Here is a 69,158-nt window from a genome sequence, read left to right on the forward strand (position 1 = left end):
CAAAAATAACGACATATTTATACACCAAATTTAGGCTTATCAAGAGTGTCAATGGATTTTCCTCTTGCTTATAGAGTTCCTCTTGGGATAAACCATGAAAAGTTGGATGAGATTGAAATTTGACACTTCAGCAATAGGAGCATTAATTCTCGTTAGGGGTTCATACCCTAGAGGTGTAGAATATTCATTTAACCTTCGTCTCCTATTGATCAATCCTAAATTCTCATTTATAACATCATCTTCCATATAATCATTTGTATCACTATCATTGGACGATTCCCCTGTTCAACTTCATTACGTTGTACATTGGCGTTTCTATCGGTCATTCAATTAGAATTTAGGAGAAGCTCTAAACTAAATATCACAACTAAAAAAATGCATGATATTATCCTAAAAAATGAAATTTAATCACTATCTGTTAAAATATTTTTAATCTAAAATAAATAAAGAAATAAAACAAAATCACCAATTAAGAGAGTAAAATCCCAAACCGCAACCGTTCCCTGGCAAAGGCCCAATTGATGAACTCAAAATTTTGGTAAAAATTACGTCGTTAAGAATTTGAGTTTAATCAATAAAATTTTTAACCAATGCTCATAAATGATTTAACTAGCTAGTGATGAGTACTGGTCATCTCCACATGGAACGGATATTAGGAAAAGTACGATTTCAATTGGGTGAAGCAAAGATGAGTGGAATTATGTGTACGGTAGTGAATGCGTGATGAGAGTAGATAATACGATGATAAATGTTTTATTAGGGTTTTACTAATTTGGGATTAAGATGGACAAGAAAGGAGAGCGAGAGGGGATTGTAACACTGGCGTGGTAAGTGGCATAAATGGGAGTGGATACGGTGATAAAGATAGCGAGAATGAGGTAGACTGATGGTAGAAATGAGAGACATAGTGATATGTGATGGCTCAAATAGAAAGGAGAGAGAAGTGTGATGAGTTCTTCATGGTGTAGAGAGCACGTGAAATTAAAGTTAACGTGAGGATGGATAGGGGATGGTGATGGAGTGGATGGATGGTAATGGATGAAGGTGATGATGGTAAAGATGGATAAATTAAGTGGGTTGGAAATGATTCAATGTAAGGAAAAAAGATAACCTCAGATCCTATATTACATCGGGATCACGGTGTCTTCCTGCTATAGATCAACCTCCACAAGCACTAGAGACACCAAGGAACACTTGATGGACCTTCAAAACTTCAATTTCTTTCAATCAGCCTCACTAGGAGAAAGTGAGCTTAAATATGTTTTTTACGCAGATCAGGGCTCAATTTATAGATCCAATTGTATGGATGGATATAGGGCAAAAAGATGAAGCTGCCCTTGAAATTTCAGCTCATTCTGAGTTTTGGATCGTCAGATATCAGACTTGGAACTTAGAGATTTCTAGCCATCGATTGAATTAAAATATTTCTCTCTCCTCATCCTCCCCCTGCATTAGAGTTTTGTCTCTTCTAGGTATAAATATGATGATTGGCTGATATTCCTCCTTGTCATTTGCGATCGACGGCTCACATCGTGCCACGTGTCACCCTAGGAAAAAGACAAAAAAGGAATAATTATAGTTTATTATTTAAATATTTTGTTTAATAGCTTCTGTTGCAATAGATGTGGCGCCACATCAGAGCACGCCACGCCAGCAATTTCCCCTTCTAAACCAATAGAAATGTGACATGTATGTGCATGTGTACACATGCAGCCACGAGTACACGTGGCGCTCTACGGTGCTACCACATCATCCGACCTTCATTGTTGACTATTCTAAGGTGAGAGAAAGGAGAGAGAAATAATAATATTTTAATCATTTCTTTCTCGGGCTATGAAACACATTTATTGCTAAAAAATAGCTCCTTTTTCTGATTGGTACATGTCACCTACGCCAAGAAAAAGTCAAAAAAACCCAAAATATATTCTAAAATTCAAAGTTAACAAAATGAAGGCCCCAAAAAAAAAATGAAGGCCCAAAAATACAAATAAATATATGTTTCAACGTATAAAAATCATATCTTTCTGAATTTAATGTCAAAAAATTCCAAAAAATCATACTCTGACTCAAAAAAATAATTTTTTCAAAATATGTTGTTTGAAAAATCTTCAAAAATTCATAAAAGAGAAAATTTCAGAATATGATTCTTCAAAATGAATTTAATTGTTTGAAGCTTGATAACATGCATATATAATTAATACAATTCAATTAAATAAGGTCATATTAAGCTACTAAAAATGCAGGTTATTAAGCCGCAACTCAGAATTTTGTCATTCTTATCAGCCTTCTCATGTTGAATCACATGCATATCTTCCTTGCCTTCAATTGATGAGGAAAATAGGGAATCCATTCATGATATGACTAGAGTAATACTGTCAAAAGAATCATCTACGTTTTCATGAAAATTCCTAATGATGAATTTGAGGGAGAGGAGAATGAGCAGATTGATGTTCTGGTAGAAGACACAATTAAAAGAGATAACCATCCAGAACACAATGAAACTCATGTTCCTCTTCAAAAAATATGGTACTTGTATTGGAAAAGAACATCCTGAAAATTTTGAACCTCGTGTAATTATGCTTCAACATCAAATGTCTTCTATGAGTGTTGATGATCTTTCTAAGATGACTAAATATTGTGAACAAGAAATTGGCGTGAAAATTATGGATGAAGAACTTGTGGATAGAGAATTGAATGAAGAGTTATTGGAAGAAATCATTTCAGATATTCATATGTTATTTATGGATGAAGAAATCGATTCAATAAGTACTCTCTACTTGAACATCTCTAAATAACATGCAATTATTTCTGATATTGATATACCATTTTGTGATGTTGAAAATGATATTTGTACGAATGTACCTGGGAATTTCAATGATGATATTATTATGATGGAAGTATATGATGTTTCTTATCATTCTTTGATCCATAATGAAAATGATGTATCGTTGACACATATGAATTAAAATTTTACTGACTATTGATATTATAATACATAAAATAGATGTATTAAAATAAAATTATTTTTATGAAATAATTGAGGATCACAAACGTTTGGAAGATCGACCATGGAGGTTTGGGAGAGAAGTTATAAAGACTAAAAAATCTGAATACTTGTCAATTATTGGAAAATTAACTAAAATCCTTTTTACTGATTGGCATGACCATTTGCTTGACACCCAACTGCATCAACAATGTGTCTTATCCATTTGTCCCAGACCTATCATATTACACTGCTTTATGTTTTCTGATATTTACATTAAAAACTCAAGGATATGTACGTTATTTCATGAATTTAAATGATGTTTCATTAGAATCTGTTATCCTAGTTTAAGAAAAGAGAAAGATATATCAAATAGCATGGCATGATCACCTTTTGCATCTTCAAAGTTTCCTTTAAAGCTAGATTTCTGCAGCAACCAAATATCTTTTTTACTTTGTCATATCTTCTATGTGTTCCGAGTATTCCATATCTAATATTAATATTAAAAGATATTTTTTTCTCAATGGCCTAACTATTTACAGACATGAAAAACATTTATGGCTTGGAATAAATATAAATATCATGTTATTAGTATATATTGATTTGTTAGATGAATGTCGAATGATTTTTCATGTTGCATGGAATGATGATCTGAATTGGATTGAAATTTTTTCTTATGAGTCAATTAACAATATATTCTCTAATGATGTCATGTTTCTTGTTCCAACACAAGTATATTATCGATGTCAAGTTTGGAGTAATATAAACCTCAAAATATATGTTTATTTATATGGCTATTGAAATTTTTTTACAGAACTCTTTCAGCCATGAAAACATTTTTCTTTCAAACTTATTTATCAAGAATTTGCCTTTTAATATGCTTTTAATAAAAAAATTACTGTTGTAATTTACTTCTTCTCGATTTTTTGTCTTGATTTGTGTTTCTTTGTTTGTGCTTACAGATGTTCAAATAATAGAGGCTTGTTTTGCACAAAGGAGCCACGACTACAAATAAATTTAAAAAGATGCATGAAGAAGAAGACTGCCCCTAGGTATGCTTAGAACGATTGTGAAAAAAAGATGTATAAAAGCATACTTTTATTGATCTAATTTGATGTTATCAACTATACATGAGTGAGTGAGTTGATAATAACTAATGACAGATAGGTTCCATGAGTGAGTTGAATCATACTCCTTTGTATCTTCTAGAGCACAAGGCATAGTTTCGCACCCCACAGGCTGGAGACTCAACCTATCGATTGGGTTAAACAGATCCCATATTAATTAATCTATATGATGATATAATTAATTTATTTGGAGAGCCAATAAAGGTTATTGGGCCTCTGGAGTAATTAACTAGACTGATACATGGGTCTGGAGGGCCACATGCGAAGGGTCTTTTGGACATAAAAAAATATACTTCAAAAGTTAGGGGGTTTTATGAAAATACCCTCTTAGTAGAGAAAGATCCTAAATGAATGTGATCGGGATAGCCTAACAACAACCAACAAAGTGTGAATGGAGTTCATCAAGGTCGATGATATCCAAATTTGCCATTTTCCAAAAAGAAATAAATAAAAAAGAAAACATACATTACTGAGCACAAACTGAGTAAAATGACAAAAATCCCAATGTGCCAGGAGCACTTAAAAATCTTCATGGCCCCCAAAAAATCCCCCAAAATCAATTTTAGTCCTTCCTGGTCCATGGATTTATCCGTGAAAAACAATATTTATGTCACTCTCAGCCATGAAGCTCCACCCAACCAGCGCGGCTCCACTTGTCACCCATCTCGAAACCAGTCAGCATCCATGTCACAGTCAAGGCTTACCTGGCCACCTCCCCACGCGCTCAGAGCACTCCCTCGTCGAATAGTCCACAAGCCCGCGCGTGCTCATCCTCAGCAAGCGATGGCCTTTCGCGCAACCCCGGGCAAAGAGGAGGCCGCAAATCGGCTGGAATTTCTCATTGATTACGACCCATTTCATGGAAGATTGCCCTTGAATTGCCCTTCTCCATAGTAGATAAGGCCACGGGAGAGTGCGCTAGAGAAGGAAGGCGGCTGCCCATTGCCCAAGATGAAGTGGGGAGTTCTTGATTTGGGTAATTTCAGGGCTCTTTACCCTTTAACGAATTTGCTCGTAGCGCTTTGCGTTCACTGGATCGCCGAGGAGATGACGGTTTCTGTGCTCGTTGATGTTACCACCGGCGCGCTTTGCCCCGGCTCGGAGACTTCCTGCCCAGAGGCCATTTACCTCACTGGAATACAGCAGACGGTGAGTCTGAGTTTAATTGGCGATTTTTGGTTGATGGGTGTTCTTCTTTTGGTTGAATTTTGTGTTTTTTTTTGTTTTGAAGATTGTGGGGATCTTCAAGATGGTGACGCTTCCTTTTCTCGGTCAATTGGCCGACGAGTATGGGCGCAAACCTCTGCTCTTGATCACCATGTCTACGTCTATATTCCCTTTCGGTACTTTGATTTCACCTTATGGATACTGTTCTTTCGATTTTAAAGATTTCTCTGCGGATTATGACTGATAATTTTGTTAATTCAAGATAAAATGAACTGATCTTTTTGTTTGATTTGCAGCTGTGCTCGCGCTTAGTTCATCGAGAACTTCTGTGTACGTGTACTACGTGCTTCGGACTTTGTCATTTATCATCAGTCAAGGGAGCATCTTCTGTATAGCCATAGCTTATGCGGTGAGGGAATTTTCCATAGTTCATGATTTCTGTGAAATTTGGATAAATGTGCAAACTTGGATTCATTTTTAGGCAGATATGATCGAAAGTAGCAAGAGAGCGGGGGCTTTTGGCTGTATAACCGGGCTCTTCTCAGCTTCCCATGTGGTGGGAAATTTTCTTGCGCGATTTCTTCCAGAGGGTTACGTTTTTGTGGTATGATTGCCTCTTTTGAACATATTTATTTTATAAAAATTAATGTTCAATCCCTCTAACTTTCATCTACTATGCTGAAAATTCAGGTATCAATATCTCTACTGCTCTTCGCCTCTGTTTACTTGAAATTGTTTCTCCTGGAATCAGTTGACTTAGCTTCCCGGCCAGTCAATCATGAACCGTTTTCTAGGATGCCTTTGAGGATTATACGGCAGCGCTGGACCTCAATGCGAGAAACTGTTTCCGTGCTGACCAACAGGTTCATTTACAAAATTTTCTGTTTATTTATTGTTCAAATATTCTCCATGACTAATAAGATCATTGACTTTTGATACAAACCCCAATCCCTTTTTGAGTTATTTCACTTCCTGCATGTCTCCCTTTGAATAGGGTAGCCATCCCTTATGGAGGGAAGCCAAAAAGAATCTCTGAAGTTGTTTTTCATACTTATGTAGTAGTTTTCAGCTGTGATTAACAGGATCATAGATTTTTCATACAGACCCCAATTCCTGTTAAGGATAGCCAAGAAGATTTGCAGAAATTTTCGCTCATATTTATGTAGTAGTTTTCAGCTATGACTAACAGGATCATAGATTTGCCATACAAACCCCAACCCCTGTGAAGGGTATTTCTGTCATTTTACCCCACTGGAAAAATGGGGGGAATATTTGGTGTTTTTCCTTCTGCGTATTTCTCTTGAAATAGGGTGGAATCCAAGAAGAATTTCTGAAGTTGTCGTTCATATTTATGATATAGTTTTCAGCTATGACTAACAGGATGTTAGACTTTTCAAGTCGTATGATTCTTTCTATTCAGAAATCTGTACACTTTGACTTTATTCAATTTCTACATCGTTCTTCGCAGCCAAACCTTGAAGAGGATCTCTTTGATATCTTTCTTTTATGAGTTGGGGATGTCCGGCATCAGCAGTGTTCTGCTCGTATGTTTATTCCTTTTGCCTCCTCTCTTATGGACTAAATGTTGCAGTTTTTCTATGCGGATAGAGGCATTCAAAAAATTGAATAATATTAAACTGAGGAATTTAAAAAAAATTTATAATTTTTCCTTCCTGCAGTATTACCTGAAGTCGGCTTTTGGGTTCAACAAGAATCAGTTATCCGAAATTCTCATGGTCGTTGGCATCGGCTCCATTTTCTCCCAGGTTTTGCTCTTGAACCTTGATGCTTCTACAACTCTATATGAACAACTTACAATTTTCTTTATTGGCGCATTTATATGAATTCGTAGTGTTTCTCTTAATTAGAAATGAAAACTACCCGGAATGTTGTTCCTGCGTTTCTCTGAAGTTGTTTACTGGGTTCATGTATTTGTAGATCGTCTTGCTCCCAATTATAAATCCTCTCATCCGAGAAAAAGGGGTGCTCTTCGCCGCCTTGATCTCATCACTGACCTACGTAAGCCTGTTGAAACCCCGTCCCCTTCCTCATTATAATGCGTCTAATGCTTCTCTTGCTTTCAGGGCTTGCTCTACGGTTTAGCTTGGGCCCCCTGGGTATCTATCTCTCTTTCATCTCTCATCTCTTTGTGTCTCATATCTCTCTCTCTCGTCTTTCATCTCTCTCTCTCTCATCTCTCGTCTCTCTCTGTGTCTCATCTCGCACTCTCATCTTTCATCTCTCTCTCCCTCATCTCTCTCATCTTTCTCTCTGTGCCTTTTCTCTCTATCTGTGCCTCTTCTCTCTCTCATCTCTCTATCTGTGCCTCTTCTCTCTCTCATCTCTCTATCTGTGCCTCTTCCCTCTCTCTAATCTCTCTCTATCTGTGCCTCTTCTCTCTCTCTCATCTCTCTCTATCTGTGCCTCTTCTCTCTCTCATCTCTCACTATCTGTCCCTCTTTTCTCTCTCATCTCTCTATCTGTGCCTCTTCTCTCTCATCTCTCCATCTGTGCCTCTTTTCTCGCTCATCTCTCTATCTGTGCCTCTTCTCTCTCATCTCTCCATCTGTGCCTCTTTTCTCACTCATCTCTCTATCTGTGCCTCTTCTCCCTCTCTCTCATCTCTCGCTCTGTGTATCTTCTCTCTCTCATCTCTCTGTCTGTGGCTTTTCTCTCTCTTTCATCTCTCTCTGTGGCTCTTCTCTCTCTCATCTATATCTGTGGCTCTTCTCTCTCTCATCTATATCTGTGTCTCTTCTCTCTCTCTCTCTCATATATATCTGTGGCTCTTCTCTCTCTCATATATATCTGTGGCTCTTCTCTCTCTCATATATATCTGTGGCTCTTCTCTCTCTCATCTATATCTGCCTCTTCTCTCTCTCATATATATCTGTGTCTCTTCTCTCTCTCTCTCTCATATATATCTGTGGCTCTTCTCTCTCTCATATATATCTGTGGCTCTTCTCTCTCTCATATATATCTGTGGCTCTTCTCTCTCTCATCTATATCTGCCTCTTCTCTCTCTCATATATATCTGTGGCTCTTCTCTCTCTCATATATATCTGTGGCTCTTCTCTCTCTCATCTATATCTGCCTCTTCTCTCTCTCTCATCCATATCCGTGTCTCTTCTCTCTCTCTCTCATCTATATCCGTGTCTCTTCTCTCTCTTTCATCTCTCTTCTCTATCTGTGTTTCTTCTCTCTCTTTCATCTCTCTTCTCTATCTGTGTTTCTTCTCTCTCTCATCTCTATCTGTGTTTCTTCTCTCTCTCATCTCTATCTGTGTCTCTTCTCTCTCACTCTCATCTCTATCTGTGTCTCTTCTCTCTCACTCTCATCTCTATCTGTGTCTCTTCTCTCTCACTCTCATCTCTATCTGTGTCTCTTCTCTCTCACTCTCATCTCTATCTTTGTCTCTTCTCTCTCACTCTCATCTCTATCTGTCTCTCTTCCTTCTCTCTCTCATCCCTATCTGTGTCTCTTCTCTCTCTCTCTCATCTCTATCTGTGTCTCTTCTCTCTCTCTCTCATCTCTATCTGTGTCTCTTCTCTCTCACTCTCATCTCTATCTGTGTCTCTTCTCTCTCACTCTCATCTCTATCTGTGTCTCTTCTCTCTCACTCTCATCTCTATCTTTGTCTCTTCTCTCTCACTCTCATCTCTATCTGTGTCTCTTCTCTCTCACTCTCATCTCTATCTGTGTCTCTTCTCTCTCACTCTCATCTCTATCTGTGTCTCTTCTCTCTCACTCTCATCTCTATCTGTGTCTCTTCTCTCTCACTCTCATCTCTATCTGTGTCTCTTCTCTCTCACTCTCATCTCTTTCTGTGTCTCTTCTCTCTCCTCATCTCTATCTGTGTCTCTTCTCTCTCACTCTCATCTCTATCTGTGTCTCTTCTCTCTCACTCTCATCTCTATCTGTGTCTCTTCTCTCTCACTCTCATCTCTATCTGTGTCTCTTCTCTCTCACTCTCATCTCTATCTGTGTCTCTTCTCTCTCACTCTCATCTCTATCTGTGTCTCTTCTCTCTCACTCTCATCTCTATCTTTGTCTCTTCTCTCTCACTCTCATCTCTATCTGTGTCTCTTCTCTCTCACTCTCATCTCTATCTGTGTCTCTTCTCTCTCACTCTCATCTCTATCTGTGTCTCTTCTCTCTCACTCTCATCTCTATCTGTGTCTCTTCTCTCTCACTCTCATCTCTATCTGTGTCTCTTCTCTCTCACTCTCATCTCTATCTGTGTCTCTTCTCTCTCACTCTCATCTCTATCTGTGTCTCTTCTCTCTCTCTCTTCTCTCTATCTGTCTCTTCTCTCTCTCTCTCTCCTCTCTCTCTCTCTTCTCTCTCCTCTCATCTCTATCTGTGTCTCTTCTCTCTCACTCTCATCTCTATCTGTGTCTCTTCTCTCTCCTCTCATCTCTATCTGTGTCTCTTCTCTCTCACTCTCATCTCTATCTGTGTCTCTTCTCTCTCACTCTCATCTCTATCTGTGTCTCTTCTCTCTCACTCTCATCTCTATCTGTGTCTCTTCTCTCTCACTCTCATCTCTATCTGTGTCTCTTCTCTCTCACTCTCATCTCTATCTTTGTCTCTTCTCTCTCACTCTCATCTCTATCTGTGTCTCTTCTCTCTCACTCTCATCTTTATGTGTCTCTTCTCTCCCTCTCTCATCTCTATGTGTCTCTTCTCTCTCACTCTCATCTTTATCTGTCTCTTTTCTCTCCCAGCTCTGAGTCTCTTCTCTCTCTGTGTATCTTCTCTCTCTCTCCCTCATCTCTCTGTATCTCTTTCCTCTCACTCTCTCTCTCTGTCTCTTCTCTCGCATCTCTCTGAATCTCTGCTCTGCTCTCTCTCTCATCTCTCTTTGTCTCCTCTCTCTGTCCCTACATATGTATAGATTTTCTCTCTCTCATTATCTTTGGATTGCAGGTGCCTTACCTCAGCGCCTCATTTGGAGTTGTGTATATATTAATGAAACCGGCTGTAAGTAGATTTTCAGCAGACTATGGCCTAGTTTCTTTCATCCTTTTTTTCCCTCTGTAATAATCTAGGAGGGTTCCTCCCATCTCTATTTCACAGACCTATGCCATCATCTCCAAGGCCACAGTCTCTGATAACCAGGTTCATCTCTCTTACTTCCAAGTCTTCATCATCTAATTCTTCTTCTTCTGGGTTTTCTACCTATTTTTCTTTCCATTCTCTCCTCTTTCTTAAAGCAGAAATACATTCTGCATCTGAAACAATCGATTTGTTATTGCCAGGGGAAAGCCCAAGGTTTCGTTGCTGGAGTCCAGTCTATTGCAAGCTTCTTCTCTCCTCTGGTTATGAGCCCCCTCACCTGTACGCTTTCTCTCTATCTCTATCTCTATCTCTATCTCTACCGATGAATCTATGAATCTATCAATCTCACTAACATCTTCCTTGGTTTATCCAATCCCAGCCCTGTTCATATCTGACGCTGCGCCATTCGACTGCAAGGGCTTCAGCCTCGTCTGTGCATCGGTCTCCATGGTACCCTTCATCTCTCTCTCTTCATACCCCCCATTAGTGTTCACCCCTACCAAGCCCGACATTGGATGACACTATGATGCTCAACCAGATATCACAAATGATGGCCATCCAACATCCATTTTTGCCGATATATGGATATCGGAATGCTGAACCGGGTATGAGAAATGGGCTTTCCAACATCTGTCTTGGCTGGTATCTGGATACCGGATGATGATATCGAGATGGATGCTGAACCGGATATCACAAATGATGGCCATCCAACATCCATTTTTACCTATATCTGGACCGGAATGCTGAATCGAGTATCAGAAATGGGGTCCAATGTCTGTCTTGGCTGATATCCGGATGCCGGATGACGATATCGAGATGGATGCTTAACCAGATATCACAAATGATGGCCATCCAACATCCATTTTTACCGATATCTGGATATTGAAATGCTGAATCGAGTATCAGAACTGGACTGTCCAATGTCTGTCTTGGCTGATATCCGGATGCCGGATGACGATATTGAGATGGATGCTGACCTGGATATCAGAAATGGGCTATATCCAATGTCCGTGTTTACTGATATCTGGGTACCAGATGTCGCTATCAGGACAGATGATGAACCAAATATCAGAAATGGGCTTATCCAATATTTGTCTTTTCTGTAATCCGGAAATTGGATGGCGATTTCTGGACGGATGCTGAACCGAATATCAGAAATGGGCTTATCCAATATTTGGCTTTTCTGTAATCCGGATACTGGATGGCGATTTCTGGACAGATGCGGAACCGGATAACAGAAATGGGCTTATCCAATATTTGGCTTTTCTGTAATCAGGATACTGGATGGCGATTTCTGGACGGATGCTGAACCGGGTATCAGAAATGGGCTATCCAATATCCATTTTTACCAGTATCCCCAGATGACTCAGAGATGAAATTGCAGGTGATTGCGCTGTGCCATGCCTGCTATCTCAAGGTAGAAGAACCGCACCCGGAGGAGAACATCGAGGCCCCACTCCTCTCCTAACCCATCCCTAGAGAGAGAGTGAGAGATGAAAGAGCAGGCTCTTCACACATAGCCTGGCCAACAATGTAAAAGAAAAAACGGGGTGACGCAAGTTTCCTGCAAGCCCAAACCAAGCCATTCATACTGAAACAACAGAAGCAGAGCAAGCAACCAGTTTTCTAGAGAGAGAAAGGGTGTATTAGAGCTTGTCGAGCTTGCCTGCCTTGACGACGGGGTTGGCCTTGGCGATGGCTTCTCTGGCCGAGGATTTGAAGTCGAAGTCGCAGGCGTGCTGTTCAGGGTAGCGGTGGGAACCACAGAAGGTCTCCCCGCACCGGCAACGGAATCCCGTCAACCCCACCTTCTTCCTGCACGTCGAGCACCGTCCCGGCTTCGTCATCCCGGCGCCGGAGGATGACGAAACCGCCGCCACCGTCACCGGCGGAGTGATAGGCTTGTCGTGGCCGAGCGCCGCGTGGACGGCGGCGATCAAGGATTTCTCGACGGCCGCCTTGGCCGTGGCTTCCTGTTCGTCGCCGAGGCGGTGGTCGCGGAAACACTTGGAGCAGAGCCCCTGCGCGGCGGGGCTGCCGAAGAATCCGCAGTTGTTCACGCAGAGGCGAGCCGCCTCCGGCGCGGCCTCGCATCGGTGCTCCTCCGCCATCGCCGTTCCTTCAGATCTGCTTTTCCACCATCGGAGAGCTCAAATCCTCGCAGATCGGCGAAGAAAAACCTCGAATCGGGGGCCGATCTCGTCGAAATCGAAGGGGAATCGAGAGGGAAATCGAGAGGGGAAGAGGAGGAGAGTACCTGATGACCTCCGCGCGGTGGCTCCCCCTTCCGCGATCGTCTCCTTCCCTGCAACGCTGGCGCCGAGGAGGGGGAGAGGAGAAGGGGTGGTTGGGAGGCGAACGAGGGTTGTCTTTTATATGCCCAAACTATAGTGCTGGGACGTGGACGGGACGATTTTTTCGTCCCCGGACAAAAAATGGTCCCGTCCGGGGGCAAGGACGAATTCTGGGACGAAAATTTGTCCTGGGGACCGCCGGACGGGACGGTTTTCGTCCTCTAGGACGAAAAAATCGTTCGTTCGGAGGTCCCCGGACGACGGACGGACGAATCTGGACGGGAAACTGACGGATTCACATCCAACGGTTGAGATGTTGACACATGGCCTCGCCAGGACAATTTATAATATATTATAAATATAAAATGTATTTTTTGTCAGGGACGAATTTTGGGACGAAAATTCATCCCGGGAGGACTGGACGGGACGAATTTTCATCCCGGGATTGTTGGACGGGACCCTTTTTTTGACCGCAGATGAAAAACCGTCCCGTCCTTCGTCCATACTCTACCATGGGACGTAGGACGGGACGAATTTCGTCCCGAACAGTCCACGTCCCGTCCCGTCCGCGTCCTTGCACTATATAACTCGGCTTTATCACGGTTGACGGTTCGGTGGTTGACGACTCGTCATCGACGATTGGTGGATGAGGGTTGACTAATAGTGGATAATGGTTGACTATTGATGGATCACCACTGACGATTGATGGATGACAGTTAACTAGGGAATGACTCGTCCGGGACGTGACGAATGTGATGGACTTGACGGAACAGTTGATGAAATGTCACGCGTCCCTGTATAAGGAGAAAAGACCATCACGTTACAGTCATGCGTCTCTCCGTGAGGTGTTCCATCACGTCCCCATCATCGGACTACGTCACCGTCACCGGTGACGTGAAAAAAAACCCTAAAAAAATTATTTTCAATTATTAGGGAAATTTGGACAGAGAATCGGATGGGTATATCTCCAATTATTTAAAGGCGGCGTTGGTTTGCGCACGCAAAAAAAACAGTGACTTCTGTGAAAAATGCAAATACATTAAAATAGCACCACGTGGCGAAATCTCGGCCGTTGGAAAGCTTAAAAAATAATGATTTTAATATGTTTTTTCTGTCCGTTTTTAACTTTTTTAAAAGTCGTCATCGCCGTCATCCGTGACGGTCCTGTCATGTCACACGTCCGAGGCAACCCATCACCGTCACATCCCCGTCACGACCAATCCGTCCGTCATCCATCACCATCACCATCACGGACCCCTAATTCCATCACCATCACCATCACCATCAAGTCACCCGTCACATTTGGGTCACGGTGACGTGTGACGTGACGGATGACGCCGGCTGATCCCTACTGTTGACGGATGACGGTTGATGATTTATGGATGGTGGTTGACGATTTATGGATGACGGTTGAGGTTTGATGGATGACAGTTGAGGTTTGATGGATGACAGTTGAGGTTTGGTGGATGACTGTTGACAGTTGATTATTGATCATAGATAGTTGTCGGTTGGCGGTTGTTGATGATAGGTTGACGCTTGACACATGACGGTTGATGATCCTTGGTTGACGCTTAAAGCTTGATGGTTGACGATTTTCAGTTGATGCTTGATGATTGATGCTTACCATTTACAATCCTGTTTTGACCAGATGGCTTTCGTCTGTAACAGTTTACAATCCTGAATGTCTTTGTCCCTGCCCTCGGACAGCACAGATGACGGTCCACGATGGAGACTGTTCTTCGAGACGTCCCTGCCCTTGGCTGCTGCCTCCTGGGATTGTCATGGAACTGGTGGGATGGGGCAAAATTCATCCCTACCGGTTCCCTCTAAAACTAGTTCCATCCCAATTGGTACCGTTTACATTCATGACCATCTATCATCTAGACGTGGTTGTTCTGTTCTTTTAGTGCGAATTTGTGCAAATTGTTTGTTTTGTTCAGTATTCCGAACAGAACAAAAACGAATTTGAACAGAACATCGCACAGACCCGTGTGCGGTTCTTTTGTTCGCTTTGCGCAAATTTTGTTCTAGTTTTGTGCGAATGTGCGAATTTCGTTCGTTTTAAACAAAAAAAGAACAGAACAAAGAACAAGGCCCTATGCGGTTCTTTTGTGCAAATTTTTTGTTCGTTTCAAACGAACAGAACAGAACAACCATGTCTACTATCATCCAGGGCTGTGGAAGGATGTTGGATGACGATTGGGTACGGGACAAATGGTGAAGTTAAAAAATGCAGTGAACTCACTGATCAAACGGGTCGTGCAGGACGAGCTGCGCAGGCAGGAGTCAGCTTGGGGCTTGGTGCCGTGGCGACGACGTAGGCGTTCCAGGAGTCACGCTGCTGGAAGGATGTCGTCTCCTCGTACGTGGAGTGGAAGGAATCTTCAGAAGGCGCACCCCGCTTGCTGTCTGGCATATCTCTCATCCAGACGTGCACGGAAGAGAAGCCCGCTTCCATCATGCAGTCCCTCACTTCTGGCAATGACCACCTGGTACAGTCCAGCACTTTGCTCTGATTAATCTAGATCGATCATTTTTTTTTCTCCTTGGGACGCTTATGATGATGATGAAGATGATGATGGTGACGGTGATGGTGAGGAAATGAATCTTAAAGCCGCCATTTTTATAAACAGGCAAGGCAGATGAAGATGATGATGATGGTAATGCGCCAAAGCAGATGATGATGATGATGATGATGGTAATGCTGATGAGGATAAAATAATTTAAGAGTCATAGCCACAATTTGTGGGAGACAGCATGGAAAAAGATTATGCTGCCACTGCTGCGGAGTGATGAAATAAATCAAAGAGAATAATAGCTGCTAATTGTAGGAGAAGGCATGGCACAAAAAATGATGATGCTGATTATGAAATCTATCAAAGAATCTTGCCGACGCCATTTGTAGAAGGCATGGCGCAAAAAATGATGATGCTGATGATGAAAATCTATCAAAAACTCTTGTCGACGCCATTTGTAGGAGAAGGTGTGGCAGAAGAGATGATGATGGTGACGATGATAATGAAATAAGTCTAATAGCCATACAGCCACCATTGGTTGAAGGCACATCACACAAATAATGTTGACAAAAATGATGATGATGGCGATGAAATGAGTCAAAGAATCATACAGCCGCCATTTGTACGAGAAGGCATGGCGCAAAGTCTTCTTCTTGCCCAACTGAAAGTGAAGGCTAATCCTGGTCAGGCGGTTGACTATGTCAAACTCCTGCTGCTCCCAAATGTACTGTGGAGCAGAAGAAACAAAAAACACAAGTCATCAAATTTTATGCATAAATGTTGTGCCAGTCTCAAAATTGTCAATTCGACAAAAGCTTACTGTGAATCCTGGGAACTTCCTCTGGAGCTTGAGGCTGCATTCAGATGATGTACCCCCATACAAGTCCATCACAAAGATTCCACCTTTTCTAGAGAGCCCGCGAAGAACATGCTTAAAGTATCCGAGAAGATCAACGCGGGTGAGGAGGCAGCAACAGCTGTAGTTGAATGCGCAGACGATATCTCGGGGAGGGAATGAAGAGATTTTTGGCACTGGCTCAGTATTTCGATCGTCTGAGAGCGTGACCTGGCCCATTATCTCATGGAGACTGGGCTGAACCAGACAGGCTTCTTCAGGGTTTAAGACATTTCCGTGGAAGAGAGATATCCTGGAAAAACCATCTGCCCCAATCCTGTTCATGTTGTTCTCCAGGCACCACTCAAGCGCTTCAAGATCTAAGTCTAAGCCAATGGCTGTTCGCCTAGGATCACTTCGCAGCCATTCAGTGCTGTAGAGTTGAGTAATCCAACAGAATATGGATCCCCAAGTGTTAGATCATTGAATCACGAAGAAAAATGATCGCATGATAACTTTCCAATAAGGATAGAAAAGGAGAAATCTGCGAAATGGAAATTCTAAATGTAGATAGTTTGCTTTCACAGTCAAAAAATCAAAGTAGATTTCCGAACGGATGCATGTTTTTTTTGAAAGAAAGTAGGGCAGGCCACCCGGAAACCCGTGGTCCACCTGTTCCATTAAAAAGATGCAAACATTATGTACATAGCATATACAGACATGGCCACGTAAGGCCGGCCCGCTACCCCCAAACCCCCCGAAAGATCCTAAAATCGTAATGCCCCAGATGACGCTGTCCACCGATGCCGTCCTTCCTTTGAACACCGAACGGATGCATGTTCCACTATTCCTGTTTGATCATTTTGAAACATATGGAAATATACCCGAGGATTCCCACGTATTTATGAAGAACAAGACTGATGCAGTTCAGAAGATCAATCGAAACACGTCTAATTGGACCATGAGATTTTGCGAAGTTCTTGAGATTAACGCAAAGTTTTAAGGTGAGTACATTTTCGGATACCACATTGTCCAACAAAAGAAAACCTAAGCGCATCGGTAGTAATCAGCAAAGAACAAAATTGAAGTCCAGGCGGAGAAAAAGTAAGCAAGAGATGCAGGAATAGGGGCCATGCCAAACCTAAGAAGAGCAGTTCCACAAAAATCTTCCTGAAGGTGAAGCGGCATCCTTCCGCCGATGTACATCAAGAAGAACTTCTGCATATAGCTGACATCCCCTCTAGGCGACTGCAACCAGAAACAGCCAAGTTCAACGCCACGACGAACACCGAACAAATTTATTCCCAAAAAAAAAAAAGAGAAAAAGTCCAAACCTGAACAGATCTCTGATACAAATTGAACTTCGAATTCAGCAAATCCTCGATTCTATCTCCCACATCTCCCTCTTCTTCCTCTTCCTCCGCCGCTTCTTCTTCTTCTTCTTCGATCTCGTCTTCGCCGCGTTCTCGTTCGTACGCGGAGGAAGGCAAGACATCCTCGACCTCGTCGTGCGATCCTGCCTTGTGCTGTCGCCACTGGTTCTTCCCGCGCTTTCCCATTTCTCACCTCTCCAAACGCCATTCCTCGTCAAAACCGAAGGTATTTATAAAAACCCCCGCCGAAACTGTCGGAGCACGTTTTGTTTATTCTTCCCCGCGGGATAGCAGATTCGTACAATTTGCGTTCCGAGACGGATGATTGCTCGTCATCTGTTTTGTTTCGATCCGTTATCTGTCGCGCCAGCGATGACGGATGACGGATGACGGATGACGGATGACGGATGACGGATGACGGATGACGGATGAGAGAGGGAACGAGGGAGGCAGTTAGGTGATCAGATGGGTATCTGAGATGGTAGCAGTGCCGACAGTGGCAGTGTCAAGGCCAATTGTCAATTAAGAGGGGCGATCAAACGCCAAAGAGAAGAGCTTGGGTGGGAGAATGAGATAAATACTATATATTTTATATGTTATCTGAATAAGTCATTATGTCATCTAGATTTCATCATCTTTTCCATGATGAATGATTGAATGGGACTAATGATGACTGATCTGACATCAACTCAGTCTAATCATGTTCATATATAACCGTTGTTAGCCATCCATACCTCATCCCCAGCTGCCATGACACATTAATTTTCCTCTCCTCTGCAAGACACTAGAGGCAGAGACAGATCACGTCACTGGACCAGCTTATCCTATTGTCATTTTTGTGGAACATTAAACTGAGAAGACGTAAGCTTTGATTCTAATGGCTATAAGAGAGAGGTTTCATGGTGCAGACTTTTGGGTTATTGGGCAGTGGTTTGGTTCATGAAAACAACTTTCCAATACAGTGAAGGCTAAAGATCAATTCAAAATTGATTTCTAAAACAAATTATATTTGAAGTGGGAAAACCAATGTATCATCTTATTCATCCATTCATTCACTCGCTGGTTCTATGTGCAGATGCATATGTTATCGTCTTTTGCGTTGGTGAATTTGAAGCAAAGACCTCCTCCTGAATTCTTCCTTGGAGAATCTGATTGTTGGCCCCGCTGCTTGTAGCTGCCGTTGTTGTGTGAAGCTTGCTGCCGCTTACAATTGCTTGTAGCCACTTGTGCATCTCCCCATGCTGCTGCCAACATGTAGTTGATGTCCAACCCTCATATACCCTTTTGGTACTTCCTTGCACGCCACCCGTGAACCATCCACTAGCTGCTTGCAAACCATTTGTCTTGTCCCTGCTCTGTTAGGGCTCCATTTGCACATCGCTCGTGCTCATCCATGCAAATGATTATGTTTGCCCACACGCAGATGTTCATGCTTGCAAGTCAACTGTTCATGCCTACACACAGTTGATGATTATCACTACTTGCCCCCCCCCCATCATATTTACATAGACTTGGATGTGTGACAACGGTATGCCAGCACCAAATTTCTTCACATGGCTTTCTCTTTATGGATAACCTTACTTCATGTGAGATCCTCCACGTATTCCCATTGTGTTGGGGTTTGATTGCCAATAGGGGATAAGTCAAGTAGATAAGATTAGTGGACAAAATAATTTTGAGTGTTGTTTAGGGATATTGACCCTGAAGCTACTCAGTTTTTGGCTTTCATGGTATAGATAGACAGTACTCTTTGCAGAGATTGTTATTTGAACCAGTTACACGGAGTCTATCACTGCCTCCTTATCCACTTCACCATATACACAGTATCATTGGACTCCCTCCCCATGTTTGTCCAACAACACCCCACTTTCCCCAAACATACACAACAGCTAGTAATTGAAGAGGATGATGAAAACTCATCAATGTCATCCATGGCAACATCTGTATAGAGTTTGGCAACCACCTTCTATCACTTCTTCTGTCGTGTCATGGGAGGCATGATGGGAGACCAACAAGTGAAAAGAGACATGATTGAGAGTTCTTCATGGTGACGGAAGACGTGATGGCTTGCCTGGACAATGATGATGTGATGTAAGACAAAGGGTCTAGATTGGTGGCTTTAGGGCATGTCCCCATAACAACGTTGATGACATTTTAAGAAAAAATAAAGGCTCTCTCCTCTCTCCCTTGCGCTCTCTCTTTCTGTACATCTTACTCTCTTTCTCATTCGCAATTGCATTTATGTGACAGATAGTGATGACATCTGAATGTTGTGATGATGATGGGGAAGTGACAACACATGACGTTCCAAGATGAATGATACCTATCAGTAGGGTTCACCATTTTGGCTCAAGGACTGATCAGATCAAACTGAACCCCAATCGTCAGTTTGGCGTTTGAGGATGGATTCACTGATCAGTCCAGATTCAGTCCATGGCCCAAGCTGGACTGAGACTGCATTTTGGTTAACCCTTGCTCTTTGTATTCAGGCTCACTGCTCCTATCTACTTTTTTCTTCACTTTCATTTTCTTTTGTTCTTTTTAATTATTTAATTCTTATGTTTCTCTTATTCTTCTCATTCTTTCCTTCTTATTTTCTTCTTGAACACTATTTTATTCTCTCCTTATTTTATTCTTTTCATCTTCTTTTTCGTCCTCTCTTTTTCATATTTTCATATTCCTTTCGTATTATCTTCTTCTTTTTTTATTAATTTTTTTCATCTCCCTTTCTTATTCTTCTCTTTTTCTTTTCTTATTATCTTCTTCTTATGTTCATCTTCGTTTAGTCTTCTCTTCTTCACCTCCTTTTGTAAAACTTTTCATCTTCCTTCTTCTCTTCTATTATACGCTGTTTTTTTATTTCTTCTTTCGTTCAATCTTATTATTTTTATTCTATTTTCATTCTCTTCTTATTTTCTACGTCTTTTTTTGTTTTATTCTCCTTTTTAGGGTTGGTTCTTTGGTGCGACCGGTGAAATTTTAGGCCGATGTGCAGTTTGGTTCGCTGTTTACAAAGAAGCACATCGGATAGAGTTATATTAAATCGCACCGCACATCGGCCACGGCTGTGTGCAGTGCGATTGTGTGATTTTGGCCGGTTTTTTTCTAAAGTTTTGAATAAGGGTCTGCGGGCTGCTGCGGCTGTCAGGCACTCGGGCATTCGGGTCTCGGACAGAAGACTGTGACTCTCTTCAGTCTCCGTCGGTTGGGCCTTCACTCGGTCAGTCTCTGACGGGCCTCCATCGGTCTCCATCGGGCCTCCGTCGGGTCTCCACTCTCTCTCACTCTCTTCCTCCGTCGGGTCTCCACTCTATCCTCTCTCTCTATCCCTCTCTCATTCTGAGTTGCTTAACGTTGCTCCGGGCCTCCGGCTGAAGACTGAAGATGAAGTTTGGGTTCCCTCTTCACTCTCGAAATGTTTGGGCCAAAATTGCCTCCATTGCAAGGTATCTTGTATATACGTTATCATGTTTTTTCATTATTATTGGGTTAGTTTAATTTCGGAAAAATGGAGAATTGTAGATTAGTTCCTGCAAAATAGTTTAGTTTAGTTTCTGCAAAATGGAGAACTGTAGATTGGTTCATTATTAGTTTAGTTTCTGCAAAATTTAGAACTGTGTATTAGTTCATTATTAGTTTAGTTTCTGCAAAATGGAGAGTAGTAGATTACTCTAGTTTCGCTCTCAATGCCTCTATTACTCATCTCTCTCTTATTCTCTTTCTCTCAATTACTCCCTACTCTCTCGTACTCTCTTTCTCTCAATTACTCCCTCTCTCTCACCATTTCTCTCAAATACTCCCACTATCTCTTACCCCTATTTCTCACTCTCTTACTCCCTCTTACTCCTATGTCTCACTCTCTTACTCTCTTAATGACTCTCTTACTCCCTCAATGATTCTCTTACTCTCTCTCATTCTCTCGATGAGTCTATTTCTCCCTCAATGACTCTCTTACACACTCCCATTCTGTTTCTCTCAATTACTCCCGATTCTCTCTTACTTTCTTACTCCCTCTTACCCCTATTTCTCACTCTCTTACTCCCTCTTACCCCTGTTTCTCACTCTCTTGCTCTCTCAATGACTCTTTTACTCGCTCAATGACTGTCTTACTCTCTCTTATTCTCTCAATGACTCTCTTGCTCCCTCAATGACTGTCTTACTCTCATTCTCTCAAATACTCCCTGCTCTCTCTTACTCTCTTTCTCTCAATTACTCCCTACTCTCCCGTACTCTCTTTCTCTTAATTACTCCCTCTCTCTCTCACCATTTCTCTCAAATACTCCCACTATCTTGTACCCCTATTTCTCACTCTCTTACTCCCTCTTACTCCTGTGTCTCACTATCTTACTCTCTTAAGGACTCTCTTACTCCCTCAATGATTCTCTTACTCTCTCTCAGTCTCTCGATGACACTATTTCGCCCTCAATGACTCTCTTACACACTCCCATTCTGTTTCTCTCAATTACTCCCGATTCTCTCTTACTTTCTTACTCCCTCTTACCCCTATTTCTCACTCTCTTACTCCCTCTTACCCCTGTTTCTCACTCTCTTGCTCTCTCAATGACTCTTTTACTCGCTCAATGACTGTCTTACTCTCTCTTATTCTCTCAATGACTCTCTTACTCCCTCAATGACTGTCTTACTCCTCTCATTCTCTCAAATACTCCCTGCTCTCTCTTACTCTCTTTCTCTCAATTACTCCCTACTCTCCCGTACTCTCTTTCTCTTAATTACTCCCTCTCTCTCTCACCATTTCTCTCAAATACTCCCACTATCTTGTACCCCTATTTCTCACTCTCTTACTCCCTCTTACTCCTGTGTCTCACTATCTTACTCTTTTAAGGACTCTCTTACTCCCTCAATGATTCTCTTACTCTCTCTCAGTCTCTCGATGACACTATTTCGCCCTCAATGACTCTCTTACTCACTCTCATTCTGTTTCTCTCAATTACTCCCTACTCTCTCTTACTTGCTTTCTCTCAAATACTCTCACTATCTCTTAGCCCTATTTCTCACCTTTTACTCCCTCAATGACTCTATGGCTCACTCTCATTCTGTTTCTCTGAATTATGCCCTACTCTCTCTTACTCTCTTTCTCTCAATTACTCCCTCTCTCTCACTCTCTTTCTATCAATTACTCCCTCTCTCTCACTCTCTTTCTCTAAAATACTCCCACTAGCTCTCAAGATTATTCTTTGGATTGGCTTGTTGGCTATGTGGTTATTTGTTATTGGCTCACTCTCATCTCTTCCCTCGCTATCTAGTGGGGAAAGAGTTACCCCTGATAAAAGAAGCATCAGTTAGGAAAATTTCCCCCCTCCTCTGTGGATAACAAAGCTTCGGGGAAAAACAACCTGAACTGACTGCTTGACAGATTTTTTATCCATGTCACCTTCCTTTATAATATTAGGATGGAAGACGGTGAATCATCACACAGCCTAGAGTTCACAGTTATGTCTACGGGGATGAGTCATCAGTTAGTGGCACAAATAGGAAACAGAAGAAGCACCGCGTTAATAGATTCAATGCATTGAGGTACTTCATGTCTCGGGGACAACAAAAATTCAGATGCAACATATGTACTGCAGTTGTGGACCGCAACAAATATCTGAGCAGCACTTCTTTGTGGAGACATCTAGAAAATTTTCATTGGAAGCTTTCGCATCCTTGAAGGGCAAGGGGAATAGCGTTAGAAGGAAGAGGTCAGTGGCTGAATATTTTAATGCAAGAGGTAGTAAGAAGCAATATTACATTGGTCGTACGATAGAGAATATGAAGGAAGAACTAGTGCACTTCATATGTCTATCTGATTCACCGTAGGTGATTGTTAAGAAGAAGTACTTCATAAGACTTCTCCGTTACATCACACTAGAAGAGATATCTATCCCATCTATACGGGCTATCAAAGCCAAAGCACATACTCTCTTTACAAAGATATGAAAAAAACCATGCAACAAAAACTGGCTGACATTGCTCGTGTATCACTAACACTGGATGTGTGGACGTCTGAAAACAACATTGCATTCTTAGAGGTGACTGAGCATTGGATCGACAAGGAGTGGAAACTGTGCGAGCGTGTGCTTGGGATACACCAATTGAAAGGATCACACTCTGGGGAAAACCTTAGCGCAAATGTCCTCCAAATATTGGCAGAGTTTGACTTAAAGTCAAAGGTACGCATAACAATGTAATCAATTATAGTTTGTGCTATGACATTCTCATATTCCTGATGTATTTTTACATAGGTGTGCGTAGTGACTACAAACAATGCATCAAATAACCAGAAGATGTTGCCTATTCTAGAAGATGAATTGGAGCAAGGGAACCATCATTTCAGTGCAAGTAGGCATGTATTATGTGTGGCACACTTAATCAAGCTTGTAGTTCAGGGTCGACTCAGCTTGCTACGCTACGGGTTACGAAGGCACCATATGAGCAAGTCATTCTGGATGATAGTTATATTCTTGGCACCAATGACATTGATGAAATAATGATGACTTCGGTTCATCCACTCTGTGATGCAGTGCTCCGATTGAGGGACATTGTGACTACAATATGTAGGTCAACACAACGCACTGAGCGCTATGTATCACTATGCAAGCAGTTTGTATTATCGAACCATAAAACGTTCCCCTTAGACTGCACTACAAGGTGGAATTCAACATATGAGATGCTTGTTGCAAGCATCAAAAAGAGGGATATTCTTCATGTAATGGCGGTAAATGTCTTTAAGAAGCCTGTGCTGGTTGATGAAGAGTGCCAGATGTTCAAAGATTTTGCAAGGATACTACAACACCTTGTGATGGCCACATCCCTCGATTTCCAATCTAAGTCGCCAACTACAAATGAAGTAATTGTCATCCTCAGAGCGATGACAAAACATCTTGCTAGTGTCATGCGAGGAATCCAAGAATCAACCTTGTTTCAAGTGAATAGTGTTATATCATCACGACAACAGGCTTTCGTCTACAATGCTTGTCAAGCAATGAATACCAAGTTGAATAAATATTCAACCATCCTCAGTCGTAACCAGGCCTTCACCGTTGCTGCGCTCATTGATCCATCCATGAAGGGACAGTTAATCGACCATGACTACCAAGATGAAGTCATCAGTTATATAAGGAATTTATTAGCTACACTTGACGACATAAATGATCAAACTATGACTGATTCAGCTCCCTTTGGGTGTTTTCGTCCCACTTGGATAACGACAACTTTTTTCAGTGAAGCACTTGATGAGTTGTTTCCCGATAATGATCACATTGAAACTTCTGAAACACTGCACGAGCTAGATGTCTACATTACTTCACCTCCTATCAAGGGGACGGACCGTTAAACTAGTGGAAGGTCATGGGTGAGCGCTCGTATCCGGGTTTAGCGGTAATTGCAAAGGAGTTCTTATCAGTCTCGGCGGCAAGTTCCACCCTCGGAGAGATTTTTTCCGCCGGTCAGGCTGTCATCAACTACAAGTGGACAAGGCTGAAAGCAGAAAGCATCGAGCTACTCATGACACTGAATTGTTGGTGGCGAGCGGAGGAGGATGTCAATGATAGTAGCTACAGAGATGACGAAGATTGCGCAGAGGATCCAAAGGTTGATTAGCATGATGATATATTGGAACAATGTGTTGTATATTTTTTGGTGACATGCAGTGGCATTTTGACTTCATTTTCGTAAACAATTCATAATTTTCAACATAATGCCTTAAGATTTAAAAGCATTGTTTTTCCTCATAATAGCAATTTAATCTCGAAATCGTATTCCTTTTCTTAATAATAAGCCCACTTTACACCTAATGAAATAATTTCTTAGATTTACAAGGACGATAATTATTGTCTAGTTTCAGGTAAAATTAAAATATTAACATAATGGACTAAGAATTACAATCACTATAATTATTATCTACTTTAGTATCCAATTGACTAATGAGCAATTTAATATCAAATAATATTACTCCTCTTCATAATAAGCCCACCCAACACCCAATGAACATTATTTCCTAAATTTCTTAACATAATGCCCTTAGCTTTACACCCACGATAATTGTTCTCTAGTTTCAAATAGAGTTAATGAATTATCATAAATTCAGTGTTTAATTCATTATTTGAAAGGTCGTATCAATTCAGTGAGTGTAAAGCTGATAACTCCCTAAATTCAGTGTTTAATTCAAGCAATCAGCTCATTTTTAACCATTTTATGGATTTTAGTTACATGTTAATCATTATTCCAAGTAAATTCAGATTTCAATATAACTTTTATGTTCTTTTATGAATTGTATAGAATTTATTAAAGGTTGGAATAACTCTTTTTAAATCAAAATGGCAGTTTCGAAAGCAAAAATTAATTTTAAACAATGTGAGGATAAATTACTGAATCTTTTAGATTTTTCTTGAATTTTATTCAATTTTTTCTGAATTTTTTCGAAGAAGAAATGGAATTTAAAAAATATTTAAAGGGTCTTATCCAATTAATTTCGGTTTTCCTAAGGTTTTACTTAGGGAAATATGGAGGAGAGAGAAGCGAGGGGCATATCTATAAATAAAATTGTGCGCATCCCTTTGCGTTCAAATGTCCAATTTTGTGTGATGTGCGGTCCGATTTCGTCACACAAATTTGGACCGCACGTTGACCCAAAAAATCAGACCGGACCGCATGACCTTCCCTATCGTTTTATATTATTTTCTTTTTCTTTGACTTTGACTTTGACATTGACTATTTTAGATAAGGTTTAAATTCTTGCTAAAAGCTGGGAGGGGGATAATGACAGCAGATGTGACTGATTAGTGATTACCCACCATAGCCGAAGGGATGACGAAGACGATGGGGACTCGTCATCCGGGACGCAGAGTTGCAGCAACCAATCGGAGTGGAGCCGTACAGTCGTTACTCAGGGAGAGGATGACGTGGATTGCAGAGAGAAGGCTAGAAAAGGGCCTACCCACCATTGCAGATGAGCTTTTCTCTTCCGGGCTATCTGTGGCAACTTGTTCTCCGAGTTCATCTGCTGGTTTCGTTTGCCGATTTCAATTTGAAGATCAGCCTTCGTCGGAGAGATGGAATGCGTGAACGCCTTTGCAACCCCCGCCAAGGAGAAGCTCATCATCGATACTGATCCTGGAATTGGTAATTTTTTTCCTTTTTCCCCAATCCCTCCGCCCCTTTCGCTTTTTGTTTGATCCTTTCTCTTTGGATTCACGGCGGAAAGAATGTAGAAATTTTTATGATAGAATTTTCGATATTTTTTTTACTTTTTGCCGTCTTTCGCTTCTATCTTTCTGAGTTCTCTGTCGTACCGACGCGGCTGGCCCGAGTCGGAAGATTCTTAAAAACTAGGGGGGGTTGCTTCCGCTTAGCAAATTATGAACTTTTGGACGATGTACTGTTACTGGATTGTAGATGCACTAAGCAATTGCGCTGCAATTGTAGCGCGTAGTGAAATTCTTCTTTTTAATTTTCAGACCCATCTTCATTGGGATGACCCATCTTCATTGTACGATAGACTTCGTATAATTATTAAAAGATTCTGGTTCTTTGTCACTGCTGCCTCGAAATTGTGTTGCCTGAACTCGTTGAATCCTTTCAGCTTCCGTCTCACTTTTTTGCGGTTTGCTTTTCTGCAAAAGGCACGTCCAACCACAAAGTCCAAGCTTTTTTCCTTGTTTTTCTGGATTTTATATATGATATGATATATCCTTTGTAGGCTCCCCCCTATCGGTTTCACCTCATGATTAACTTTTGACGAATTTTATGAGTTTCGTACCGGGTAAACTTTTGAAGTAGAATACTCCTGAAAATGGGAATAATGAAATAATGAAACAATGTTTGGCAAACCACACTGAATGAAATAGATTTCCAACACTTTTATTTTCAGATGACAGCATGACGATTCTGATGGCTTTCCAGTCACCCGAGCTAGAAATAATAGGATTGACCACCATATTCGGCAATGTAGAAACCACCACCGCCACTCGGAATGCACTTCTTTTGGTTAGTATCTCCTCTCCTCTCCTCTCCTGCATGGATCCAAATTTCAAGAGTCACACATCTAATTATTCCCTCTAATTTGTCATTTAGTTTTAGAGTCATTACTTGATCAGTGAAAATAACCATTTATGCTCGTTAAAGGACAGTGTGAGATCGCAGGGCATCCAGACACACCAGTTGCAGAGGGAAGCTATGAGCCATTGAAGGTTATTCTTTTCGTCAATATCAAATAACATTTTTCATACTTTATCATCATCATCATCATCCTGCTTATAGACTTAAGGATGTTCCTTCAACCACAGGGAGGGAAGCCGCGAATCGCTGACTTCATCCATGGGTCCAATGGACTGGGGGATGTCTCTCTGGAGCCCTCAAACAGGCAGAAAATAGAAAAAAATGCTTCGGAGTTTCTGGTGGACAAGGTATCCGAATTTCCAGGAATGGTATCCATATTGGCCCTTGGCCCGTTGACTAATATAGCCCTGGTAAGTACCATGGTTCATGAAGTCAACTTAATGGACTTGTTATTGCTTTTACTTTGATCGCATCAAGTACTTAATTCTGTTCTGAAAGCTAGATCTAGTAGCAAGGGTGCAACTTTATGTGCAGCAGCCATTTGATTTTTGGCAGGATGTTAGCTATTTGCGATTTTGAAGATTTCTTTGAATCTTTGTCATGGCTAGGCAGTAAAGAGTGACGCATCCTTCGCTAAGAAGGTGAAGCGCATTGTCGTCCTCGGAGGAGCCTTTTTCTCATCCGGCAACGTCAACCCCGCCGCAGAAGCAAATGTAGGGACGATCATTACCGCTGGAGTAATTTAAAGGAATAATTCTTCAAAATTGTATAATTTTTAGATCTACGGCGACCCAGAGGCTGCAGACGTGGTGTTCACATCTGGGGCAGAGATCGCTGTTGTTGGCATAAACATCACGACTCAAGTCATATTATCAGGTAACACGAGTCACACAGTTTAATTGTTATGAATGTCATAAAAGCTGTAAGCATTTATACATGGACTCAATCGTTAACTGGTTTCAGATGAAGACTTGGCCGAGATTAGACTGTCGGAAGGCAGGTATGCGCAGTTCGTATCTGATATCTGCAAATTCTACAGAGATTGGCATGTGAAATCTGATGGAGTCCATGGTAAGTAGATCATACATTATTCACGTAGCATGAACTCGCCATGCGTGGTCTCCTGTTAATGTATAGAGAGGTTTTCGGGTGGCAGGCATCTTTCTTCATGATCCTGTGAGTTTTGTGGCTCTGGTGCGGCCGGACCTCTTTACCTTTAAGAAAGGAGCGGTGAGGGTGGAAACACAGGGCATATGCACTGGACTTACAATCATGGATCAAGGGTTGAAGAGGTAAAACAAAAAAAAACAATCATATCATCTTTCATTCATTCATTGATTCGTGTATTTATTCAAACATCTTGTTTCAGGTGGAACTCAAGCAACCCTTGGACAGGGCATGCGCCGATTTCGGTGGCCTGGACAGTCAACACCCCCAAAGCCCTGTCATTCATCAAAGATTTGCTCATGAAACCATGAGCTATTTCCCTCTCTCTTGCTGGATTGAGAGCACATTCCTCTCGCTTTCCAATAGGAAACCATGGCTAGCCATAAACCAGGATTTTGAAATAGAAAATTTATCCTTTCTTCTTTTTCCTTTAAATTTTTTACCAGTAATCTTGGCAGGAGCAGTACCCTTCTTTGAAATGGTGGAACCTGGCAGAGTCCCTTAACACGATGGTCCTCCCTTCGAGGGCAGAGGCCAACTTGAACACGGAGTGACAGTCTCCACATACGCGCAGATTCTTCACAATCTGCAATGGCGCCTCCTTGGGCAGGACCATCAGCCCAAAAGCAAGTGCCAGCTTCTCACTGTGCTTCTCCAGGATAGCTTCCTTCTGCTCCTCCTCCTCCACATCCTGCAACACCAGCTCTGTCTCTGGCACGTACCCTGCTGCCCTCAGCCTACACATCAACTGCTGCAATCTGGCATACACATCACCAGAGAAACTATGTGAATTGTCGCCGGAGACGAAGGAGACAACCCTGTTCTTCGCCTCAATCCAGCTCTGGCCCGCCTCCTTCTTCACACAGCCGGCCTCCATCCTCCGCCGAACAGCCGCCCGCTCCGCCCACCGCCCTGCCATCGCATACATGTTTGATAGAAGCACATACGCGGCGGAGTGGCTAGGTTCCATGGCTATCAGCTTCTCTGCTGCCACAATCCCCAATTCTAACTTCTTATGAGTTCTGCAGTGGCCAAGAAGTGTCCTCCACACTGCGGCGCTGACCGGGGCCGGCGACCGGTCGACCATCTCCATGGCCTCTTCAAACCGGCCTGCCCGGCTGTAGAGATCAACCATACAGGCCAAGTGTTCCTCCCCTGGAGCAATGCCATAGGAGGCAGACATGGCATCGAAGAACTCTCTCCCCTCGGCGACCAGTCCGGCATGGGTGCAGGCGCTGAGCACACCGACGAAGGTGACCCCATCCGGCTTGAGCCCAGTTCTGACCATCTCTTGGAACAATTGCAGGGACATGCGGGCATGGCCATGCTGAGCGCAACCACAGACCATGGAATTCCAGGCGACAAGGTCCCGCTCCGGCTGCCGATGGAAGATGGAGGAGGCGCTGTCAATTGCGCCTTTCTTCGAGTACATGGTGACGAGGGCGCTGCTCACGCAGACTGCTGCCTCCAGCCCCAGCCTGATGGAAATGGTGTGGAATTGCTTGCCCTGTTCGGCAGCGGCGGCGGGGGCAGCACAGGAGTGGATGAGGCTGGAAAGGGTGAACTCATTCGGGCTCACTCCCTGCCGGGTCATCGTCAAGAAAAGCCACGTCGCAGAGTCCGAGTCGCCAGCTTGGGCATGAGCTGCCACCATGGCAGACCAGCAGACCACATCCCGGTCAGCAATGCAGGAGAAGACACGGATGGCATCGCCGGCACGGCCGAGGTCCGCGTAGGCTCGAACCAGAGCCGTGCCCACCGAGCCCGCCGTCTCAAGCCCAAATTTGATTGCCTCGCAATGAATCTGCTCCGGGAAGATGACCGGAGAAGCTGTCAGAACAGCGGACAAGGTGAACTTATTGGGCTTGGCTTCGTCAATTCTTCTCATCCGCAGGAAAAATTCAGCTGCTCTGTCTAATCTCCCATTATTCAAATGCCCACAGATGAGAGCAGTCCAGGAGACGACGTTCCTGGCAGCACCTATGGACAAGAACAAGCGAAAGGCTTCACCCATGTCCCCCCATTTGCAGTACACCGCCATGAGAGCTGTTCTGATGTTATTGTCCGAGCTGAACCCCTTCTTGACAGCGCAGGCATGGAGCTGGCAGGCAAAGCCAATCGCCCCAACCCGGCCGCAGGCCTTCAAAACCGCGGCAAAGCTCAACTGAGTGAGCTCGGCTCCCTCCCCTCTCATCCTTCCAAACATCGCCAACGCGTCTTCATCAAGCCCGTTCTGAACCAATCCTGCCACCATGGCGTTCCAGGTAACAGAGTCCCTTTCAGGCATTTCCTCGAACACCTTCCCTGCATCCCCTATATAATCACACTTGGCGTACATGCTCACCAGCGAGTTGCAGACGAAGACCGCGGACTGAAACCCACATCGAAAAGCTTGCGCGTGAGCTTGACGCCCTGTTCCCAAGTCTTGAAGACCAGCAGAAGCAGTAAGAAGACTGGCGAAGCTGTAAGCGTTGGGCTTGACCCCTTCCTTGGCCATTCTAGAGAAGATCTCCAGAACTCTATCCGGCTCCCCGTTATGAACATAGCCAGTGAGCAGCGAGCTCCAGGAGACAACGTTCTTGAACGGCATCAATTCGAAGGTCTTCTTCCCGTCTTCCAAAGCTCCAAATTTCATGTATAAATCCACAAGGGAGGTGCCGACGCTGACATGCCCGTCTAGCCCGAGCTTGAGGCTGCAGCCATGGAGTCCCTTCCCGAACTGGACATCTCCAGCGCAAGCGCAGGCCTTCACTGTGCAAGAAAAGATCGATTCGTCGAGCGGCTCGCCGGCGCGTAAGATCTCTGGAAACAGCGCGAGGGCCTGCCTTAATTGCCTGTTCTTCGACAGCTCGAAGAGAGACGAGACTGGAAAGAAGCTCCTGCTCTGCTTCCATGGCATCACGGCGACGGCATCAGACTAGCGAGATGAAGGTGTTTAAAGAAAAAACTTGTCAAGTTCTCGAAGAATAATTTCGAGCAGAGGGAGTAAATGCACGCTCAGAATCCTACTTGCAGATGGGCACTGGGACAAAAGGTAAACGACAAAGAAATCTGTCTCAAATTAATGCCTTTGAGACTCTGTCTGTCTTATATAAGTCGGTGGTCTTCACCCATGATCTAAAGTTCCTCTCTTTCTCGCTCTAGCAGGCGACGGGAAGAAGCAGCGGAGTTGTACTGAAGATGGAGATGGAGATGGAGAGGCTTCTTCTCTGTTTCTGGTTCGTCTTCTGCGTTCTGCTCGGTCGCTCTGATGGTACATCTCTCTCTCTATCTCTATCTTTATCGCTATGTCTATGTCTATGTCTATCTCTGGATTAGAGTTGATATGGTGGGTGGGGAGAAGGGAGGGAGATGGGCGTAGAGAGGCATGGCGGGGAAGACGGAGGAAGAGAACGGGACGTGGCGCCGAAGCTGTTCGTCTTCGGAGACTCGTACGCGGACACGGGGAACATTGCAAAGATGTTCTCGCCGGCGTGGAAGCCTCCTTACGGCGTTACCTTCCCCAAAAAACCATCTGGTCGCTTCTCCGACGGCCGCGTCCTCCCCGACTACGTCGGTATGTATCTCTCTCTCTCTTTCTCGCTCACACGCACGTCTCTATCACTCTCTAAAACTATTTCTCTGTCTCTTTCTCTCTCTATCGTTTTCTCTGTCGATCTCTCTCTCTACATCTGAATACTCTCCGTCTCTCCCTGTCCAAGCATCGATCTTTCTCGCGCCATCTTCTATCTTTCTCTCTATATCTCTACATTTGTCTATTTCTCTCTCTCTCTCTATCTGTCTGTCTATATCTCTCTCCATCTGCCTCTCTATCTCTCGCTCTTTATCTCCCTATCTCTCTATCTGCCTATCTATCTCTATCTGCTCATCTCTCTCTCCAACTATCTATCTCTCTATCTCTCTGCCTATATCTCTCTCTCCCTAGCTTTCTATCTCTCTCACTCTCTCCCTAACTATCTACCTCTCTATCTCTCTGCCGATATATCTCTATCTCTATCTCTCTGCCTATACATCTCTCTCTCCCCACCTTTCTATCTCTCTCACTCTGTCCCTAACTATGTACCTCTCTATCTCTCTGTCTATATATATATCTCCCTAGCTTTCTATCTCTCTCACTCACTCCCTCACTATCTACCTCTCTATCTCTCTGCCTATATATCTCTATCTATCTATCTATCTATCTATCTATCTCTCTATCTCTCCAACTATCTATCTCTTTATCTCTCTGTCTATATCTCGCTATCCCTAGCTTTCGATCTCTCTCACTCTCTCCCTAACTGTCTGCCTCTATCTCTCTGCCTACATATCTCTCTCTCCTTAGCTTTGTATCTCTCTCACTCACTCCCTAACTATCTACCTCTCTATCTCTCTGCCTACATATCTCTCTCTCCTTAGCTTTGTATCTCTCTCACTCCCTCCCTAACTATCTACCTCTCTATCTCTCTGTCTATATCTCTCTCTATCGATCTATCTCTCCATCTCTCTGCCTATATATCTCTCTCTCTATCGATCTACCTCTCTGTCTCTCTGCCTATACATCTCTCTCTCCCCCTAACGATCTACCTCTCTATCTCTCCCTCTCTCCCAAACTGTCTACCTCTCCGCTAACCTCTCTCACTCTCTCTCCCTAACTTTCTACCTCTCCATCTCTCTGCCTATCTCTCTCACTCTCTCTCTAACTTTCTACCTCTCTGCTTGTCTCTCTCATTCTCTCTATCTACCTCTCCATTTCTCTACCTCTCTATCTCTTCCTATCTCGGGATCGACATATCTAATCTTCTTAACGAGGGTCGTCTTCTATCTCTGCATGGCAGCGTCTTTCCTGGGAATCCCATCGCCCGTCCCGTACAAGTACAGGAAGCAGGGCAAGAAGCTCTTCCCCTACGGCATGAACTTCGCAGTGGGCGGCACCGGCGTCTTCGACACGGGCAACTTCCAGCGCAATCTCTCCGTCCAAATCGACAACTTCCACGACCACCTCGCCGTCCTCGCATCCCCTCTCCGCCGCTCCACCGCCCTCGTTTCCGTCAACGGCAACGACTACCTCTACCTCAAGAACAATGGCGGCGGTTGGGAGGTAATAATTAACTTTACTCCCCATTTACCGCGCTGTAGGTAGACATGGTTGTTCTGTTCTGTTTCACTAACCAAAAATTCTCACAAAAGAACCGCACAGGGTCTTGTTCTTTGTTCTGTTCTTTTTATTTATCAAAAATGAACAAAAGTAGCACATTCCCACACGGGTTTGTGTGATGTTCTGTTCGAATTTGTTTTTGTTCTGTTCAAAAAACTGAAAAGAACGAACAATTCGCGCAAATTCGCACAAAAAGAACAGAAGGACCATGTCTAGCTGCAGGCCCGGTGCAACTACGGTATTAATAATTTCTTCTTCTTCTTCTTCTTCTTTTCTCATTGTTGTTATTATAGGAGTTGAGGGCGTATATTCCGAAGGTGATAGCGCAGTTGAAGGTTGATCTGGGGAGGATACATGGACTGGGCGTGGCGAAGGTGGGGGTGACCAATTTGCATCCAATTGGGTGCACGCCGTTGCTGGCGAGCTTGGCTTTGTACCGGGCATGCAACGAGACGGCGAACGGGGCCGTGGTGTACCACAACGGGCTGCTGGCCGAGGCGGTGGCGGAGCTCAACGCCGACGCCGTCGGTGGCGCCGCCGAGCCCTTCGTGCTCGTCGACCTCTTCTCCGCCTTCAACTCTTCTCTCACCCGAGGTGAGAACCGTCCACTCTCTCTCGCTCTCTATGACTATTTCTCCATCCCTCTCTCTATCTCTCTGTCTCTCCCAATCTAACTCTCTCTCTCACAAACTGTCCTTCTCTGTCTATATCTCATTCCCTAATAACTATTTTTCTATAATTATTCTGCATCTGTCTATTTATCTACATCTATCTCTCTCTCTATCTATCTATCTATCTCTATCTATCTCTATGTATCTGCCTATTTCTCTCTCTCTCTCTATCTGGCTATCTATTTCTATGTGTATCTATGTATCTATTTATCTCCCTCTATGTGTCTATCTCTCTTTAACTATCTTTCTCTGTCTATCTCTCTCTATATCTCTCTCTCTCCCTATTAACTATTTTTCTCTCTTCATCGCTCTCTTTCTATCTACCTCTATATATATATATATCTCTGACTATCTATCTCTCTCTATAGATCTGCCTATCTGTCTCTCTATCTGACTATCAATCTATCTATCTATCTATCTATCTATTTCTATCTGTGTATCTATCTCTCCCTATCTAACCATCTATATCTCTCTCTACGTGTCTAACTCTTCCTATCTATCTTTCTCTCGCACGATTAAATAATTTTCTCTCCATCTGCATCTCTATACATCTCCCTCCGTCTCCTCTCTCTCTATCTATCCGACTATCAATCTACCTCTCTATATATCTGCCCATCTGTCTCTCTCCCTATCTTCCTATCTATCTCTCTATCTGCGAATCTATCTATCCAGACCATCTCTCTCCCTAACCATCAAACCATCCGTCATCCTCTCTCTTGCGCAGAGATGAACAGGTCTGCGGAAGCTTTGAAGCCGTGCTGCGAAGGGACCGGGGGCGGGTTCAGGTGTGGCAGCACCGACGAGAACGGCGCGCCCGAGTACAGGGTTTGCGACGACCCCGGCTCTAAGTTTTACTGGGACATGGTCCACCCCACACAGGCCGCCTGGTCCGCCGTCGTCGCCAACCTCGGCGCCTCTCTCCGTCGCCTTCTACCCTAAGAACTCTCCCCTTCTACTACCCTAACGGAACGGGACGGGTACCCTGTAAAACAATCAATGCCTCGTTGGAAAGAACAATCAATGGCTTCTTTCTTCTTCCCCCCTTTTGCACAGTATATTGCAGCAGTCCGTCAGCCCTAATAAATGCAGGAAGAAGGGGAGGAAGAACAGCAGGAATCTTTAAAACCGCTGCACAGTTTTACAGGAATCAAGGATCGACAGTCACGGGGGGGACCTTCTTCTCTGGTCCTTCGCTGGGTTTGTACTCGGACAGAATATCCAAGAACTCGTTCAGCAGTCGCTGCACCTTCCTGTTCGACGCCATGGCCGGGAGAATCTCCTCTCGCAAAAGACTGTGCTTCTTCATCCCCTGTTAACAAAACGACCATAGTGATGTTAATGATAATAACGAAGATTACGATGATAATAGGCGATAACGAAGATTACAACGATGATCGACGATAGTGAAGATTACGAGGATAACGAAGATTATAACGAAGATTAAAACGAAGATTACGACGGTAATCGACGATAATGAAGATTAAGACGAGAACGTAGATTACGACGATAATGAAGATTACGACGATAACGAAGATTATAACGATAATCGACGATAAACGTAGATTGTAACGATACTTCACGATAATGAAGATTACGACGATAATCCACCATAACGAAGATTACGACGATAATCCACGATAACGAAGATTATGACGATAACATTACGACGATAATCCACGATAACGAAGATTACGACGACAACCCATGAAAACAAATATTACGACGATAACGACGATGATTGACAACAGCGAAGATTACGAAGATAACAACGATAATCGACGATAACGATAATTGAAACCGAAAACTGCATGGAAGAAAGAGAAAGAGATTACGAGGATGAAGGGATCCCAGGCGAGATTCTGGTCGACTGGAGAGGTGGACTCGGCCATCCCGGCCGGCGGGCCGATGAAGCTCTCGCAGACCTCGCGCAGACGCGACTCGTCCGCCTCCCTAATAGAGGACAGTAAGATGATGATGATGATGCTCGATGCATGAATGGAAACGAGAGTTTTCAAGTTATTTGAGGTTTTTTCAAGTTTCAAGAGCGAGCTACCTGGCGAGAAACCGGATATAAGAGAGCAGGCACTGCCGGTACTCGTTGGGCGATTTCAGAGCCAGCGCAGACGCAAGCTGCGCCTCCAAATGCGCCCGCGTCTGCATCCCGTCGTCCGTCACCCTGTTCCCGATGATAGAACGAGTAAATAAATAGGCTATAAAAAGATAGGTAGGTACGTCGATGCATCGATACATAGATGGATGGATGTTGAATGATAGATAGATACATAGAAGGATGGTTTGACAGAAACGTAGCCAGAGAGAGAGAGAGATGGTCTGGATAAGAGAACCTGCTACGGTGCATACATATATACATGGATTGTTGGATATGAATAGAGAGATAGATAGGTAGATTGGTAGATAGACAAGATGTATAAAGAGAGACGATATGGATAATAGCTAACCTGCCTCAACAAGATAGATGGGTACATAACTAACATAGATACATGAATGGATGTATAAATAGAGGATAGATAGGTACACAGATACAAGGATGGATGGATGAATGAAAAGAGAGAGAGGGGTTGGATAAGAATGAACCTGCTCCAACTGGTCTTCCGTGCGAGAAACTTGCCAACGTCGACCTGAAGATTGGCGAGCTCGCCACCCTGGACTGAGCTCAGATTCAGGGAGCTCGCAAAATTTGAAGCCGGAAAGCAGTCGTCTGCAATCCTCAGCCAGCACTTCATTCCCATGTCAAAGAGATAGGCATGGCGCGTGGCGAGGACGACGAGTGGGAACCCAGACCGGGAGAATCGCGCTGATATCACCTTGATCGCCCCTGAAAAATAACAAAGACGGAACCTTTAATCTGACCCGCCACTGCAAATCTCAACCAGTCGTCTGCAGTCACTCACTAGCACCATTCGCCGGCGGGTTTGTCTCTGGAGACGAGACGAGAGAAGCCAAAGAATCCTGCAGAAGGCACACCCGGTTGAACATGTCCCACACGTACACAGATCCCTTTCTCGTCACCAGAAGCAGCTTCCACGAGTCGTCGCAGTCGATGAACACAGGCGCAGATCCTACCATCATCGCCGGCATTGTCCTTCTCCCACATTTCGTATAAACCTTCATCACCGATACACAGAATTCGTCACAATATGATAGGGGAAACAGAGAGAACTGTGTAAGCCGTCACCTGTAACCACCCGTCTGCACAACCGACGGCCCAGAAGTTTGAATTGCCGGCAAGAACGGCGACACTGCTGGCAATTCTGTCTGACCAGAGCGTTTGGTTTCCCCGTTTGCAGCAGATCTCTGTCTCCTTGCTCAAAAACACGCTTCCTACGCCACCCGAAGTATCGTGTGCCGCCTTCTCAATGGGTTTCGCTTCCAAACGGACCAGCCCAGTGCCATCATCGCCATCCTTGCCAAAGATCCGGACGGAGAGAATACCACAGGCCCGGGGGCCCGAGTGAGGAACCACAACATCCTCGTCTGCTATTGGCCCGGAAGCCTTCTTCTCCACCACAAGGCTTTCATGAATGGTAGCCCGGGCGGAGGTCACCTGCCGCTCTCTGCTGGTTAAATTCGACTCCGAGCCCCCTCCAAACGGCCTCTTCACCATGTCAGAGACGGTCAGAGCCTCATCCTTTGACTGTTGACCAGGACCCGTTGAAGAAAAGTCAACGATCTCCTGCTGACCAGGGACCCCCACAGCCTCTGGGATTATCCTCTTCCTCCCATCGGGTCTCCGATACTCTCTTTGCTTCACCGGGCTCGGAACTTTTGCTGGTGCTGCCCGCCCAGCTTCGTCTCCGACGACGCCATCCTTCTGGCTGTCGGTCTCCATAGCCTTGGGAGCTGAATGCTCGTTCTGATCTTGCCCAGACTTTGAAGGCAGGTTGATCTGCTGCTGTTGTTGCTGCTGCTGCTGTCGAGATGCAGGTGGCACAGCCGGCGCTGCCCGCTTTGTGGCAGATTGCTTGGCCTCCACAGCTTCAAGCAGCAATTGCGCAGGGCTCTCTGCTAAGTTTGATTGCCGGCCTCTCACATCTCCGTAGCGGTTCTTCTTCAGATCATCCAGCTCGGAGTCGCTCAGCCGGTAGCCCAGCTCCTTAGCCTCAAAGTGGAACGTTGCAACCGTCCCATCAAGAGAACAGGCAAACAGCGCATACCCATCTGGGCTCCTGTCGATTGCATCACAAACCCAGATAAAATTACCCACACCAGAGTCTGAAAGACTGAAACTTGGGAAGAGGTTCACCAAATTCATTACCAGGAGAGGTCAACGACACTCTGGGTGAAAAAGTGCTTAGCCACAAAAAGAGGACGGTGATTAGCCGTCGTCCAAACAGTGATAGTCCGATCCTGGCTCCCGATTGCGATCACGTTATACGGCTGTACCTCCTTCGTCGAATTGTTCTTCACTGACCCGTTGGCTGCCGTCGTTGTCGCTGCAGCCGCCGCCGCCGCCGCTGCCTTGGAATCATTCTTCCTGAACATGGAGTGGTTGAACTTGACCACCACAACGGGGGCGTTGTGGCCAAGGAAGTCGAAGTTCACCGACCACTCTCCTCTCTCCAGGACAGGAGCCGAGTGCCTTGGCTCCTGAAACCCGTGTGCCGTTGTAATGAAGTGCCCGCACGGCGACCACCCCAGCCGTCGAAAAAATGTTGAACCCACCTTCAAGAACCCCAACACTTCACCTCAAAATCGAACCCCAAGATCAACTCAAGCACCAAGTAAAGATCACACTTACAGATTTCGACCAATGCCCTTCAAGTCTGTGAGCAAGACTCCAGTCGGCCGTCCGCCAGATGATCACAGACTTATCATCGGACTGACTGGCGATGAAGGACCCAATTGGATCCCAAGTAACCCCTTTAACAAGACTGGAGTGCCCTCTAAGAACCGCAGTGCAAATCCCGTTTGTCATGTTCCATATATGCACTGTATTATCCAAGCTCCCACTCGCCAGTGTCTGATCGTCCGGCGACCAATTAAGATCTACCTACTTCAATCAAACAATCAATCAATCATCCGAAGAAGAAGATGATGATGCTGATGATAATGATAGAAGGGAAGATGTAGATTACCACGTCAGCTGTGTGGCCTCTGAGAGTCATAACGACCTTCCAGTTTTCAACGTCGGGGGGTTCGCCACTGCCGAACTCGGTGGTGCCTGAACCAGGTTTGCGCTCGTGGATGAGGATGACTTGGTCGTCGGAGCCCGAGGCGATGAATCTTGAGTGCTTGGCCCATCGCACACAGTTCACAGACCCAAAGTGGTCGCGGAGCGTAGCAAGTAGCTTCTGGCTAGGTGGGTCGCCCTCTGAATCCTTGGCAACCGACTTCATGTTCCATATCCGAACCTAATCCCAGTCGTTTTTGCAGATCAAATGGTCAAGGGAAAGCATTAACGAAGAAGATGAAATGTGTTAACGAGCAAGCATCAAAATCACATATTGTGATCTCCAGATAAAATGGGTAAGGGAAAACATACCCATCGAGGGAGTGGACGAAATGGTTAATGGGATGGAGTAAAAATCACATTGTTTTCTCCAGATCAAATGGGTAAGGGAAAACATACCCATGGACGGAAAAGAAGATATGGTTAATGGGCGGGAGTCAAAACCACGCGCTGTGATCTCCAAATCAAATGGGTAAGGAAAAGCATACCCATCGACGGAGAAGAAGAAATGGTAAATGGGTGGGAGTAAAAATCGCACATCGTTATCTCCATATCAAATGGGTAAGGGAACGCATACCCATCGACAGAAAAGAAGATCAAATGGGCAAGGGAAAGCATTCCCATCGATGGAGAATAAGATATGGTTATCGGCCGGGAGTCTAAACCACACATTGTTATCTCCAGATCAAATGGGTAAAGGAAAGCATACCCATGGACGGAAAAGAAGACATGGTTAATGGGCGGGAGTCAAAACCACGCACTGTGATCTCCAGATCAAACAGGTAAGGGAAAGCATACCCATCGACGGAGAAAAGGAAATGGTAAATGGGCAGGATTCAAAATCCCCTATCGTTATCTCCATATCAAATGGGCAAGAGAACGCATACCCATCGGCGGAGAAGAAGAAATTGTTAATGGGGGGCAGTCAAAATCACACATTGTGATCTCCAGATCAAATGGGTAAGGGAAAGAATACCCATCGACGGAGATGAAGATATGGTTAATAGGCGGGAGACAAAATCACACATTGTGATCTACAGATCAAACGGGCAAGAGAAAACATACCCATCAATGAAAAAGAAGAAATGGTTAGCGGGCAGGAGTCGAAATCGCACCTTGTGATCTCCTCCTCCGGTGGCGAATCGCTGCCCCCCCGGCTGAATGTCGATGGAGAAGATCTGCATACCCTCGTGCCGGATCCATGTGGGTTTCTCGGCTATCATCTTCTTCTTCGACTGCGCCTTCTTCCTTGGATTCAAACGTCACCGCGCCATGCATATGGCAAAGAAGAAACGCAACTCATCCAGAGACGACTCGGCAAAACCCTATACCCGAACACAACCCAGGAAAAACCCTAACCCAGCTCGCCGAACGACCTCCTTGAGTCGTCCTCCTTGAACAGCCGAGCGTAATTCAGAAAGGAGCGGAAAGAAGGGTAATGAGAAGCAACGACCTTGAGAAGCCCCCCTTCCCTAGACTCGAGATTTGACCCTAACAAGAGAAATCTTGCTTGATGATAGGGAAAGGAGATGACCCAAATCGAAACCCTGAAGATGAAGAACTAAACAGATGATGCTTATTAAATGGGTGAGATTGCCTTTTCCCTTCTTACCTTCTTATTCAATTCCACCCCGACTGAATCAGATCTAGTTCCCTGGCCTTCTTCAAAAGTTCATGGGTCATTGATTCAAACTCCGAAGAGAGATAGATTAGATAGATACATAGATAGATGATAGATAGATAGATAATATATATATATATATATATATATATATACATAGAGAGAGAGAGAGAATTGGGTCCAAATTGGGTCCAAATTAAATATCTGAATTAAGAGGAAAGTTAAGCAATTTCCATGTAGAAATGATGGGACCCAAGGGATTGATATGATGAAGAGATTTGACGGTCTTTAATGGGTTTACAAATAAATCATTTATAAGTTATTTTTTATTAAATTTTAGTTATCGTTGTGTAATGTTTACCTAGTAAGACAATCTTGCATCATCCTTGCTTTCTATTGTCATGTGACTCACAAGAGGCTCATTGCATGGGGCGTTGGCGTTGGCAACCTTTAATGGCGCTGTCTGCATCACAGAGCTCCTGCAGTTATCAATAACGATGTTGCCTGTTCTCCTACGTGCACCGACACCTCTAGGGGATGCAATATGCTTCTTGTATCCGAGGCCGATTCCATGACTTGCTGAGGTCTGATAATTGTATGTCTTTTCTTTCTATTGCGGCCTTGGACGAGTGGGATCAATGTGGAAAGTAAAATTGGATATCCAGTAGAGACAACAGCAGCCCAATAGATATACCATCAAGTCCTAAATACAAATAGTGCAAAGCGCTGTTGACAGCACTCACTGGATGAACTGACTTTCATCACAATACTAGCCTTTAAGAGTCCCTTGAATCTGATGACCCAACGTCATCCTCATGTTGGATCCATCCCGAGGAGTTCTTACAACCATTCTCAGTCAAACATTTTCAAACATTTCAAACATTTTCCCCGAGTACTTAAAAACAAGCAAGATGGATGTTCTTGTCTTCTATTCCAAATGTTGGGTAAGAGAGCCCAATTTGCGGTGCAATTGTTAGGCGGAGAGACATACTCTACACTGATAATAGATTTGTTTCATAAGATCAAGATTTTCTTTCTATTGACAGACGTGTTGATTTGGATAGTATTTACACATATTTAAGGCCCATTAACAATTGATGGGAATTTTTCAAAGATACAACTACTACCAATCAGCCTACAGCTCATAAGCATATCATAACTGTTTCGAGCAAGCACTAACCTAAAATTATTGCCCTTGTCATGGGATCTTGGATTTGGGCATTGTGTAGTCTATTGAAATGGGATTCTTAGGTCTTCCCATGAAGCTATTTCCATTTTGTTCCGGGATAGACAAAGTATGAAATTATAAGTGAAATATTAATTGAAAACCATTAGAAAAATTAATAAAACACTCCAACAAACAATATACATGGTTCGAAACATCTTAGTTGCGAATAATAAATTATTTAACGTATATTACTATTCATATGTCGACTATCCGAAAGACTGAGATCCCACGTCAATATCCGATATCCTCATCTAACCTTTGAGACTAGGGGATGACGATATTGAGACAGATAACACTATCGAATATTGATGATGTCACAACCAATATCCAATATTGTCATCTGAATGTTGTTATAGATGGATATCTAATAACCCATTTTTGAGATCTGATTCAGCAACCATCCTGATACCGTCATCTAATGTCGGGCTTGGGACAGACAGACACTACCTTAACATACACAAAATGCGGCTGGATAGCATCCAAGGCATGGCTAGATCGGTCAGCAAGCAAGACCAAGAGTTGGTGGTACCCAATGTTGGGTTATGGGCTATAGCTTAAATCCTGATATTTTCATCTGCTAATGCATTACATCATTTTATAAATGATGTAAAAAACATGTAATATAATGAGTACTTTTTGGGGAACATTTTCCACCCTAGACTTGCTTCCAGGGAGATTTTCTTCAAGTCAATAAATTTTTCGGCCTTCAACGATATCTGCATGACTAGAAGGTTGATGGATCTCCTCTCCGTGTTCACCACTCTTTGAAGATAGTGTGATTCTTCTCACCATCAAAGAGATTTGTAGAATGATTGGGGAAACTAGAGAAAGAAGAAAGGGGTGGGGGTGTCCATATTTTGCTTGCCTGGGCTCCTAAAATGGGTGGCCGCCATATTTATACTTATTTTTAAGATTTTTCATAAAAACCCTTAAAATAAAGTATATCTTCTAACATCCTTTGTGTCTTATACGTGAGACCCTCTAGGCCCATATATTGTTCTATTTAATAACTTTAAGGCCCAATAACATTTAATGACAAATGTTATAAATTAACTATATTGACATATATATTAATAAATAAATGATCAATTTAACCCAATCGATAGGTTAGGTTTCCAACCTGTGGGGGGCCAAGCTATACCTCGTGCTCTAGAAGATATTTAGTAGTCTTTTAATTCTCTTATGGAACTTTTTCCATCATCAGTTACCATACATTTATAATCCTTCATCCACATGAGACTCACGTATGACTTAGGGTATGGTTAATCATCACACCCTAATTTGTCATTTGGTTAATACTGATGCGTAAATAGGATAATCGGAGAACATCTTCTCCAATATCCTCACTACCCTGGCCAGGGATTTGGATGCATCGTCTTCCTCGAGTCAATCTCCTCTTATACAAAGGCGCATGATTCCGTCTTGACCACACAATCATCTGCGTGGATTTCTTTCTATAATCAGAGCTAAAACTTGTTAAAAATTCCATGATTAAATACTAGTAACTCGTAGTCAAAACATAATCGTCCATTCACGAGATGTCCTTTACGTCTCAAGTCAACAGATCACATAAAATCATGACATGAATAAAACTGATTGATGTTTAGGTAAAATACCATTCAAGGTTTCATACAGATCAATTCAGTAAACTCTTTCTCCAAAGAGCACACACCATTTGTCCTTAGTATCTCTGCACTAATGCCCACATGATCAGTACACATAGGATCAAATAGTGTTATTCTATTAGGATAATTTATTTCCCATCTTGATGATCCATTAAATAGGAATGTTTATAATACATGTTTAAATACTAGCGATCATTGTATTATTGTCATCATCATTCACTAAGTCATTCCATGTATTCATGAACTATATTATAAACTACACACTCAAATAATAATAAACTAATTTTTTATTCAATGAACTTAAGTAAAATATGGTGGTGTGATTTGGCTTGACGACCACATATTATCCATTACCCAACTCCGTATGTTTGCTGCTAAACAAAGATCATTTATATTAAATAGTTTTGCCACTGAAAGGGATCATTTAGATTTTTTTTGTCCAAACTGGTCGCCTTCATGGAAGTGAAGTTATTATATAATTTATATCATACAGTTTGATGATGTGTAATGCATTGGAAACAAATAGGTAAAATGTGATGCTTGCTTAGCACTAATTGGTTGTGACACATTTGGACCACACTTGAACTAGAGATATGGTTAGAAGAGTCTAACTCTCACCATGAGAAAGGGGAACCACAAAAAGCCAAATTGAGAGCTACATAAATGGAAAAAATACTAAACACATGGGATAAAAGCCATGAAATTAAATATGAGACAGTTCTCTCACCTTGATAGTTCATGAATCATTCATCTAGTACTATATTCTCTCTCCTCATTTTTAATTGACGCAAACTTTTAATAATCAATCATCTTAAATATATGTTTTAAAACGTAGTATTCTTGATCCATTTTTTTGAATTCAAGAAAACGTGATCGTGAACCAAGTAATGTTGGATCATACTTGAAAAAATGATGAGTTTGTGCTGAACTCACCTTTGGGGTGCTAATTGGTTGTTCACAACTTAGTTCATCAATAAAAGTTCTGAGATCTTGACTCTAGATGATAACGTGTAATTTCATGAGTTAATTCGGTGTTCTTTTACCCAATTATTTAGAGGAAAATCTCATTATATGTGCGTTATCATGTCTAAAAATCATACATTTCATGATTATTATGATTTTATGGTTGTTCCGATTCTTTTTGGTATTTTTCCTGAATTTTCTAACAGCAAAATTAGAGATTCGTTAGTTGTCCACATTTTCCACATGGAAAACGTGTCTACAGGGCCCAAGGAGCAAAGGAGAGAGGACTCAGTTTGGAGCTGAACGGGCAAGGGCTGTTTCGTCATTTCACCACCCATTCAACCATGCCCGTAGACCTAAAAAATGGGGGAATCCAAACCGTGGTGGCCACCGGAGGACTAGGCTCACAACAAGACGACATTGGCTAAGCGGGAAGGAGGGCGATCGGCACCGGGAACCAAGCTCACCAACGAAGTTGGCCAGAAGGAAAGGGGGTGGTCGGCACCGAGCCCCAAGCTCCCGGATGAAGTGGCTAGAAGGAAAGTGGGCAGTCGGAGGTCATTGAGTGTTCAAACGTTTTGGATTGGTGAGTTCTTTCCTTGTTCTTTGGATAGATTATGATGGTTGCAAGCCACCAAGGCCTGGGCGAGATGTACAGGCCCATAATCCATTGATTGAATCAGGAAGCATCATTTTCTTAGTTTGTTCGCCACTGAAATCAAAGAAAATTAAAAAAGTAGTACGTAGTGTTTAGCTCTTTGTGATCTGTCAGTTTTGAACATTCGAATTATTCTGTGTCTAGGATTCAATTTAGTAAATTTTGATCTTGGAAACGATAGCAGAACTGACTTGATTGAATCCACACTTCCTTCTCATTTTCTCACTTATTTCACTCTTTCATCTACCCTGATCTCGTCTAGTCACTCTGAATTTTTTTATCCTGACTGATTTTTGTTCTTCCCTGTGGATTCGACCCTTGCTCACTCTTTACACCGTATCAAGTGTTCAAGGAAATTCATAAATCTAAAAAGCCTAATTCACGACATATTTTATCACTATTTTTAGATTTATCACTAGAACATGTTATTAGCCGTATGCTCCAACTTGAGGGGGAGTGTTAGAGTAGACCCACTAGGCTCACTCTACCCATCGTGGACTTCTTCAACCCACGTCCCTATTCTTCCTCCACTACCTCCACTACCTACACAATTCTATCTTCCTCTCTGTCTTCTCCTCCTTTCTACATAAACATATGTAATCTTCCCTTTCTTGAATCAAATCAGGGTTTCTTGTTCAAGGAGCGATTCATACAAATCAGGACTCTTTCCCTTAAAGAGCACATAAAATATATGTCCTTAACTTCTCTATACTATCTTTGCCTTAAAAACTACCTACTATAAACATCACACATGCATTATAATTAATGTAGGATGTCATATGGAACATGTGATTCACTTTTTAGCCACAGATATTTCCATCAAAGTTAACCGATTCTTTCTCAACTTATTACGATTTCTAAAATAAAAATTCAAGTCTCTTTTGAGTATGAGGATAATATATTTACATTTTGTTAATATAAAAAATATATTCTCTCTGAAAAAATGATCCGAGATATGAAAATTTGTACAAAATTTTGATATGTAATATCCCTTTTGTATATCATTGTGGATCCTTAATTTTTCTTTGAAATTAATCTAGAAATGAAATCACAATAAATCGATATAATAATACGAGAAAGTATTAGTGATGTTAAAGATTTTATTATTCAAACGATATATTTCTATGATTATATTCAAAAGAGATATCTGAACATTTATTTTAGAAATCATAATGATTTGATAACATCTTTGTTTGTTTTTGTTAATAAATGATATATGTGCTCTCTAGAATAATAATCTTATATATCTTAAATTTATAGAAACGTTTTATAAGACCATTTGTGTCCAAAAATGTTTTCTAAGACCAGTTTTAAAATTGTCTTATATGGTGAAACCTATGTTAAAAAATTAGAATATTTTAAAATATCTTAGCGCGTTATCTAGTAAAACACAACTCAAAGTGGAGTTAAATGGATTGATTTTACACATGGCATTTTTAACTTCAAATATATTTAAGGATTGAAAGCAGGGTCAATGAGTCAATTTCATATTTTAAAAGCAACTTTTAAGACCTGAAACTCAATGATTCAATAAGGTAGGTATAAATTCATGTTGATCTCAATTTGTTTGACCTTTCAATCGCATGATTATAACTTACATATGTGGAAATTTCCATTATGGGAAATATTTTATTATTTAAAACATAAATATTAGTATTAAATATTGAAAAATATTTTCGAGCATGAAATTGTAAAAAATATTGTTTATCTTGTGGTCAAAAGAAGAAAACTTATTATTATAACTGGATAATTTCTCTCCCACTGAAATCGATAAATACCTTTAATCACTAAAAGTACAGTTAGTTGTGATGAGTAAGGATTGTTGCCATAGGGAAAGTGATTAAGAATTTTTTTATTATTAAAGGGTGATTTAAAAGATGAGAAAAAGATAATAATAAAATGTGAAGTACAGATACTGGGAAATATATGTCAAGGAGGTGATATTTGGTTTTTATTAATATTTGATTATCAATATAAACGATTGAGGATAGGAATTACTGATATGAGGGAGACAATGAGAAAGATCAAGGCAGAGGATGTATTGGTGAATACAATAGAATTATATAGATAGATAAATATGTGATCATAGACAAATCGAAATAAGTGAGTGAAAGGTAAGATGATGAAAACTCAATGATATGAAATAAATATGATAAGATAGAAATTTTAAGGATGTGATTAGATGATGTGGATGATGATTTTCATGTAGTGACCATGAAGAAATAATCTAAGGTAAGGCTGCTTACCTTAAGTCTTTATATTCCAAAAGTAATCTAAGGTAACCTCTTGCGCTTTTCTGTCTCCTCGAATGGATGTTATATAGCCATCAAGGCTATCAAACTTCTATTTTTTATGTTCATTTAAACAAATATTTATTCATTATTATTCTCGTATGATGTCTATAAGGATGTCCATGAATAAGTGCAATGACCTAGTGAATTATGATGAGATCATAATTCAACGATAATTATTCTTTAAAAATGTATTTTGAATATTCCTATTTGATGGATAGTAGAGATGGACATCAAATTATTAGGATATAACAACACTATATTATCCTACTTATATGATAAGTATGGCTGATGTTGTGGACTTAAGTGTGATGACACTAAGGACAAATGATGGGTGCTCTTTAGAGAGCTATTTCCCTAGATTGGTTTGTATAAATCCTTGAATAGTATTATACCTAAACATCAATCAGGTTGATTCATGTCACAATTTTCTAAGTGATCTGCTGACCTTGGAAACCATGGACATTTTATGGATGGATGCTATGTTTTGACTACAACTTATTGGTCTCTAACCATGGGATTCATATAATTGAAGATGGAATTGTTCAACCCTGGTATAAGAGGAGATCGACTCAATGAAGATGATGCAGTTAAATTTCTGGCCAAAGTAGTGAGGATATTGGATAACCGATTCTCCAATTATCCCCGTTATGCATCAGTACTCATTGAATGATGAATTAGAGTTTGAAAATTTACCATACCCCAAGTTTTTAGGGAGTTTTACATGGATGAAAGATTAAAAATAGAAAATGACCCATAATGGTAAAGGTTCCGTGATAGAGTTCAATTGATACTCTGTATGTTCTCGAGTACGAGGTGCAACTTAGCACCCCATGAGTGGGAAAACTATTAACTAAATCAATCCATAGTTAATTCGTCCACATTTTGATATCTTTAATTAATAATATTGACTAATAATTTTTTTTGAGCCAATAAAATATTAACTAGAATGAGATATGGGCATAGAGGGTCACATATATAAGCTTAAAAGGGGATTGGTGGATATACTTTATGGACAACTTTTGAGAAAAGTTTAATTAACTTATAAGTAATGCTAGGGCACCCATTTTAGGCCCCCCCAGCCTTTCCCTCAATCAAAAAGAGAGCCTTGATGGTGAGAAGATAAAAAATGTCTTCTAGAAGAGTTGGAGAATAAAAATTAAAAAGATCCAAGAGCCCATTGATCTTGTGGATACTTTATGAGGCCAGACACATGAACATCTTAATAACACTCTCACACAGAGCAAGTCACGGGTGGAACAAGTTCCCCAGAAGGTACCATAAATTAATTTTATATATCTATTAAGTTTGATTTCAGCTTTCACTAATTGGAAAAATGTTTTCCAACCCTATCATCATGGCCTAGAACCCAAAACCTTTCCTTATTCACCTAGGACAACAAGATCTAGCTTTATATATATATATATATATATATATATATATATATATATATATATATATATATATATATATATATCTAAAGCTCACTCTTTTTTAAAACATCCATAAATGTTGGATAATTTTTTATGATTATTTTTATAGAAATCAACACATCAATCCAAGGGCATAAATGGAAAGAGGGGACCAATCCAAGACATAGCTTGCCTCAAAATTTCAGCTCAAACTGCCTTTTGGATGGCTATATATCAAGCTTTGAATTTGGAGAAATCTTGGCTGTTCATTATATTAAATGTTCTGTCTCTCCTCATTTGCGGCTCTATCGCTTCAACTTCATCTTTCTTCCAAGTCTACTCATAGTTTATATTTATCAAACGGCCTGTGGCCATGTGTCACTATTGAATGAAAAATTAATATATTATTATTGGAATAATTAGATGTGGTAGGTAGTGATGCAATTTGTGATGACATGCCTACTCGTTTTCCCTTTTTCAATCAGATGTCACCCCACAGACTTGACATTATTCATAAAATTTTCAGCATTCATTACTTTAGAACTGATGCTTTTTATATTGGTCACACATTTATTTTTTCCCATGATTATCATTGTAATTTAAATATGATCTTTTTTCTATTGATCCGCACCATAATTGTGTTTAAAATTTTTAATGACAGAAAATGATTGAGTTTTATGGCATCTGTCCACATTGATTGGACATGCCAATCATTGTCGAAAATTGTGATTTGTCACCATTCGATCAAATTGAATGAGACTCATGGTAGGGGTGGAAATGAGGCTATAGAAAGCTTTAAATAAATTATAATGCATATAAAATATTAAAAATAGAAATTCCAGGTTATAAAATAACATCTCCATGATATAAGCTCAAAACATTTCATGAAAATGTATTGAAATTTAGAAAAAATAATTTATTTAAGAATATGGGCTAAAAATTCCTTAAAATACCAATAGATTCACAAAAATCAGAATACCATCCATAAATAGATTGAATCATTTTAGGATGGATAACATTGAAATTTCGTGATTTTAACCTAATAATGAACATGCCATCAATTTACTATTTTATTCGATTTTAGACGTCGCCCAGTCAGTAGTGTTAAGTATGAAACTTCTCTTGTTTCACATGAATATTTATCAATTTTTGTGTATTTAATTTGAATTATTTATATTTAATGAAATTTGACATTGAAATATTAAATTTGTTTACTTCCTATGTGGGTCAAAGTTATGGTTAAACTTATTTTTTTAAGTCAACATCATTCTATCTTCTTTTCAATGTTTTTTAGGGAAAAATTCCTTTTATCCACTGGTTTTTTAGTCAACTCTAAAAGTGAAAGTTGTCCAAGTTGGCCTTATGGATCAATATAAAGACTGATGTCACATTAAAATTTTGACTTAGCCAAAACTTACACAATTATTAATTGTTAACTTTCTCTAGGAGGATTCCTTCATCATGATATGTTTTTTCTCAGCACAGAATTTCCAATGTACTTAGTAGGTTAAAATATTTTAAATAAATGATTTATCCCATTTAGATCTTGCCTTATCTACAAATTAAAAAAGAAGAGATATTTTTAATGAACTAATCAACTTTTAAACTTTCACGTTTTGAATGAGTTATATCTACATAGTGTGCGCCGTTGGGGGGCATATTTTGATGGAAATACAAACATGTACGGAATTATCTTTATATGATGATCCTGATTTCTAGATATACATTATTCTTTGGGTTTATATTTCTCCCAAACGATATTTTCTTTATGTATTTCCAGAAAGAATCATACTTTGTAGATTTCATGTGTTCACAATCACTTCTTTGTTCAAACAGAATGATTATTTTCCTTTGGGATAAGAAGAAATCCTCACATTCTTCTAAATACATGACTTCCACAAATAATGGTACTTTTGCAACATGCCACAAATAACAGATGTATACTGAAACTAAAAAATATGGTTTTGATTTGGCCGAATCCGCTCCCTTCAATAGGCCAGTTGGCGTCCTCGTGAATTATATCACGGAACTGTCTGCAAGTTTCAAAATAGGACAATTTTGCACAAACGCAGCACATTGGTTGAATGCAGTTTATACCTACTCAAATAGAGCACTACAACATCAATATGGAATCTGCAAAACATCATTACTAATCTTGAAGACATCATCCCCCGTCCTTTTCATGAGAACAAATTCCTTTAGATACAACGACATTGAGAGTTCTACTGAAATTATTTCTAGGATAAAAATATGACGTTATCCGTCAACCATTCTCTAGATAAAAACGACGGCCAAAGGGTCACTTCAGCACGTGCTCCAAGACTCCAGGGTAGTGGACTCTGGTGAAGTAGTAATCCCAATCTATAGCCTTGGGGTCACAATCCAGGATACCAGCAACGCTGCGCTTGTTCCCCGCCGCTGCTCCCAGTCTCACAAGGTTCAAATCGTCAAAACTGTACAGAGTAATTTTTCATTAGTGACAACCCATCTCGCTCAAGACTAGACGTTAACGATGACGTATAACATTAACGCTTGTTGTTCTCGTCAACGCCTACGATCATTGAAGGGCTTATGATCTTTATGTACAATTTAGAGAAAGCAACATCCGTCAACCGTTTATAATCCAAAATTCTTCCAACTCCCCGTTCAACGTTAACGTTGAGGCGGTGGTTGACGCTTGTCAATTACATCTCGGGTTGTTCTTTGGCTTACCAAGCATCGAAGAAGGCGTATGGCGCGTAAAGGTCGACTAAGTGCATGACGAATTTATATCTCCGGCTGAGCGCGTTGTACGACTCCGAGAAGAGCCCACGCATGGCGGCGTTCAGTAGCCTCAGTCCCTTGAGAGAAACAATGTGAGATTAGCTGGGCAACGTTTTTCTTAAGAGAAACAAGGTCAGGATTAACGTTCGTGGATGGATGACAAGATCAACGCAAGGGCTAACCGTCATCAGCGATTACCGGCATGGCATAACGGGAGTCCCGTTCAATCCCGTTCCTAATCGTTATCGTTCCTAATTGTTATCTCGTCTGTTTCCGAACGCCTTACTAGGATTCCCCTCATGATTTGTGACGATGACGATGAGGAGTATTAGATTATTAATAGGCTTCATCGTCATCATTGGTCATCCGCAATTAAAAATCACATCATCGACTACCTCTCTCAAGATATCTCTCTCTCTCTCTCTCTCTCTCTCTCTCTCTGTGTGTCCCTCTCACACCGTCCCTCTCTCTACGCAGGCATCCACCTGATTACCTGACCACCTCTCTCTCTCTTTCTCCCTCACTCTGTTCCCCTCTCCAAATCTATCCCTCATTTTCTCTATTGAGCTATCTTTCCCTCTCACTCCCTCCCCCTTTCTACCCAACATCCAACTGATAATCTGACCACCTCTCTTTCTTTCCCCCATAATCTCTCCTCTCTGAATCTTTCTCTCTCTCTCTCTCTCTCTCTCTCTCTCTATTTCTCCTTTCTTTCCCCCTCCCGCCCCTCTCTCTCTACCCAACATCCACCTGATTATCTGTCCACCTCACTCACTTTCCCCCGCACTCTGTCTCCCTCTCTAAACCAATCTTTCACACTTTCTCTCTCTCTCTCTCTCTCTCTCTCTCTCTCTCTCTCTATTTCTCATTTTGTTTCCCTTCCCTCTCCCTACCCCACATCCACCTGATTATCTGGCCACCTCTTTCTTTCTGTTGGGGTGTGTCAGCCCCCCCCCATTACGGGAATGTGAAGGGGGAGGGCTTGACTAGTCAAACCCCAATAAAGGAAGGGGGAGTTGAAAAGTTTTAACCCCCCTCCTCTTGTCTCTTTGTGGGAATATGAAGAGGCTTCTTTGGAGAATATGAAAAGGCTCTTGGCTTTTCATATTCCAGACCTTTCAAATTCTCTGAAACTGTAATTGGCCCTCTATATATAGAGGGCAAATCTATTCTGAAATGCAAGGCATATGAGTTTTCTGTTCATTCTTCTTGTCTCTTCCTCTCTTCTCCTCTCTCTCTCTCTCCTTTGGTTTGTCTTCATCACTCCTTGGTGGCCGCTCCCTTGTCTTGGGAGTTTGAGGAGTTGCTCCGCAGCACCATATGAGAAGTCGTTGCCCTTGTTTCCTGTCTCTATACACTGACACAATTACCACGTCCGAGTTGATTCCGCATTTCACCGTAGCGTCTTGGGTCGTTGTTTCTCTTCAACGAGTTACAACACTTTCCCCCACACTCTCCCTCTTTCTCTCTCTCCCTCTCTCTCTCCCACTCTCTCCCTTTCTCTCTCCCTCTCACTCCCTCTCTCTCTCTCTCTCTCTCTCTCTCTCTCTTTCCCTCTCTCTCTCCCTCCCTCCCTCTCTCTCTCCCTCTCTCTCTCTTCCTCTCTCTCTCTCTCTCTCTCTCTCTCTTTCTCTTTCCCCTCATTCCCTCCCTATCTCCCACATCTAAATTCTCCATCCTCTAAATCTATCCCTCACCCTGTCTCTTTCCCTCTCACCTTACTCTCTTTCCCTCTCTTTGGATATCTCTCTCTCTCTCCTTTCCCTTCCAATCTCTCCCTCTCTCAAATGACTGAATACTGGTGACGGAAATAGTCTGATCCGTCATCAGTCCTATCCAATCGTCACTCATCCAAAATCTGACAACCGATAAGTCATCGTTAACTGGGGTCGATGACGTTAAAGTGGTGGTTAACGTGTACTAACCTCGAGAGGCAGCCAATAACGAAGCGTCATGTAGCGCTGGAAGCTGGGAAGAGAGGAGAAGACGGGCATCTTCTGAGTGCCGACGATTTTCCCGTTATTTCCTATGCGAGGGTTCTCCCTGAAGTATCTGTAGCCGCACTCCTCCAACGTCGCGTACGTCACCGGATTGGATACCGAAGTGCCAACGTGATAAATAAATTTCGATCGTGGTTGATTCGCATGAGCTTCCATCGTGACGATCATCGCGTTCACCACCATATCTCCTGGAATCTGTATAAGCACTTAAACTTAGCTTCAAAGTTAAATAAAATTTCCACTGATCCCTTCAATTATCACAACGACGGTGCCAGTTTTGTTGACGACGAAATGATGATTGGGAAATGGCAAATTTGCTTGATGGAAATTTGATATTTCTCTCTTGGGAAGAAATGATAATGGCCAAAGAAAGGTTGAGCGAAAAGTTTTGGGAATTCTTACCACGTCCACAGTCAGTCCGACGTCTCCCAGGAAGCATGTCAAATTTCCCTTGATGTATCCGATGATCAAGCTGTCAATCGTCCTGAGAAACAAAAAGGTTGAATCAATAACTTTAGATCTTCTTTGAAAAAAACAAAAAAAATAACAACAAAAGATAAATGAAGAAGTCAAGAATAAAAATGAATAAAAAATAAATGAGAAAAAACAGAAAACGAAAGAAAAAAGGACTTCCGGTGGTTAATCAAGGACATGAACTCATTCTCATAGGAAGACGCTTGCTTACCTTGTTCCCTCTATCCAACCCGGAAACGGATCTCTGAGCGTGCTGGTAATGATCGTCGGCCGAATAATGACAACCGGAGTATTTCCTCTCAGCTGGCTTATTGTCATCTCCCCCAGAGCCTTCGAGAAGACGTACGTGTTCGGCCAACCAAAAAACCTCGCTCTACAAACAAAAAACAAACGCGATACCGTTCACTAATTAAGCGTGATTAACGGCAACAGAGCTCCCACAGACAGACCTCTTGATGCCCAGCTCCTTCATGGCCGCCTTCTCGGTTTTCTCCGTTGCTTCTCTTCCTTGCAGCTCCTTCAAAGTTTCCTCCACCAGAGCAATCTCTTCGTCTACGTCTAAGCCCGGAGACCCATTCAGGGATTCCCCCATGCGAAGCGTCTCCTCCAGAATCAGACCTCTCCTCAATCCGCAAACGTAAGCTGTAACGATCCTAGCGTGAGGACACAGTAGAGGACCGACGGAACGGCTTCTCGCAGTTTCTCTCCGCTTCCGTCCGTGGGAGGATAGTTGTAAACTAGAGAAACACAGAAACTTCCTATTGGGTTCCCCCTACCTGTCGATACATGAAGAAACAACTGCAGATTCTCACACTTCTTGGCGAATTCAAGGGCGTTCTTAGCTCCCAGAACGTTGATCTTTAGGGCGACATCGTATCTATTTCCAAATTCAGCGATGTAATGGTCGTAATCACTCAAAACAGCTTCTGATTGCAACGTTTGATGACATTTTCTTACCTGTCGTAGAAGTTCGTGGTCGCTGCGACGTTGACGACGACGTCTACTTCACTCCACAGTTGGGCGAGGAGAGCGGGGTCTTCTATGCCGAGGTTATTGCGAGTGATGTCCCCCGCAACTGCTAAAGTCTTCTGAGAGATGAAGTCAGGAAATCCCTTCCCGTGCTGTTGCCTCAGGACTCCAAACAGTTTTGTTCCTGTCACCTGGCCATCGACAAATGTCCAGTTTGAGAGTTGTGCCAAGAGTTTGATCTGGATGATTAGTATGATGATGAGTAGTATTAATGTTGAAGATGATGAACAATTATGATGATGTTATTAATGATTAAGATGATGTTGATGATGAAGGCGACGACGGTGAAAATGATGAAGGTGATGGTGATGAAGATGGTGAATTGTGATAGTGATGAAGACGGTGTTGATGATGATGAAGGTGAAAGTCTTGAAGATGAATGATAATTATAGTGAAGGATGATGAACGAAAATTATGATGAATCATGATATATGATGATAGTGTTGATGACGATCATGAGGAGTTGATGGTCTCTGGCGAACCTCGGTGTGCAGGCGATGGGTCGCCGACTTGCGATCGGAAGCTCTGACAAGCAAAAGAAGCTTCTTCAATTTGGGTTGAAGCCGAAGAACCTTCTCCACAAACACTGTACCGAATGAAAAAAAATCAGCGCAGATATGCAAAAATAGTAGTAATGACAGCGACTTTAAGACCCATGACCCCATAATCTGAGAATTAGTGCGAGAAGACAAGTAAAATAAGAAACATATGGTTTATATCATATAATTTGGACATGCAGTCATACTCTTTGCCAGGAAGCCCGTAGATCCAGTGATCAGGATGCTCTTGTCTTCGAGGAAGCTTATTACTCTCTCGACTGGCGCGTCCATTTCAGATGATAGCTGCTTGCTTTTCAGATAAAAGAACTCTCAGGTTAGGATAAGATAGTACGAGGTGCACTAAAGAGGTGCCCGCACGGGACTTATATATCTAAAAGTATAGCTTTGAGAGTACGAATATCCCCAAGAGGGTAGATTGAATACTGAAATTAGAGTTATTGGTGGGGCGGCTAACAACCGACCGTCGGCGTCCCTTTTTCTTTGTTGGTTCTCAGCTTGGTTGCTCAACGTTTGTCGTAAGGCGTTGAACGTGGGAGTATCTCGGTCAAGATAAAGGGTACTATTTCTTCCGATGCAAGTCCAAGTTGTTCTATTTTAATGTTGAGACTTGTCATCTTGAATTCTCCTCATCAGGGGACGACAAGCTTTAGTAGGCTCAGCGTGGTCTCTGCACGTGTCGGGCTTAATATTACCATATGATTCCAAACAATAATCATCTCAAGCAGTCGTCAATTGGAAGACTCACGCGTGGGATTTTCTGAGCTTCCTAGGTTAACGACAAATCAGATAGTTCGAACAGATTTACTCTTATTTCGTCTCTGCCCCACCTACACCATTGTTTCCTGCCGAAATACCAGTCAACTCTCTCTCTTGTTGGTTGGATTCAAACTAAGAGGAGCCATCAGTTTGGTATTTTCTAACTTTTCTATGCATTTAACCTTCCCTCTTATTTAACTTCATTAAATTCTAATCATCCTCAAATCTCTACAATAATTCTAAGGAGGCGTACATCACTCTAGGGATGGTAAATTCTTAGTATTTGTCTATTAATTTATATGTAAATGTCTAAGTACCAATGAAGCCAAGGAGAATTGAAAATTTACATTTATGGAAGTTCAGGATAGTCCCCACTCATATCCTTGGGCTACTTCCTCTTCCCCAAGAACATGAAGTCTTCCCCTAGATCTGTGGCCGTAACACTTTTCTAAATCCCACAAGCTTCAGACACCAAGCCCCCAACCTCCCTTCTGCCAGACAAACGCAAGATTGACCCTGCAACTATAGTCCACAAATATAGATCCCTGTACAACCGCACAATAATATTTTGATTCCTTTCAGTTGAATATTCTAAAACCTTAGAAAATGATTTCTTTAGTTTTACTTGGGCTGTTTTGAGGGGGATATGACTTCACCTCTTTGTCGCTTAGATATAAATATATTATTCAATGTATTCTCATTTCTAACATCTCTAATAGAATATTTTACCACTACATAATGTTCTTTGACCTTTATTACCTTCCAAATACCCCTACCCAAATAGGTCTCTGACCTTTACCTATATTACCTTTTTTTACTCTCTCTTTTTTTCTACATCATACAAATTTATCTCAACATAATAATCTATCACACATCCATTTTCTGAATTACTAGATCTCTCAGCTTTATTTATCTTCTAATAATTATCTCAACTAACATAAATTCAAAATGGTTTCTCTCAATAGTTATCCCCTTATATAATATATTCACTCTTTTTTTTTTCATTTTCTACAACCATTCTTTCTCACGTTTCCATGATAATTCAATTCACAAATTTCTGCATATTATAATCTATCCATATGAGATGCCATTCTTATTCAACTTCATAATACAATTTCAACCAACTCCGTAAATTCTATTTATACTAAATTGATTATCTTTCTATTTGTGATTTCAAGTCAACAAAACTTAATATTTCTTTCCATCAAAGAAAATTCAAAATGCGCTAAAGACTTTATTCTCCAATAGTATACTTCCATTTTATTTAGTTTTATAATAACTATTATCTTGGTTTGTAAATTTTAAGCATTTTCCTTTCGCATACGAATCCAACCGCTGTAGTAAATAAAATGAGAAATTTACCCTAGTGGTAATGCAAATATATGTGGCTGACAAGTCAATCACACATTTCATATCTCATAACATGTTCATTAAATACAATCTATTCAAGTATATGTGCTTACAATAAAGTCAATGAATACATAATAGGACTTGGTGAATTATCATGAGATCATGATTAGGAGATCACTTGTCTTTAAATATGTGTTCTAAATATTCATATTCGAAGGAAACTAGAGAATGAAAATGAAGTATCCAAATAGAATATCATTATCTAGCCTCACTCATATGATGGGTATGGCCAGTCCCTAGCCATTATTTTGGAGACAGTAATGATCGGCAATGGCTGCTCTTTAGTGGAAAGAGTTCACCCATTTTATCTGTATGAATTCCTAAATAGTTTTATACCAAACTACCAATCAGGTTGATTCACGTCATGTTTGTGTAAGTGTTCCTTAGAATTGAGACACCAAAGAAATCTGGTGGACGAACAATTATATGTTGACTACGACCTACGAGTTCCTAATCATGGGATTTTAAACAGTCTAAGCTGGGAGCATCAAGAAGGTCACAAAGATGATTGTATGATCAGGATGGGATAATACACCCTCATTATACGAGGAGACAACTCAGGGAAGATGATGTGATGAAGTCCTTCACCAAGGTAGTGAAATATCAGAGAAGAGATCTATGATGATTTACGAACACATCAATACTAACTCGAATGATCGATTATGGTTTGACAGTTCACCATACCCAGAGTCATCCTAGCAACAATAAGTGGATGAAGGACTATACATATATGGTAATTGATGATGAATATTTTGTATGAGTGAATCGATACACACTCCTTTGTATCTTCAATAGCACGAGGTGTAGCTTGGCACCCCACGGGTTAGAGACTCAACCTATTGATTAGGCTAAATTGATCTGCCATTAATTAATCTATATGATGTTATAGTTAATTTATTCAAAAGGCTAATAAAGGTTATTGGGCCCTAGAGGCATTTGGAAATCATAAAATATACATAAAGTTTGAATTTTTTTTTGAAAAATACTCACTTAGTATAAATGGGGAAAGGCCCTAAATGGATTCACCTAGCCCATAATGTTTTGGTGGGTTCTAGAGGCCAGATTTGGATGAAGAAATCATAACAATACGCAGCGGAAGACTTTTGTGATAACCGAGCGAAATCGAAAAAATCATTAAAACAAAGTACCTTTACACGGATCGAATCTGTGATTTATTGGATCTCGGTGCAAGACGAGTCGAGCTGCTCAAGTGTGCAGCCTCTAGACGTATCCACACAGTCCTCGGCACGTCGGATCTCCTCCTTCTCGTTGATGAGCCCCGTTCAACCTTCGTTGTCATTGTTATGTCATCCCGATCACATCGAGAGTGGAGAGGGGGTGTGGGAAGAAAGGACAAAAGAAGAAGGCCCTTGAAAAAATTCTGGCCTGGGTCAGTTTCATTCAAGGCCTTCCCCTATTTATACTAAGTGGGTATTTTTCATCAAAACACCCAAAACTTAAGTATATCTTTCGACATACGAAAGACCATATGCGTGTGACCCTCTAGGCCCATGTATCTGTCTAGTTAAAAACCCCAATGGCCCAATAACCTTTATTGGACTTCCAATTTAATTAACTATATCGTCATATGGATAAACTAATGTCAGATTGATATAACCCAATCGATAGGTTGAGTCTCCAACACGTAGGGTGCCGAGCTACACCTCGTGCTCTAGAAGATAAAAAGGAGTGTGCATCGACTCACTCATGGAACCTGTTCGTCATCAATTATTGATGTAACACGACAATGCCGGAATCAGCGGCGCGTGTTACAACACAAGGGGATGAGAGAATGCACTGAATGATATGTATGCATGTTTTAAGAAAGACTCCCAGCGAAGAGATAAGGCCAATTATTGACGGGGAATTCGATTCAATTGAGTTATGAAAGAAAGGAAGTCATCACAATTGGACGCCCAATGACCCGTAAAGATCACTAGATGACCAATAACGAGAGAGGTGCAAAGACCCGTAGTGTCCAGGACTCTCTTGATTAAGTAATTCAGATAGAAACCACAAGGAAAAAGCCTAATCCTTGACAACGGTGGCAATCCTATGAGTCGAAGTTTGAATCCTAGCAGAGGAACGGATAGCGGAAGACGACACTGAAACAGGTAATAATACTGAACTAAGGAGGGGAGACAAGAAGAACCTGGCGTGGGCGAGGGGATCGACGATATGACCATGACGATTGGAGTAGAAGATGCATGATTATCTCCCGAACATTGATCGTTGTAGAATATTCAGCCGTGTTGAAGAGGAGGTTGAGTGACAACAGCTTCAAGCTTTGTCGCGGCGTGTGGTGTGAACGCAAGGATTGCACGGCGCAGGGAGGGCACACATCACGGGGTTGCATGGTGCAGGACCGTGCGAGCTGGGCATGCGGCGCTGGGATGCGCAGCGTGGGTGTGCACGGCGTTGCGCGCACAACGTGGGTGCCGAGACACCGGTGGGATTGGTGGCTGGATGGCAGTGGTGGCAACGGCCCGGTGGTGGCAGCGGTGGCGGTGGCGACAGCGGTGGCACGGAGGCAGTGCCACTGGCGGTGGCGACGGTGACGACATGGTGGCGGCGGCAGAGACGGTGGTGACGGCGGTGGCACAGCGTTGGGAATCCAAGAATTGAAGGTTCTTGAATTTTGATCTTTCAAGAACTCAGATTCTTGACAAAACCAAAGGAGGAGGGCAGTTGAGGAATGTCGTCGGAGGCGATGCGTTCCACGGAGTGGTCTCGACGTGGGAGACACGAGCGCGCAACGAGGAATTCCACGATCTCAAGACGTGGAGATCTACAACTACTACTACTCTCTCTATGAATGGAAAACACGAAGTCTAAAATAAAAGATACCTTCAATTTTCAAAATGATAAGTCTGAGGCATCCTTGGGCATACCACCCCTTTATATAGGAGAGAAGGGATGCCTAAGTGGGCTAACAAAGGGGAAAACCGTCGCGACACGAGAATCCCTTTAGTGTACAACGAAGAAGAAAATGAGCGCGAAATATCTGATAAGGCCCAAAACATGGTGGCCCAATCCAAAAATATCCAGAACATCACAATACGAGAAATTGAAATTCCAAGCTTACTAAGATCAGCTACGCCGAGTATTCGAAGTCGAGGTTGCAAATGTCGGCTCAAGCTGCTCAGTGTGGTTGACGTACCCTTGTGTCATCGTCGATACGATGGTCCCCGATAAATTATCGTGTACTTATAATCTCTCATCCACTAGACGCTCCTTGGACGTCTTAGGGTATGACCAACTATCAAACCCTAATTGGCCATCCGAGTTAGTACTGATGCATTTGAAAATCATCGGAGAACTCTTCTCAATATTTGACTACCTTGGCCAAGGACTTCATCTCATCGTCTTACTTAAGCTGTCACCTCTTACACCGAGGGTGTACGATCCCATTTTGACAACTCAATCATCTTCGTGAACTTCTTGATACACCCAAACTAAGACCGTTTCGAATCCCATGATCCGAGACTCGTTGGCCATATTCAAAGTACAACCGCTTGTCCACAAGACGTCTTTGGTGTCTCAGGTCTATGGACCACTTGCACAACCCTAACGTGAATCAACCTGATTGACAGTTCGGTACAATACCATTCAAGGATTCATATGGATCAATTTAGTGAACTCTTTTCACAAAAGAGCACCTACTATCTATCCTTAGTGTCTCCGCACTAATGGCTACAGGACCAGCCATACTCATCATATGAGTGAGGCTAGATAGTGTTATTCTATCCGGATACTTCGACGTCCTTCTCGCGCATCCTTTGAATAGGAATGTTTAGAACACATGCTTAAAGACTAGTGATCTCCGTATTACGATCTCATCATAGTTAACTAAGTCTGATCATGTATTCATGGACTTCATTATAAGCATGGCACATGCACTATAATGAATATGTTATATTAATGAACATGGAATGAGATGTGGAATGTGTGATTGGCTTGTCACCCACATATATTTCTATCATGTTTTAGGGGCCTTCCCCTTCTTCTCCCTTCTCCTCATAGTTCTCTCCATTCCCCATGTGTTCGGGATGACATAACAATGATGATGGAGGTTGAACAAAGCTCATCAATGCAAAGGAGGAGGTTCGACGTGTAGAGGATCACATAGATACTTCTAGAGCCGGCACACAAAAGCATCTCCTCATGACTTGTTTGAGGATTGAAGGAATCACAGATGCAATCCGTGCCAAGGTGATTCGTTTTGTGATTTTAATGATCCCTTTACAATTCCATTTTCAGTCTTCCGCTACGAGGAATCATTTTGTTCACCAGATCAAGACTTTTACAACCCAACAAATGGAATGAGAGTTGTTTGTACACATAACTCCTCTCATCTTCGCTTCACCCCAATTTAGATCATACTTTTCCTAATATCCGTTCCTTGTGGAGACGACACATACTCATCACTAGCTAATCAAATTATTTATGAGTATCGGTTATAAATTTTATTGATTAAACTCAAATTCTGAAAGATGTAATTTTTACCAAAATTTTGGGTGTATCAGATGGATGCTGAACTGGATATCATATATGACATTTTTCAGTATCCATCTTAATCGAAATCTTGATATCAGACGACAATATTGGATTTTAATTGCTACAATGCCCATATACGATATCATCATCTGTTCTGATATTGAAATATGTCTCCCTCTATCTAGATGGATGACAAAACCAAATATCATTGTCAGATATGGGTTATATGGGTATCAAACACCTTACTTAGGTGATATGTAATGAAAATTTACATATAATATAAGTTAAAAATAGGACATGAACCATGTTGGAAGTGAATGATGAGAGTGTGAGAGCTTTCGCCAATCGATGGCGATGGTGGCTAGTGATGTGAGTACTGGTGGCTTTCGGCTTCCGACAAAGTGAGATGATGAGAGCTTCAGCAGTGGTGGCTTTCGACAACGTAAGAATGGGCAGCAGCTTCAGGCGACAAAATAAAAGGGCTGCATCCTCCTCCTCGAGTCGTCCTTCTCCAAGTCCACCTCCTCCTTCAGTCATGCTCCATGTACTCATCCCGATCCGTGTACTCTTCTTCTTCTCATTGTTCTCTTCCTCTTTCCTCCTTTTTCATCATCTTCTTCTAAGGAAATATTAACTAGAAAAGATAGATTTTCATATCCGAGGAATTTGAAGAATATTAAGAAATAAAATTAAGATGATCGATATTAAATATATATAATATATTTTAGGGAAATATAAGGGAAAATCAGGGTTAACTTTAATATATTTGATGGGTAAATTAATAAATAATACAATTTTGATTTATTATTTTTAGTTAATTTATAGAAATTTAATTAACTTGACTTAAATTAAATAGCCACAAATCCTACCTTCCTAAAAATAGAGTTTGTTTTTAATTAATTAATAATATCAGGAAAATATAGGGTCGATCGAGTCCCATTTTTTAGGGATAAAATCTCATCATATTTTTTGATAAATTTATACATTTAATATGAGAAAATAATGTAATCGTAGTTTTCTATATTATTGATACAGAATAAAATATATTACTGAACCAAAAACCAATAATAAAAAAATAAAATGGAGATACAAATTGTGAATAAAAATTAATTTTATGATAGAAAATGAAACATATGACATAATATTTTATGATGGATTCATAGATAATGGAAATAAAAACTAGAAAATTATTCAGAAAATTATTTGCAGAAACTAAATAATAAATGAGATGATGTTTGGGGAAAAAAACAAGATGACCAAAAGACTATACTTTGAATTCTAATGCCTAATTTAGTGTTATGATGAATATTCGAGTTAGGATTATGGCGTTATGTCCTCAATGAAATCATCAAACATTGAATAAAAATAATGAAATCGCATATCCCATGGTCAAACATGTAAACATGTATAAACCATCTTATATTATTGACATAAAAGATTTTGGAAGTAAATATAATAACTACTCAGTATCCAAGTTATTATGAACAAATTTGTTCCTTGGTAGCACAAATTGATGAAACACACCTTGTCAGTTTGAAGTTAAATGTTTATGAAATGAAGATCAGTATTTAAGATGTCATGGATCAAAGTATTAGATAAATTAAAATTTATTTCAACTCGCAAATGATAAATAATAAGGGCTGTATGTATGATTAGTCCATATTGATCAAAGTGTTTAAATATTCTTGAGGCAATAGCTATTCATAAAAAATATTTTTCATGATATTCAAGGAAATCATGTCAATATTTCATTTTAAAGAAAAGTCTTTTAAGTTTTGAGGTCTTATTAGGTTGATTAACCAAATTTTATATGGTTTATAACATTTATAAGGTTCCTTTAAAGTAATTTTTATTACCAACTAATTTTTATTTTTATTTTACCAACTCAACTAATTTTTATTTTACAGGAAATAGACCAAAAAATCATTCATAATACATAACCTATAGGGTTAAATATATATAAAAGTATCAAGAAGCTATATAAAATTTTTGAAAGAAAATTTGGACTAAGATGATGAAAGGGGCCGTAAATTTCTTATAACCAAAGATTTGAAGTTGTAATGCAAAATTTGAGCTTATAAATATAGATATTTTCCCTTTAAAATTTTAATAATGTAATGGATAAATAATCAACACTGAGATACTTTGAATTGAAAATTTAATTTTAGGAAGATATTTTAAAGAAAAATTAGAATTTATTAGTCAAATATTAAGCTGGTAAATAATTAATAGTATACAGTAAGAGAGATGGATCTGAATAAATTTTAAATTCGCCAGATTGATGGAGGGGTAATTTTAGGTGACAAATAATGAAGCATATAATTTAATTGAGTATGAATCATGCATAATATGAAATTGATTAATTAACTTGGAGGTTAAAAATGTATAATTGTGTTTTTTTATTTGTGAACAGTTTTTTAAACATTAAGGCTTGGAGAAAGGATTTAAGAGCAAGTAAGATGAATATTTGGAGGATGATCTTATTGAGGCCGTGGTGGCTGAGTAAAGGGTTGTTGTGGGGCTTGAGACTGTAGAATCCTAGGTGGTTGAGGCAAATAGAGAAAAACATTATTTTTTAAAATCAAGGATATTTTATTTGAGTCTTATAAAGATAAGGTCTTAATGGACTATACTGTTTATAGGGTAATGTGAGAGTTACAAAGTGGGAAATAAAAGCACCTAATAGATGAGTAGGGAGCAGCCTCAACCTGTATAATAACAAGTTTCATTCATTATAAAATTCTTACTCCTTAGGTAGAGATAATTATAAATTGTCAAATAAGTGCTATCATATTATTCATATTCAAGAAAAGTGTGCCCACAATAGTACATTATTTCTTAAGTTTTACCAAGACCATAAAAACAGTAAGTACTTATTAAATAATGAAGCCAATAAATTGATTTAGGAACCCCAATTGAATGTCTTTGTGGATATGCGTAAGACATTTATTTTAAAATTTTATGAATTGACTGGTAAAATCATGGATGAACTTACATCGTGACATTTCAAGAAAATTTTACACCATCATACGATGTAAAATGAAATCACTTTATAATGCAATGAAAACATTTAGTACCCATTTTAATTTTGACATAAATTTCTAATGGTCCAACAAGGATGTTTGGACATACAGATTTAAGGGCAAGAAGTCATGCACCAAGTTTTTGTGATAAGTAAATAGTTCCATATAAAATATGAAACCACAATGATAGATTTTGCATGTCAAATATCCATCCAATATTTGAAATTGGATAACCGGTTGAAATTGGGGCTGTTTCTGTTACTGGACATCGGGTCTTAGATGGATATCATAAATCTTACCAATATCGGATATCGGGATAGATATCGGCTAGTCACAGGACATGTCAAACATTGGATACCATACGGGTCTTAGATGGATATCATAAATCTTACTAATATCTTGATATCTGACTACTGGATATGGTAAAATAAACTGTCCCATATGGACAAAAAAGCAAATTACTGTTAAAATATAAACTATGACAACTTCAACTAACAATAAATTTGATAACTTAAATTAACGGAATGGCACAGCTTCCCATGCTCTCCTACGTGATTGAAATGTAAGTTCATTATCATACCTTCTATTAACAGAAATCCGGATGATAGACTTTCAGCACAACATCTTTCAAAATATTTAAATATCATAATATCGATTGTTAAAATATTTTTTCTATTCTAAATTTATTTTATCAAACGGTAACCTTTATTAATATTTTACATATAATCAGTGCCATTAATTATCAAGTGAACGTCTATGCTTCATTGCTTTTAAAAAAAGAAATTTTAATTATCAATTGAATGAATTAATTCTACTTTTAAGCATAAATTGAAACCAGAAATTGATGATTCTCAAACGAATGGACCAGATATACACTGAAGAATTAATAAAAAAATTAATAATGGTAAGTTATCAAGTGAATGATATTATCATATGTTTCATTATTTATTAAAAAATATGGTTTGCATTTAGTTAGTGAATGGATTAGGTGGATTCTTGAGTATTTATTAGACACTAATAATGGTTAATTATCAAGTGTAACATAAAATTATATGCTTCATTACAATTTGAAAACCTATAATTTTTATTTATCAAGTGAATGGGTGGGTCAATTTTATTTTTAAGCATATATTTAAAACTACTTATTGTTAATTATCAAGTGAATGGGTTAATTATATTTTTAATTTTATATTGAAAACCACTTATTTTTAATTATCAAGTGAATGGGTCAATTATATTTTTAAATATATATACTGAAACCACTTATTTTTAATTATCAAGTGAATGGGTCAATTATATTTTTAAATATATATACTGAAAATCACTTATTTTTAATTATCAAGTGAATGAATTAGTTCTATTTTTAAGTATATATTGAAAACCACTTATTTTTAATTATCAAGTCAATGGGTAAATTCCATTTTAAGTGCATACTGAAAACCACTCATTGTTAAATATCAAGTGAATGGGTTAATTCTATTTTGAAGTATATATTGAAAACCACTAATTGTTAAATATCAAGTGAATGGGTTAATTTTATTTTTTAAGTATACATTGAAAATCACTGATTGTTAATAATCAAGTGAATGGGTCAATTCTATTTTTAAATACATACTTAAAACCACCTATTGTTAATTAGCAAGTTAATGGGTTAATTATATTTTTTAAGTATACTTTGAAAACCACTGATTGTTAATTATCAAGTGAGTAGGTAAATTCTATTTTGAAGTATATATTGAAAACCACTGATTGTTAAATATCAAGTGAATAGGTTAATTATATTTTAAAGTATATATTATAAATCACTTCTTGTTAATTATCAAGTGAATGGATTAGATATATGCTGGAATATTTATTAAAAATCAATATTGGTTGATTATCAAGTGAATGATATAACTCTATGCTCCATTACTTATTAAAAATCTACGATTTCTAATTATCAAGTGAATGGATCGATTCTATATGTTATCATATGAGTGGATTTTAGATGTAAAAAGAGAACTATAAAATGTAATCATAGTCATGAAGTTCAACAATTATTTTTTGCAAAACTAAAAGCTTATTTTTTTATCTTTATGCTGAATTCTATGTCCTCCACCATAGCTGTTGTTATTCATGGAAATATATGTGTCTAACAAGCCAATCTCACATTTCAAATCTTGTTCGATGTTCATTAATAGAAAATATTCATTATAGTAAACGTGTGATGCTTATAATGAAGTCAATAAATACATGATCGGACTTAGTGAACTATGATGAGATCGTAATACGGAGATCACTAGTCTTTAAGCATGTGTTCTAAACATTCCTATTCAAAGGATGCGCGAGAAGGACGTCGAAGTATCCAGATAGAATAGCACTATCTAGCCTCACTTATATGATGAGTACGGCTGGTCCCGTAGCCATTAGTGTGGAGACACTAAGGATAGATAGTAGGTGATCTTTTGTGAAAAGAGTTCACTAAATTGATTTGTATGAATCCCTGAATGGTATTGTACCGAACTGTCAATCAGGTTGATTCATGTTAGGGTTGTGTAAGTGGTCCATAGACCTGAGACACCAAAGACGTCTTGTGGACAAGTGGTTGTACTTTGACTATGGCCAACGAGTCTCTGATCATGGGATTCTAAACGGTCTTAGTTCGGGTGCATCAAGAAGTTCACGAAGATGATTGAGTGGTCAAAATGGGATCTTCCACCCTCGGTGTAAGAGGTGACAGCTCAAGTAAGACGATGCGATGAAGTCCTTGGCCAAGGGATTCAAATATCGAGAAGAGTTCTCCGATGATTTCCAAATGCATCAGTACTAACTCTGATGGCCAATTAAGGTTTGACAGTTGGCCATACCCTAAGTCGTCCAAGGAGCATCTAATGGATGAGAGATTATACGTAAACAATAATCGATGATGAATAGGTTCCATGAGTGAGTCGATACACACTCCTTCGTATCTTTTAGAGCACGAGGTGTAGCTTTGCACCCCACGTGTTGGAAACTCGACCTATAAATTGGGTTAAATCGATCTGACATTAGTTTATCCATATGATGATATAGTTAATTAATTTAGAAGTCCAATAAAGGTTATTGGGCCATTGGGCTCATTAACTAGATTGATACATGGGCCTAGATGGACATACACAAATGGTCTTTCAGACGTCGGAAGATATACTTAAGTTTTGGGGGTTTTTATGAAAAATACCCACTTAGTATAAATGGGGGAATGCCTGAACAAAATTCACCCAGGCTAGAATTTTTCAAGGGCTTTTCCCCTTC

General features: G+C 40.9%; 8 protein-coding genes across 13 annotated transcripts; 3 read left to right on the forward strand and 5 right to left on the reverse strand.

Moving 5' to 3' along the window:
* The first annotated feature begins 4,895 nt into the window (after window positions 1-4,895).
* LOC144705866 (uncharacterized) lies at window positions 4,896-11,956 on the forward strand. 3 transcript variants are annotated; one of them, XM_078578707.1, is made up of 15 exons: window positions 4,896-5,259; window positions 5,342-5,453; window positions 5,574-5,686; window positions 5,759-5,881; window positions 5,968-6,140; window positions 6,746-6,821; window positions 6,957-7,043; window positions 7,216-7,296; window positions 7,362-7,394; window positions 10,207-10,260; window positions 10,357-10,398; window positions 10,539-10,617; window positions 10,718-10,788; window positions 10,877-10,943; window positions 11,723-11,956. In XM_078578707.1, exons 1-15 carry the CDS (start codon window positions 5,062-5,064, stop codon window positions 11,815-11,817), a joined length of 1,404 nt encoding a protein of 467 aa, XP_078434833.1. In that variant the 5' UTR covers window positions 4,896-5,061; the 3' UTR covers window positions 11,818-11,956. The 3 variants fall into 3 exon arrangements, with proteins under 3 accessions (XP_078434833.1, XP_078434835.1, XP_078434834.1); XM_078578709.1 differs by lacking the exon at window positions 10,877-10,943 and adding an exon at window positions 11,615-11,652 and having other exon boundaries at window positions 4,897-5,259; XM_078578708.1 differs by lacking the exon at window positions 10,877-10,943 and having other exon boundaries at window positions 4,898-5,259.
* On the reverse strand, window positions 11,899-12,755 carry LOC144705868 (zinc finger A20 and AN1 domain-containing stress-associated protein 4-like). Its single transcript, XM_078578712.1, has 2 exons — window positions 12,596-12,755; window positions 11,899-12,465 (listed from the first exon to the last, which is right to left on the reverse strand). Exon 2 carries the CDS (start codon window positions 12,447-12,449, stop codon window positions 11,985-11,987), a length of 465 nt encoding a protein of 154 aa, XP_078434838.1. The 5' UTR covers window positions 12,450-12,465; window positions 12,596-12,755; the 3' UTR covers window positions 11,899-11,984.
* A 949-nt stretch (window positions 12,756-13,704) lies between these two features.
* Window positions 13,705-17,573, reverse strand: LOC144705867 (S-adenosyl-L-methionine-dependent methyltransferases superfamily protein). Of its 2 annotated transcripts, XM_078578711.1 has the most exons (6): window positions 17,318-17,573; window positions 17,125-17,231; window positions 15,969-16,416; window positions 15,760-15,875; window positions 14,878-15,121; window positions 13,705-14,402 (listed from the first exon to the last, which is right to left on the reverse strand). In XM_078578711.1, the coding sequence occupies exons 1-5, from the start codon at window positions 17,540-17,542 to the stop codon at window positions 14,881-14,883; spliced, it is 1,137 nt and encodes a 378-aa protein (XP_078434837.1). In that variant the 5' UTR covers window positions 17,543-17,573; the 3' UTR covers window positions 13,705-14,402; window positions 14,878-14,880. The 2 variants fall into 2 exon arrangements, with proteins under 2 accessions (XP_078434837.1, XP_078434836.1); XM_078578710.1 differs by having other exon boundaries at window positions 13,705-15,121.
* Window positions 17,574-26,300: 8,727 nt separating this feature from the next.
* URH1 (uridine-ribohydrolase 1) lies at window positions 26,301-29,017 on the forward strand. The gene is made up of 9 exons (XM_078578361.1): window positions 26,301-26,479; window positions 27,228-27,343; window positions 27,487-27,546; window positions 27,643-27,825; window positions 28,024-28,128; window positions 28,195-28,291; window positions 28,379-28,486; window positions 28,572-28,707; window positions 28,785-29,017. Exons 1-9 carry the CDS (start codon window positions 26,410-26,412, stop codon window positions 28,891-28,893), a joined length of 984 nt encoding a protein of 327 aa, XP_078434487.1. The 5' UTR covers window positions 26,301-26,409; the 3' UTR covers window positions 28,894-29,017.
* Window positions 28,720-31,481, reverse strand: LOC144705593 (Tetratricopeptide repeat (TPR)-like superfamily protein). The gene has a single exon (XM_078578358.1). The coding sequence runs from the start codon at window positions 31,479-31,481 to the stop codon at window positions 29,022-29,024; it is 2,460 nt and encodes an 819-aa protein (XP_078434484.1). The 3' UTR covers window positions 28,720-29,021.
* LOC144705594 (GDSL esterase/lipase At5g03610-like) lies at window positions 31,476-35,425 on the forward strand. Of its 2 annotated transcripts, none has more exons than XM_078578359.1 (6): window positions 31,476-31,616; window positions 31,727-31,835; window positions 31,926-32,138; window positions 33,397-33,659; window positions 34,010-34,310; window positions 35,112-35,425. In XM_078578359.1, the coding sequence occupies exons 1-6, from the start codon at window positions 31,572-31,574 to the stop codon at window positions 35,324-35,326; spliced, it is 1,146 nt and encodes a 381-aa protein (XP_078434485.1). In that variant the 5' UTR covers window positions 31,476-31,571; the 3' UTR covers window positions 35,327-35,425. The 2 variants fall into 2 exon arrangements, with proteins under 2 accessions (XP_078434485.1, XP_078434486.1); XM_078578360.1 differs by having other exon boundaries at window positions 31,730-31,835.
* HIRA (histone chaperone HIRA-like protein) lies at window positions 35,371-41,191 on the reverse strand. Of its 2 annotated transcripts, XM_078578356.1 has the most exons (10): window positions 40,694-41,191; window positions 39,484-39,759; window positions 39,147-39,398; window positions 38,664-39,070; window positions 37,584-38,574; window positions 37,300-37,513; window positions 36,983-37,223; window positions 36,441-36,563; window positions 36,220-36,337; window positions 35,371-35,696 (listed from the first exon to the last, which is right to left on the reverse strand). In XM_078578356.1, the coding sequence occupies exons 1-10, from the start codon at window positions 40,799-40,801 to the stop codon at window positions 35,535-35,537; spliced, it is 2,892 nt and encodes a 963-aa protein (XP_078434482.1). In that variant the 5' UTR covers window positions 40,802-41,191; the 3' UTR covers window positions 35,371-35,534. The 2 variants fall into 2 exon arrangements, with proteins under 2 accessions (XP_078434482.1, XP_078434483.1); XM_078578357.1 differs by lacking the exon at window positions 40,694-41,191 and having other exon boundaries at window positions 39,147-39,401; window positions 39,484-39,624.
* Window positions 41,192-51,675: 10,484 nt separating this feature from the next.
* LOC144705553 (alcohol-forming fatty acyl-CoA reductase-like) lies at window positions 51,676-56,643 on the reverse strand. The gene is made up of 10 exons (XM_078578291.1): window positions 56,388-56,643; window positions 56,125-56,228; window positions 55,571-55,773; window positions 55,390-55,490; window positions 55,063-55,255; window positions 54,825-54,986; window positions 54,542-54,623; window positions 54,065-54,334; window positions 52,089-52,216; window positions 51,676-51,829 (listed from the first exon to the last, which is right to left on the reverse strand). Exons 1-10 carry the CDS (start codon window positions 56,470-56,472, stop codon window positions 51,676-51,678), a joined length of 1,482 nt encoding a protein of 493 aa, XP_078434417.1. The 5' UTR covers window positions 56,473-56,643.
* Between the last annotated feature and the right edge of the window lie 12,515 nt (window positions 56,644-69,158).

This window comes from Wolffia australiana, chromosome 7, assembly GCF_029677425.1.
Source record: "Wolffia australiana isolate 7733 chromosome 7, ASM2967742v1".
NCBI lineage: Eukaryota > Viridiplantae > Streptophyta > Magnoliopsida > Alismatales > Araceae > Wolffia > Wolffia australiana.

Excerpts from the sequence above, each read along its gene's own strand:
- LOC144705866 (XM_078578707.1), top strand. The coding sequence starts at position 5,062 with ATGAAGTGGGGAGTTCTTGATTTGGGTAATTTCAGGGCTCTTTACCCT. Across the intron at positions 7,395-10,206 it reads GTTTAGCTTGGGCCCCCTGG|GTGCCTTACCTCAGCGCCTC; the intron begins GTATCTATCTCT and ends TTTGGATTGCAG. Across the intron at positions 10,944-11,722 it reads ATATCGGAATGCTGAACCGG|GTGATTGCGCTGTGCCATGC; the intron begins GTATGAGAAATG and ends ATGAAATTGCAG.
- LOC144705868 (XM_078578712.1), bottom strand. The coding sequence starts at position 12,449 with ATGGCGGAGGAGCACCGATGCGAGGCCGCGCCGGAGGCGGCTCGCCTC.
- LOC144705867 (XM_078578711.1), bottom strand. The coding sequence starts at position 17,542 with ATGGGAAAGCGCGGGAAGAACCAGTGGCGACAGCACAAGGCAGGATCG. Across the intron at positions 17,232-17,317 it reads TGTATCAGAGATCTGTTCAG|TCGCCTAGAGGGGATGTCAG; the intron begins GTTTGGACTTTT and ends TTCTGGTTGCAG. Across the intron at positions 16,417-17,124 it reads TGTGGAACTGCTCTTCTTAG|CACTGAATGGCTGCGAAGTG; the intron begins GTTTGGCATGGC and ends TCAACTCTACAG.
- URH1 (XM_078578361.1), top strand. The coding sequence starts at position 26,410 with ATGGAATGCGTGAACGCCTTTGCAACCCCCGCCAAGGAGAAGCTCATC. Across the intron at positions 27,826-28,023 it reads CGTTGACTAATATAGCCCTG|GCAGTAAAGAGTGACGCATC; the intron begins GTAAGTACCATG and ends TGTCATGGCTAG. Across the intron at positions 28,708-28,784 it reads ATGGATCAAGGGTTGAAGAG|GTGGAACTCAAGCAACCCTT; the intron begins GTAAAACAAAAA and ends ATCTTGTTTCAG.
- LOC144705593 (XM_078578358.1), bottom strand. The coding sequence starts at position 31,481 with ATGCCATGGAAGCAGAGCAGGAGCTTCTTTCCAGTCTCGTCTCTCTTC.
- LOC144705594 (XM_078578359.1), top strand. The coding sequence starts at position 31,572 with ATGCACGCTCAGAATCCTACTTGCAGATGGGCACTGGGACAAAAG. Across the intron at positions 31,617-31,726 it reads GATGGGCACTGGGACAAAAG|CAGGCGACGGGAAGAAGCAG; the intron begins GTAAACGACAAA and ends TTCTCGCTCTAG. Across the intron at positions 33,660-34,009 it reads ACAATGGCGGCGGTTGGGAG|GAGTTGAGGGCGTATATTCC; the intron begins GTAATAATTAAC and ends TTGTTATTATAG.
- HIRA (XM_078578356.1), bottom strand. The coding sequence starts at position 40,801 with ATGATAGCCGAGAAACCCACATGGATCCGGCACGAGGGTATGCAGATC. Across the intron at positions 39,071-39,146 it reads AAGGGCATTGGTCGAAATCT|GTGGGTTCAACATTTTTTCG; the intron begins GTAAGTGTGATC and ends GGGTTCTTGAAG. Across the intron at positions 37,514-37,583 it reads GTGCAGACGGGTGGTTACAG|GTTTATACGAAATGTGGGAG; the intron begins GTGACGGCTTAC and ends TCGGTGATGAAG.
- LOC144705553 (XM_078578291.1), bottom strand. The coding sequence starts at position 56,472 with ATGGACGCGCCAGTCGAGAGAGTAATAAGCTTCCTCGAAGACAAGAGC. Across the intron at positions 55,774-56,124 it reads CCCATCGCCTGCACACCGAG|GTGACAGGAACAAAACTGTT; the intron begins GTTCGCCAGAGA and ends GTCGATGGCCAG. Across the intron at positions 51,830-52,088 it reads TACGCCTTCTTCGATGCTTG|TTTTGACGATTTGAACCTTG; the intron begins GTAAGCCAAAGA and ends TACTCTGTACAG.